This window comes from Amborella trichopoda, chromosome 9 (genome assembly GCF_054954075.1).
Source record: "Amborella trichopoda isolate Santa Cruz 75 chromosome 9, AtrichopodaSantaCruz75HAP2 v2.0, whole genome shotgun sequence".
In the NCBI taxonomy this organism is placed as follows: Eukaryota; Viridiplantae; Streptophyta; class Magnoliopsida; order Amborellales; family Amborellaceae; genus Amborella; species Amborella trichopoda.
The window spans coordinates 4,534,219-4,589,884 of record NC_142344.1 but is presented as its reverse complement, the minus strand read 5'-3'; the positions used below and the strand labels follow the sequence as shown (position 1 = coordinate 4,589,884).

Below are 55,666 nucleotides of genomic sequence, written 5' to 3'. Positions count from 1 at the left end.
GCAACACTTCCGATGCTAGAGCAATTTTTGGCCTGTAACCTTCCTTTCCTCAGATACAAGAGCAACGCTTCTGATGCAAGAGCAATTTTTGGCCTGTAACCGTCCTCCCCTCAGATGCAAGGCCAATGCTAGGGTTAGCCGTTCTCCTTTCTTCGGATGTAGGAGCAATGCTGGGAACAGCCGCTCTTTTTTCCTCAGATGCAAGAGTAAACTTGATAATATATCCATGTAACTTCCCTAATAATGTGTTTCTGATTGTAGCTTGTAATTTCTTCAATAAAAGAATTAAGCTTTATTGAATTGACTAGCTCATTTTCTTTTTTATCGTCGTTTCTTTCTTCTATCCTTAACTCCTTCGCACGTTATCTTTTAAACACGTATCAGGTATAATACTTCTTTAGATATCGCCCATTGATGTGGGGCATCGCCTCCTCTCCATCGTGATGTGCCAGTATGTAAGCACCATTTGGTGAGACATTTTTTACTATCAAAAGGCCTTGCCACTTAGGTTCAAACTTTCCTTTATGTCGTCCATGCATAACAATTGGCCTTTTGACAGCTAGAACCAGATCTCCACTGATGAATGAGAGGACCTTGACTGACTTGTCAAATGCCCTCTTCATTCTCCCCTAGTTGAGATCAAGATTATGTTGAGCTTCCAATCTCTTTTCATCAAGTGTATCCAACTCTTGGTAATGAAGCTTGACCCTCTCATCTTCAGCCAGTCCTTGATGTATGGCGATACGAAGCGAGGGCAGTTGAATCTCGAGGGGTAAGACTGCTTCACCCGCATAGACCAATGAATAAGGAGTGGAATTGATGACATTTCTTATGGTAGTGCGATAGGCCCACAAGGCTTCCGAAAGCTTCTCATGCCAATTTTTCCTTGTTTTTGATACTGACTTCCTTAAAAAACCACATAGAGTTTTATTGAAGGCCTCAACTACGGCGTTCGCTCGAGGGTGGTACATAGTTCAGTACTTCTAATCGAAACCGAACTGATTAACCAAGCGATCAATATGATGACTTCTAAATTGAGGGCCATTGTCTGATATAATTCAATTAGGCACTCCAAATTGGTATATGATATGATGTCGCACAAAGTTGGCCACTGCAGCCCCCGAGCTTGCTTGAGGGGGACCGCTTCAGCCCACTTGGAAAAATAATCCGTAGCTACCAGAATGAAGACCGATTGCTGAAGGAGGATCAATAGGTTCTACAATGTCCATAACCCATTGTGAAAAGAGCTATGATGGCACTGTGGGGTGTAAGGGCTCAGGAGGTTGATGAATAAGACTTGAACGCATCTGGCATACCTGGCATCTTTTGGCATAGTTTAGGGAGTCAGCAATCATTGAAGGCCAATGATACCTCAGCCTGCGTAACCGCTCATAAAGCTTAGCACCGAACTGATGCAGTCCACAGACACCTGAATGCACTTCTGCTAACACCTTATTTGCTTTTTGCGCATTTACACATCTAAGGAGAATTCCATCAAAAAGATCGGCAGAAAAGAGTACCCCCTTCGAGGAGGTGTACTTGGTAGACATTCTGCGTACATTATTACGCTCGGTACGATCCTCAGGCAGCCTTTTGTACTTTATGAAATTGATGATGAGCTCTCTCCAATCTTCTACTTGTTCAATTTCTGCACACATTCGAAGAACTTTGGTTCTGGCCTTTCGGCTCTATAACTTTGACTCCGTGCCATTTTCTGTTTAGCTTTAATGACATCTTTGGCTACCAGAAGTGCCCTAAATGGATAAGGCAGACATTCGAGAAAGATAAGTCTCTCATCATCTACGTCCACTTCGGTTCTCAGTTCAATGTGTCTCCACTTTACGACCCAAACAAGTGTAGGCCCTGGTGAAGACAGTTGAATTGTAGGGTCGAGCTTTGCGAGTGCATCAACGTGCGAGTTTAATCTCCTGGGGATATAACTTAGAGAAAAATCCTCAAGCTGAGCCCTATACGACTTTACAATATCATAATAGGGCTTGAGAGTATCCTTTCTCATGTCATAGATCCCTTTAAGTTGTCAAATAACCAACTCAGAATCGTCATAGATATTGAGCTACTCCAAGTCTAGATCAGAGGCTATCTCCAACCCAATTATAAGGGCCTGATATTCTGCCTCGCTATGGGAACCGGCTTCGGTGAGAGAGAAGGATAGAGGAAGCACTTCTCCTTTCGGGGTCATGAATACCACCTCAATGCCTCCACGACCAGATTGGAAGGCTCCATCAAAGTACATCTCCCATGCTTGAGAAATTTCTGCATATAAGACTTCTTCATCGGGAGGTCACTTGATAAGGGAGATTCTCTGCCGGTACAGGATGTGCTATGAGAAAATTAGCCAGGGCTTGACCCTTGATGGCCTTTTGTAGTACATATGTGATGTCGAATTCCATCAGCAATAATGCCCACTTAGCAAGACGTCCTTAGTTAGGCCCTCGATCTCGCCCTCCAAATCTGGATGATCTTGCAGCACGCGTCTCGTCTCTCGAGAATCTTGCTTGAGAGCAAGGGCAGATATACCAATTGATGAGAGAGGAATTTAAGGTAGGTTTGGGACTTACTCGAGCTGGCTCGCATGGGCATCCTCTTAGATCACAAAGAAAGCCCCCAAGTCCTACAACTGGTTCGGAATCACCTCCCTTGACATGTATACTCATGTTTCTGCAATTACACGCACATGATTAATTTTACGAGACAAGTGGGCCGAAGGACCCTACCTTGTCTTTAGGTGAATGTATGCAAGGCATGCACATTCAAAGGAGAAAAGAGAAGAAATGATGAGATGAGGGTTGGGAGAATGAAGAAGAGAGAAGAAGAAGAAAATAAAGAGACATTGGACCAGGTGACTAGCCTAGCATAGTGGCTAGATTGGTATGATGATTGATTTGACGTGGTAGCAAGACGGGCATGGTAACGCGGACCGGTACAGAGGCAGTACTGCTCGACGACGTGGTAGCAAGATGAGCACGGTAACTTAGACGTGGTAGCAAGACAAACACGGTAACTTAGACCGGCACGACGGCAGTACTGCTCAATGACAAGACTACCGTGACAGTGTTAGACTTGTCCCTTAGTCAAATGAGAGAGGAAGAAGAAGAAGAAGAAAGAAGGAGATAAGGGATAAGAAAAGCAAAGAGAGAAAGAGAGAGAGAAGAAGAGAAAAATGGGAGAGAAGAGAAGGAAAGGAGAAGAAATGGGAGAGAAGTTGAAAAAGAGAAAAATGAAAGAGAAGAAAAGAGAGGGAAAGGAGAGAGAAGGGAAGAAAGAGAAAGGAGAGAGAGAAGAGAAGAGAGAGAAAATAAGAGAGAAAAATAAGAGAGAAAAAAAAAAGAGAAAGGACACGCGTGGCACTTGGCATCGCCACTCGTGTAGTAAATGACTCAGACACAACCTGACCCGCCACTTGAGAAACGCCCGGTTCAATGTCATTGCCAAAGAATGAAAATGAATATTATGCGCAGCGATGAGCATCGACGTGCACAACTTGGGAAATGGTAAACTTGGACAGAGGCTTGGGCCGCCACCCGGATTAAGGCCCGGCTCTCTGTGCATGTTTCCAAAGGATAAGGGAAGCATGAGAGTGTTACTCCCGACGATGGGCATCGCAGTGCACAACTAGAGAGGAGGGAGAAAAGAGATAACATAGTGATTATACATAATCATTTAGAATGCAACCGTTGTTCCTTTTTTCTATTTGCATAATCATTTAGAATGCAAGTTTAAGGGTACGCAATATTTGCATAATCATTTAGTGCCATGAAAATCCTTTGGTGCATTCTAACTTTTTGATTGCATTCTAATTCGCGTTGGTTTAGAAATCTCTTACGTTAGAATTCCATTTGATGCCTCTCTATTTGAATTCTATTTGATTGTGTTTAGAATTCAATCAAAGAGAGAGGTGTTTAGAATTCTATGCATTACATAAATCACTTTGAATTCTATTTGAATTCTAAAGTGTTTACGGACCAATAGAATTCTATTTGATAATGATTTGAATTCTATTTGATTACCTAAATAGAATTTATTATGTAAATTATTTGGTCTATTTATGTAAATCATTTAAATTCTATTTATGATTACGTAAATAGAATTCTATTTAATACTTACATAATTATTTCTATTTATATTTTACGTAATATAAATGATTACGTAATATATTATGTAATATAAAATTACGTAATATATTACATAATATAAATATATTATGTAATATTACGTAATATATAAATAAAATTATATATTATATAGTATATAATTGTATTTATATATTACGTAATATATTACATAATATTACGTAACGTTAAGAATTATATATTGCGTAATATTACATAATGTTAAGAATTATATATTACATAATTACGTAATATAAAATTATGTAATTCAATTTTTGTAAATCATTATGTAATATAAATAGAATTCAAATAATTTAAGTAAAATATTTGAATTCTATTTGATTACGTAAATCATAATGATTTACGTAAGTCACTATTTGATAATGATTTACATAAATCACTTTACGTAATCAAATAAATCACTTTGAATTCTATTTGATAGAATTCTATTTGGTGCTTAAATCAAAGTGTTTACGTAAATAAAATAGAATTCTATTTGAATTTAAATCACTTTAGAAAGGATTTACGTAAATCTTCTCTATTTGAATTCTATGCAATCACAAACGAAGGCAATCCCTTTGGTGCATTTAGAAACCAAAGGGAACAACGATTTAGAATACAAATATTGGGTAAATCCTTTGATTTAGAGGAGGGAACAAATGATTATCATAAATCCCTTTAGTGGCATAATCATTTAGAATGCAATTTTTTTATGGCACCAAAGGGAACAAAGTTTGATTATAAGCAATATTTCCAAATCACATGATGTAATCATCACAACTTTTAAAAAGTAGCGATGATTATACATATCTATGTGATTTTGCCTTTGAAAAGTACACATCCAATCTCAAAAAAATTCAAGAGAATTACTATTTGAATTTTATACAAACAAGAAAAGAATGTTCATATTGTTCCAAATTAGACAATAATAAAAAGTCTAAATTATGATACAAAATAAAATTAAAAATAAAATAAAAGATAGAATAAGAAATATTAATTCCAAAAAAGAAATACAGAAAACGGAAATGACTTTCAGGATATAAATCTCAGATTTCTAACTTTTTGAAATCGTATTAAGAGATGTTTGTGATTTTGGATTTTGTTTATAAAGCGGCATGAAAAGAGAGAGAGAGAGAGGAGAGAGGCCTGCAAAAAGGTTGTTGATATTTCATGGAGTTTGTCCATGGAAAGAAGAAGGTAAATCATAGAGTTCTTTCATAATTGGGTAACAAAAGAAACCAACAATTATGACACTTTGATTCGAACTTAGTATACAAAAAAGAAGACTGTGATGGAGTAGAGAGCCTTGCGAGATGCAATTTATAGAAACATAAAAAAACGACGGTTACAAAGTTTACTTTGGGAAAGTTATATTTAGAAAGAAAAATAATTATTGGGGATAAAAATATCAGGCACGTGCTTGACATGCACATATCCAATACGAAGTAGAAGAATTTGGATAGCAAATAAATAAAAGAAAGAATAAAAAGCATATGTATGTTGAAGTAATTGAACGTAACTTCTCGAACAAACTAAGACTTACCTCAAGTTACAAACTAAGCCACACAAATAATTAATAATGAAATTTACTTATATTATTTATTAATTATTTGGCATAATGAAAAACTAACCAATAACGTCTTTATAGGTGATGATTCTTAAGTGCCTATGCAAGGAAGAAGTTCGGTCCTAATGTTATTTATATCGTGGATGCGGAAGAAAACCAGTCATGGAGTATTATATTACGAACCTTTATTGTAAGGAAGAAGGTGGTGATAGAATAAAGGGTCTTGTCTAATTCAAATTATAGAAACATAATTAAGGAATGAATACCATTTTACTTTTCCAAGGCAAAACAAATTATTAGTGGCAAAAGAATAGGGCATGTATTAGCCATGTATACAACCAATAGTTAAATATGCTAGTGAGGGTGGTCATTTGAAAGAAAGCTTCGACTCAGTAACACGTGTTGCTTCTATAAAAACATTGTTTTAAGCTCCAGTATTGTTTCTATAAAAATTTGTTTGAAGCTTTTTCTATTTACTTGTAGCAATATCGTTGTTGTCACTATGTTCCAACAGTGCTGAAGTATAAAATATTTGTAACTCCATATCTAACATTAAACATTGAAGTAAAAAAAAATATGCTTCTATTATTTAAACTTGAATCGATAACTTTTGGTCCTTTATTTTTTATACTCATGATGAGCCGCAATCGTTTGTCTTTTGTCTTTTGATATTCATGAGATGGATGAGTGGCATGACAATAAATAATAGAATTCAACATGAATACATTAAAGGGAACTTAAGGATGTACCTAACAGGCGATAAAATGAGGGAAAGTAGACTTAAATGGTTTGGTCATGTGCAGTATTGACCTAAAAAACCTTTGGTTTGGAAAGGATATTTGGTTCAAGTGGAAAGCTATATAAAGGCAGGGGAAGGCCCCCAAAGACATGGATAAAAGTTGTGAGATTATATATGATGACTTAGAATTTGACTGATGATATGACCGTTGATAGAGAATAATAACAAAACAAAATTCGTGTAGCCAATCTCAAATAATTATGATAAAGTTTGAATAATAATAATAATAATCATTACCGGTAACAAACGTGTGCACAACCTTGTGTAAATGGATGAAACTACTCAAAAGATGATCTCTCTCACCAACTTCTTCACTATTTTTCCTGTCTTACCTCCTCCTGCATGCACGTTGCTAAGAAGTACGTATCCCCCACATCTTGGGTAATTATTTGGAAGCAACACTCCAGCTCTATGGGCATGAATGAAACCATGGGTAACTATTTGGAAGCAACACTCCGTCACCTCAAGGGCATGAATGAAAACCAATCACAAAATAGAGAAAAATAAACAAGCGAACACAAATCATCCACATTAGAAAAACTAAAATTTATCAAGATATAACTAATTTATCAATTTTAAAATATTTTTTCCATTTTTAAATATTCCAAGTATTGCATTTTGATGGGTTTTGAATTTATATGAAATGGGCTAACTGTTAAAGGGTTTTGATAAATTTCCCTATAAAATAAAAATTAAACAAAAGAAAGGACAAAGAAGATATAAACAATTTTATGTTAAAAACCCTCCTTGTATGGAAAAAACCGTCAGCACCAACCTGAGAATTAACTTTTTGCGAAGTGTTGGTCAACAAGTAATGGCCAATTTATGGGGAATACTTGGAAATTTCATCATATTTGTTAGAGCCCCAAGAGTCTCTGAAGAGAACTCTCGGTGTCCATTATACATTGATTCTCTGAAATATACAACCTCTATGTATATACATCTAATAAACAGTAGGAATAAAAAGTAATCATAAACACTTATACTATACTAGTACTTACCATAAAATGCAGGACATTGCACCTACTCTACCCATACATAGTGATTAGGGTATAAATTTTCTGCAGTAACCTTGTAGGCAATATACATTTTCCTTTACACCTTGCCTCAAACTCAAGACACTTTAAGAGAGAGCAACTACAATTTGGATAATACGTAATAAAAAAGAGTAATGGGGTGAGCCTTTGCGAGGAGATTAGCTACTCAATCTTTCAAACAAACAAAAGGTAGAGTAAGAAAGTTGTGCCACTACAAAACAAATATGAGAGATGAAAATAGTTGAAACTTGAGGTGTTCATTGGGGATAGAAAACCAGTCGGGATTGCTGAAAGAACAAGGAGGCTTGAAGCAGACGATAGATCCTAATCGTCCAAGAAAACAAGTGATCAAAGAACTGCTAGCTGACAGCAATAGACAATATCGAGCAACAAAAGACTCGAGCAGAGAGGAGTAAGGCGAAGATGATCTCAAGCTCTATTACCATATTAAAGTTCCAAAACTTCTCTAAAGAGTTCCCAAGTTTTTCTAAAGAGAACTCTTCGTGTCCATTATTCATTGATTATCTCAGGACTATACAACCACTCTATATATAAATCTAATGAATAATAAGAATGGAAAGAAATCATAAACACATATACTATACTAACACTTATCATAAAATACATGATATTGCACCTACCCAATTCCATACATATTGATTACAATATGCACTCTTCATAATAACTCTATAGACAATATACATTTTCCTTAAACCATGGAAGTAAATTGGTTTTAACATTAAAATTCTAACAAAATCAAACCATGCTGAAACTTCATGATTTATGCCATATGTTTTTAAAGAAAAACAAAGGGAAAGTTTGTGTTGGTAGTGTGGTCCTCTTCCAAAAATCTCTCTTAGAGATGAATTTTAAACTAAACTTTTATAGGCTCAACCACTTTGAATATGGATCTAAAAGAATAGAATTTAGATTTAAAATTTAAGATATATTATTTTAGAAGAACTCAAATGAGTGGTCTATGAAAATTTTAAAGCAACTTTGTTTTTAAAGTTTAAAACAACTTTTCTCAAATTCATGATTGTGTCAGTTGAGATTATCAACCTATTGAATTTTAGATCTAAATTCCACCTTTAAGAAGGGGAAAATTGTTTTATGCGGGCTGGACCGCATTTCTATAATACGCGGTGGATGCAAATTGGTAGTCCATCTAAAAACAATTGAAATTAACGGCCCAAATGTTTTCTTTCTAAAATCATTATTTTAATTTCTTAAAATTTATTTATTTATTTATTTATTTATATTCATGATCTCCATGTATAAAATTATATGTCCTTAAAAATTGGGTCTGAAAATCCATCTCAAAAATAGATAGAAACCGTGTCCTTAATAAATATTTTTGAAGGAGACCGCACTTTAATAGTTTGTTAGCCCGTTGCCGGCAAAACCCCTTCAAAGTCCATTGTTTGAAAAAAGATTATGTAAACCAAATGAAAAACCTAACTAGATTATGACTCTTGGTGTGTAACCAATGAGATTAAATTATATATAACCAATGAGATTCCTATTATATATAACTTAAAGAGAGAAGAACTAGGTGTGCCCTAGTTCGGGGTCACCGACTGGGATAAGTGGAAGGGCTTACTTTGGAGAGAGGCAGGGCCTCCAAAAGGAGAGAAGCTAACTTCTTAGGGAGAAAGTCTGCGATGGTGCCTCTGCAGAAAGAGAGGCTAGTTTTTTATAAAAAAAAATGGTTAAATTGAGATTTTGGATAATATCCCTTTTTAATGAGAGATAATTTTGGTTACTCTCAACTTTTCCTTTCTAGATAGTAGTTAGTCTGTGAAAAATAGAAGGGTGATTGATGGGCGTGGTCAGTTAGGAGAGGTCGTTTAAAAGAATTGTTTAACTAGGGTGTTATCAGGGGTTAGAGAGGTAACTATTCGGCTCATATCAATAATGTAACTCTCACTAATTTAGTGGATTGTGTTTGCCAATGCCCATGGATGTAGCCCCTTTGAGATGATCTGCATAAATTTTTATATTCCTATTGTGTATGTGTTTTTTATGCTTGTTTTATGGTTCACACTTTCTTTCTTTTTTTGTAATTCAGTGGCGATGACGTGCCTCTACCCGTTTTCTGAAATTGTTAGGGATTTTTTAATGCATTAGCTGAGAATAGAAGATTAGACCTTAGACCACCACGACCCCAACCCCATTAAATACATGATCCTGGTGGGATCTCGATATTTCGGGTACCTATTTCCGCATGTGAGAGGGTCTGCAAAAGGAAAACACATTTTTACACAGTTACGAAGGACCAAAGCAAAGCAACCATGTCATTGAAGATTCACTTAAACATCTTTTTTTTTTTTTCTCACCTAAGAGAGAAAGTGACTGCAAACATTGAGAGAGAGAAAGAGAGAGAGAGAGAGAGAGAGAGAGAGAGAGCGCATTGAGCTCTACAACAACCACAACCACCAACAGTACACTACTCAAGCCCATGCATCTTCTTCATCATGCAGACAAACTCATAAACCTTGGATGGTTCAGGAAGAACAGTAGAAACACTTTCTCTCTCCCCACATCTCTTCATCCATGCAGCAAATTTGGGGCACTCATCTGCCAACTTGAAGCCCCCACAGGTCTCATAAGCATAAAACCATGATGCAATAGCGATAGTCGCAATATCGGCAAATCCAAACGTCTCTCCCCCAAAGTATTTCTTCTCTCCTAAGGCCCCTTCCAAGAGTTTGATAGAATCAATGAATTCTTTCTTGGCCTCCTCTTGAGCTTGCCCTTTGCTCCTCCATACGTTGCTTCCCGTTTCGAAAATCTGCACCCATTGTATATGGAAACACATAAAAGAAGGCAAAAGATTATATGCTAGCAGCAGCATATCTTAAGTTCACTCCCTCAGGTAAGACACAGAATAAGAGTATTTTTAGGATTCCAAATTATGAAATGTGAACACCACATCCTAGCGACTAACTTCAAAAAAGAAATTAAAAAAAAAAAAAAATTATATGGCCTATGCATTTTCCCTTAAAAAATACCAAACCAAGGTCGAATAAATCATCCAATTTTTGGATATTCAAATCAAGGCATTTCATAACTCAATTTTTTTGATATTTCTATTTTTAAAAATAATCTCTAGTGATTACAAAGTGGATTAAGAATTTTATATCTAAAAATCCTTCTAAGCAGGTCTTAAATATGCATATTCCACTCCCTCAATAACACACCATACGCACTCGTTGAACAATTAGACAAACGAAAACAAAAAAAGGAATTCCTTGGATTTGAAGGGAAGATATCGCTATTCTGTAGTTTTTTTATTGATGCTTAAGTATTTCTTTTATATTTATTTTTAGTTACTTTTTGTGTTTGGCCTACGTCTATAACCATGTTCAGGTACCAAATTTTGGAGGCAAAACAAGAAATAAAATATTCTCAATTTTTGTGAAGAGCGGGTAAAACCCATTTCTGACCTGCCCAAATATGATATCATCAATTCAACACAAACTCCAAACTCTACCTCGTATTTTCATATTGCTTTTTCCAGTGTCTCTCCATTTTCGTCCACCATTTCATTGGATGGTGATGAACCGTAGTACTAATCTTTTTCCTAGTACTTAGGATTATGTACCTTGTGCTTATTGCTTCATCATAGTATTTTCACATGGTATCTTATATTATTAAATCATTTATCTTTAGTACAAGGAGGTCACCATCATCTTTAGTTAGAAAATATAAAAGCGCAAAGTTTGACCTTCAAGCTCAATCAATCAATGACATACCCCCAGCCATCCAATTTCAAATTTAATGGCTAAAAGTAATTATAACGTCTAAGATAAGATAAATAGTCTTATTGCATGCTCTTTTCTTCTTTTTTTCATGTCACTGACAAATGATGAAGCATGCCCGGTCGGAAAACTGTTTTGCAGTAAACTACTCAAATAGCTTAGAACAAAATGATGGCATAGGTTGGAAAATCACATTTCTAGAAAAGATTAATGTGATTTGCATCACACATCCTTTCAGTGTTGACATACAGAATCACATTTCTAAAGAAGATTGGTATGATTTCCTTCGTACCTTATCAGTGAAATCGGCCCAAAATCGGGCTTGCGCACGCTCGTAGGGGCACTGGGGGAGCAATGGTTTCTCGGGCCATGCATCATCAATGTAATTGAGGATTATAAGAGATTCACAGACAGGCTTGGCATCATGCAGAAGGACTGGCACCTTCTTGTATACAGGGTTTGAAGAGAGGAGTAGATCACTCTTTCCCCCAAATAAATCCTCTTCTTGTCTCTCGAATTCAACTCCCTTTTCGGCGAGGGCGATCCGCGCCCTCATGCCAAAGGGACTCACCCAAAAGTCAAGCAGGCTCACTTTGCTCATTTTGTATTCCTCGCAAAATGATGGTTGTGGGTGTGTGTTACAGAGAGATGGTTTATATACAGGGTGGAGATTAGTGTTTAATTAATTTGTGCTTGTTGGAGTTAACGGATGATGGGTGGAGGACACTATGTTCGTGTTTCACTAAGCCGAGTAGCCGCCAGCTTTCTCCCAAGGAAAAACGATGCCATTCTGCCCTAACTTCGGGTTTTATTGGAGATGTTGTGCCTCTAATCACACTATCAACTTCCCTCAGCTTACGGATTCACCCACACAAGGAACACGGCTAATTCAAATAATAAAAATTATCATTAAAAAAAAAAAAAACCAAATTATCTTATGATTGTAAGTGTATTTTCATCATTTTATTTCTCTGATAATTATTTTTTTATACTTTATTTACATGTGAAATGGTTAGATGGACACGTGCCCCAAATTTCGGATAGTATGAGTTTTTGAAAAAATTAAATTAAATTAAATACTATTAAATAATCTTGGTTGTCTAATAGACTTTGGATAGTGATGAGTCATGAGTGACTTATACGTATTTGCAGTGGTATATATGAAAAAAACTCAAAATGCTCGTGAATGAATTTGTACAGTATTTCACTCATGGTTCATTACCATCCAAAGTCCGTCAAATGGTCATGATCGTTTGATAGTGTTTAAATTTTAATAATTCTTTTATACATATGATTAACCTCAAATTTTATGGGGGTATAAGTCTTATTGAGATGTACCTAAATAAAATATAAGAATAATAATTAGATTAATGAAAATGACTAAATTACTCTAGGCATATTTTAGGGGTGCTTTTTTCATTTTTATAATTTTTTTTAATATTTTATTTTGGTGTGAGACGATTAGATGTATACTGGCCTCAAATTTCAGATAAATCAGATTTCTGGAAAAAGATACTAAAATTCAAGTACTTCTAGATAATCGTGGTTTTCTAATAGACTTGGATGGTGATGAGCTATGAGGGAGGTATTATAGAAATTCACTTATTAGTAAGTATTATTCGTATATATATGGAAAACACTTTAACACACTTGTGAGTGAAGTTCTAGAGTAATTAACTTATAGCTTATCACCATACAAAATCTATCAAAAGATAACGATTGTTTAGGTTTTGATACAAAATCTTTTTAACCTCAAATTTTGTGGGTTGTATTCCTTAGTGAGGTGAACCTAAATAAATTATTAAAAAATAATTCAAATAAAATTACCCCTATGAAAATTATAGGGGTAATTTTTGTCAGATTATATTTTGATAATTGTTTTTAAACGTTTCATTTACGTGCGAGATGGTTAGATGTATACACGTCCCAAATTTCAGATGAATTAGATTTCTAAAAAAGTAATCACAATTTAAATACCAGTTATCTAATAGACTTTGGATAGTAACAAGTCAAGTATTATAAAAGTTTACTCATAGATGTTTGTAAGTTTACTCATAGATTTCTGTCCAATTGTGTTTAGAACTTTTTAATGATACGTCTCTTTCTTTGGGCACTACATGTTCGGAGATAACCAATAACTCTGCATTTTACCATCCCATTTGGCCAGAACTCACCACAAAATTTGGAAAATAATACGAGGGGATGAATGTTCTCGTTCTTTTCTGTGTTAGTAAGACATAGATTCTAACAAATCCAAAAGTTCTTGGTGATTATGGTGATTCATATGTCCCTTTTGATTTTAAATAGTTTTGAGACATGAACACATCTAAATCATTCGAATCTATCTCCGCCTCAAATATGACAACTCGTATCTCAAAACAGAATACAAACCTGATGATCTTTGAAGAATTGAAATGAATATCCATAAAACAGTATACAATAATAGGTATATTTGGATACCAATGAAGGTAGCGGATAAGTTTGGTAGAACAGTTGTGAGACTAGTTTTGTTGTATGGGGCAGAATGTTAGACTGACAAAAAATAATATATCCATAGAATGAGTGTATCGGAAATGAGAATGTTGAGATGGATGAGTGGCAAGACAAGAAGGGATAGAATTTGAAATGAATCTATTCATAAAATTTTAGGTATGGCATCAATAGGCGATAAGATAAATTAAAGTAGACTTAGGTGGGCTGGCCATGTGTGGCGCAAACCTAATACAACATCTGATATGATGTGTGAGTTAGTTCAAGTGGAAGGATCGAAAAGAATAGGCCCAAAATGATATGGTTGGAAGTAGTCCGAAGAGATATAGGGACTTATGGCCTCAGTGACAATTGGGCTTTTAAAATAGCGTAATGAAAAAAGGATTCGTGCAGCCGACCTCAATTAATTGAAAAAATACTATGATAATAACGACGATGATGACATACCTGCATTTTCTCCATCACCATACAACCCATAAATTGGATGTTGATAAAGCAGTCGTTGTTACCATGCCCATATCAATCATTCTATATTTACCTTAAAAAAGTATGGACATGTGATATTTCTAACTAGATATCCAGATCTAATCAAATCATTTCACAATCATAAAAAATAATCGCCTAGAATCATTAGTTGATTAGTGAATATGATGAACATAAATCAAGAATGAGAGGTTCACCGCATAGGACTAACTGATTCCATTTAACAATAATGTTCTATTTCTCAAAAAAAAATAAGATGTATTATTTCTAAGTCATAAGAAAACCAGAAGACAAAAATATGAAAGCGCCTCATCTTTATGAAGTTCAAGAGAGCAGCATGCCAACATTAATTTAACAGATGTTTAATCCCAAGAAGGAAAAGTATACAAAGGTCTCTTGCTTTTAGCACAAGGGGGCACAATCATTTTTATCGTCTAGATTTCAAAACCCGCAATTGTGAGCACGTTATTGACTAAACTTAAAGTTAAAAAAAAAAAAAATTCGAGACAATCCCAAACCATTTAATTTGACATCTAATTTAATGGCTTGGAGGAATTATTACCTCCTTATTCTTAAGATAAATGGTCTTACGGTGTACATTCCCAACTTTTTGTGGTTATGGATTATATTAGGGAGCCTTATTATTAAATCCCCATGTGTTCCGAATAAGAATCCAAAAGGGTTATTCCTTATGATTGTTAAAACCATTGTTTAAAAAAACGTCGAGTCGAACCGGACTCGCCCGGTTCGATTCGGGAATCGCCATGGACGGATCGATTCGGCGAACAAAATGGGAATTGTCCTGTTCTAGAGAGAACCGGACGATTCTGCACAGTGACTCGCCGATTTCACTGTACGGAATCGGAGAGTCCCGTACGGAATTTTTTTTTTTTTTTTTTTGTAATCCATGATAGATTTTTTTGTAATACTTGATCGTTTTTTTTGTAATCCATGATCGAATTGTTTTTTTTTTTTTTTGTAATCCATGATCGAATTTTTTGTTTTTTTTTTTGTTTTTGGAACCCATGATAGAATTCTTTGTAATCCATGATCGAATTTTTCGTAATCCATGATCGAAATGTTTGTTTTTTTTTCTTGTAATCCATGATCGAATTTTTTTTTTTTTGTAACCCATGATAGAATTTTTTGTAATCCATGATCGAATGTTTTGTAATCCATGATCAAAATGTTTGTTTTTTTTTTGTAATCCATGATCGAAATGTTTTTTTTTTTTTTTGTAATCCATGATTGAATTTTTTGTTTTTTGTTTTTTTTGTAACCCATGATAGAGTTTTTTGTAATCCATGATTGAATTTTTTGTAATCCATGATCGAATTGTTTTTTTCTTTTTTTGTAATCCACGATCGAATTTTTTGTTTTTTTTTGTTTGTTTTTTTTTGTAATCCATGATCGAATTTTATGTAATTCATGATCAAATTTTATGTAATCCATGATCGAATTTTTTGTAATCCATGATAGAATTTTTTGTAATCCATGATCGAATTTTTTGTAATCCACGATAGAATTTTTTGTAATCCATGATCGAATTTTTTATAATCCATGATCGAAATGTTTGTTTTTTTTTCTTGTAATCCATGATCGAATTTTTTGCTTTTTTTTTTTTTTTGTAACCCATGATAGAATTTTTTGTAATCCATGATTGAATTTTTTGTAATCCATGATCGAATTGTTTTTTTCCTTTTTTGTAATCCACGATGGAATTTTTTGTTTTTTTATGTTTTTTTTTTTTTGTAATCCATGATCGAACTGTATGTAATCCATGATCGAATTTTATGTAATCCATGATCGAATTTTTTGTAATCCATGATCGAATTTTTTGTAATCCATGATCGAATTTTTCGTAATCCATGATTGAATTTTTTGAAAATTTGTGATTTTTTTTTTTAATCCATGATCGAATTTTTTTTTATAATCCATGATAGAATTTTTTGAAAATTTGTGTTTTTTTTTTTTTAATCCATGATCGAATTTTTTTTTGTAATCCATGATAGAATTTTTTGAAAATTTGTGATTTTTTTTTTTTAATCCATGATCGATTTTTTTGAAAATTTGTTAAATTTTTTTTTTAATCCATATTATTCAAAGAGAAAATACGAGAGATGATGATTCTGAGGCCACCCTATCTCAGCCATATTATTCACATATCGAGTCCCAACAGCAACAGTGTACGGATGAGCACGAAAGTGCAGGTGAGTATGAAGGATGGACAAGCTTCTGGGATTTTAGATTGGGAACACAACAAAACACTAACACTCAGGGATTTGGGAATAGTCAGACGCCTGCTAATATCGATGATTCGTTTTTAGATCGAATCAATGAATTGTTAAACGAATTCAATCAATGACACCAGCGTGACCAAGAAGAACAATAACGTCGTCTATCATTTTCTTTTTAGATCATATGTTACTAATTTTATGCTTTATTGTAGTCCATGTATATACTTATTCCATGATAATTCTATGTTTATCTTTTTATGTGATGTAAATTAAATGCTGAATGGCGGTTCATGCAGGGAAAGAACATATCAATATTCGTATATTCATTCAAAAACATGAAAATTCTTAATGGAGTACCCTCATTTCTTAATGAATTCCTAAAAAATAATATTTATAATGAATTTTAATAATTTTTTTGGATTTTTTTTAAGCTTTATTCTGACCGATTCACCCGATTCCTGATCCGGATCGCCGATTCGTCGATCCGGATCGGTTTTTTGGATGCCCGATCCGGATCACCGATCTTTTTTTTAAACCATTGGTTAAAACCATTGGGGGATACGCATTACAATCCAGTCATAGATTTAAGGAAAGTTGTTTTTGAAATATATTTTGCAAATACATACATAATCAATCCTAGAGGCGTAGAAATGGGCCAAATGTCACTTCAATACAGAAATGTGCCACATTTTATTTCAATATTCTCCCAACAATATTTTAATAGATTCAGTCTGATTTCCGAAGGGGCTTCAATCAAATGACTTGGTGTGGTTGTTGAATGTTATCATAATCTTATCAAAGCTGTCACCTCATCCATGATTCCAAACAACCAAAATTAGAGATATTGATTTCAACTTGTTTACAACCAAACCCCATTTTTACGTGAAACTAAATCAAGAAAAGCTCCAGCAATCAATCCAATTGGACCGACTAATTTGGACCAATATCGATAACACTAGTGGTCTCTCATGACACTTAACACACACAACATACACCTCCTTTGGAGTAGTCGCCACTGCCCTAAAAATCTAGGTACGTGTTCCTAACTGGAAAAAAACACACATCAAAGAAACGAAAATTGTTTCATGCGGGTTGGACCACATTTCTACATGTAAGAGTTATTTGCTACAAATTTATTTTTAAAAATTGATAGAAAGTGGGATCAATCAAATTCCACTCTAAATCTAGAATTGAACAGATCTACTCTCATATCAGCGGCAGAGCCGGCATCAATCTTATGCACGAAATATTGAAATAAAACAATAAAGTCTATTTAAATTTAATAAAATAATTATAAAATGACTTAAAAATAGAAAGAAAAAGTTATGTGGCCGGGCCAGTTGGCCCGGAACACGCAAGGCTTTGAGACCTCACCCGTATCAAGACTGTAGCTATGATTATACTATAAGTCATTCGTGTGTCTCTCTTCAAAATTGATCAAGCTTTGATTTGGTTGAATTAGAGTTTTTCTGATCTAAAACTAAAGGTTGTAGGTTGAAAGTGAGTTTCATGGGTTAGGATTTTAGGGTTTGTCTAGATCTAAGGTTTGCTCACTTCCTTTCTTGGCCAATGTGCTCTAACCCTAAAAGAGTCACAAATATGTACTTTTATAGATTGAAAACCGCATGGAATAGATAATTACAAAAAACAAGCAGGTTTGTCAGCCTCGAATCAAATTTTGAGGGTCAGAGCATACTCGAATTTGGGCAACACACCAGCACAAAGTGTGTCGCCCAGCCTAGATTCATTGAATCTGGCCAATATTTAGCTGGATGCTGAAAAGTAGGATATTGGGTTGATCTGAACTGGGCAACACAGCCTGTGTCACCCCCATATCTGGGCGATACACTTTGTGTCTCCCCACTTAGATCAGGCCCAAATCGAGAATTTTTCAGTTTCGGGGTGACATCCGCGCTTTTGAGTGATTACCTTCAAAAAATCAGGTTAAAATAAGATGTTTTGCTATTTTTCCTTGATTATTCCCAAAATCAATGAGTTTGCAGGATATTAGATCAAAAGATGAGCACTCTGGATTATGGTTTTTTGTGGTTCAAATATTCTCTAGAATAGTACGATTCTAAAGATTTAAGAAAATCATGAAATTTATCAGTTTTAGAAATGGGGTGTCTACAACGGTTAAGATGTATAAAGCATGCATATTAAAGATGGATGCCCCATCTAAAAACAATTGAAACTAACAATTCAAATGTTTTTTTAGTAGAATTGTTATTTTTAATTTTTAAAATTTATTTATTTATTCATATTCATAATCTTCATGTTAAAGATTATATGTATTTAAAAATTAAGTCCAAAAATCCATCTCAAGAATAAATTTTTAAGAGGAGCCGCATTTCTGCATGGACTAGGAGAAACCGGGTCGTTAAAAGAAAAAGCACATAATAGCACCCATGGGACTTTTGTAACTCAAAGGAAGCAATGCACATCGACATGGCACTCCAATTCAGCGGTAAAATTTGCGTATTATCCCATTTCAGATTTTTGTAGTGCTCTTATTAATTGGAACATTTTTATATAAAAGAAAGATGCAGTTCCTATAAGGCCTAATAAAATAAAGGCTTCATCTCGAATTCTCATTAGGGTATCGAAAATCTCCACGATGATTCTAAACCAATTTTTAGCATCTATCATGAAATTTGAAGCTTAAAGCTTAAAAAGTGGTACATATTTTATAGATCCGTGAACACTTTTTTAGGGCGAAACGGCCAATCTAGATATTGTATTATAAATATGCACTATTTTTAGAGCTTGAAATCTTAATTTTTTCACAACCATAATGTTCAAGGCCGAGATGATTGATTTAAAAGTTATTTAAATGTTAGAACTACAATTTCTGGTTAGTTTTGAGGTGGGGCTTTACTTATTGGGAAAAGTTTATATAGAGCCGAAGCTCTAAACAATCAAATTAGAGCTTACCTCAAAAATTTCACTAGAAGAGGTTGTTTTGATGTCCAAATATCCTCAAATTAATCATCTCGATATCAAGATGCATAGACATGAGAAAAAATGGATTTCAAGTTTTGAAAATAGTGTATTTTGTAACACATTTTTGGACCGTCAATTTTCAAGATTTTCAAGTTTTAATAGATATCTCAATATACACTATTCTTGAAGATTTAAACCTTATAATAGAGATAAAAATATTTTTTGAGGATATCAAAAAGATTTTCAGCATTGAAATCGCATTTCTCGACACTATTTAAAGGTAGGCTCTAATTTGATTGTTTAGAGCCTAGGCTCTATACAAACCACACCCTTACTTATTTTAATAGGAGTGCAGTCCTATCGAAAACATTTTCCATTTTATTTATATAACAGAACGCCATCAGATATGACATGCATTCCCATGAAAAAAGTAGGTCAGATTAGGTGTTCAGGCTCACATTGCGAGTTCAGATATCCAATATATCTCAAATCTCAATTCCACATGCTAGCATTTGGAAGTATGAGAGAGAGAGAGGTAGAGCTTTGAGCTCTACAACAACCAAAACCTCCAACACCACATTACTCAAAAGTTTTTTGGGGTAAATCGTAGGGAAAATGCCCGTACTTGTTTTCCATTAATATAAATAAAACAAATTACAGCTCAGTATTTTACAATCCTATGATAGAGAAATTGGGCAATATCGGGAGATAAAATCGAGAAGCCTAGATCGATAAATAATGACATGTGAAAAAATTGAAATCTTTTTAAAAACTATATCTATTACAATATTAGCCTCTCGATAAACGCAACCACACTACTCAATCCCATATATTTTCTTCTTCATTGGTTCAAGAAGAACAGTAGATGCACATTCTCTCTCCGCACATCTCTTCATCCATGCAACAAATTTGGGGCATTCACGTGCCAACTTGAGGCCCCCACAGCTCTCATAAGCATAGAACCATGATGCAACACCGATAGCGGGGCGATGTCCACAAATCCGAACTTCTCTCCTGAGGTCCCTTGTAGGAGTTTGATAGAATCAATGAATTCTTTCTTTTCCCTCTCTAGAGCTTGCCCTTTGCTCCTCCATATGCTGCTTCCGGTTTCATAAATCTGCACCCAACGCATTTCAAAAGTCGTAAAAGAATGCAAAAGGTTACATGCTCTTACCTTAGGTCCACTCCCTTGGGTAAATGGGTCCGCCAAGCGCCACATTCGGCGAAAAGATAAAAGGAAAAAAAGACCAAATAAATTAAAGAAAAGTATAGAATGAAACTATTATCTTCGGTACACGGTGGTCACAACTACCATTAAATGTGAAATTGGATGGTTATATTTGTTGTATTGACTAAGCTCAAAGTTTTAAAAAAAATTTATCGACCTTTGTAACAAAATTTAAGCTATTAAATTTCAGTTATAAACAGTTGTGACATCATTGTAAATGGCCTCATCGTATACAATGACTTATCAATTAGTATAGTCCTTAGGGCTTGTGCTCGCTCAAAGGGGCACTGAGGGCGCAGTGGATTCTCTGGCCATGCGTCTTCAATGTAGTTGAGGATTATAAGAGATTCACAGACAGGCTTGGATTATAAGAGATTCACAGACAGGCTTACCATCATGTAGAAGGACCGGCACCTTCTTGTATAGTGGGTTTGATGATAGGAGTAGATCACTCTTTCCCTCTAAACATTTCTCTTCTTGTATCTCAAATTCGACTCCCTTCTCCGCACCCTCATGCCAAAGGGGCTCACCCAGAAGTCCAGCAGAGTCACTTTTGTCGTTTTGCCTTCCTCTAAAATCCTTATTGGTGGGTATTAGAAAGAGATGGTTTATCTATAGCAGAGAAGAAGGTGGAGATTAGTGTTATAGGTTAATTTGTATTTGTTGGAGTTAAAACGGATGAATTGATGGGTCGAGGACTCTATGTTAGTGTTTCACTTAGCTTGACTAGCCAGCTTTCTCCATCCAGGTTGCAGAGTGGGTTTTATTGGAGATGATGTGCCTCTAAATGCCGGACCGACTTGTTAAAGCTCACAAGTTCAACAGAAAATGGACATGGGTTGATTCAGTTTCGTAGGGCTGGCAAAGGACCAGGCTGGCCTGGCCCTGACCGGGCCACAGAAACCCTGGCCCAGGCTAGGCCCTAACCCTATCAAGGTGGGCCACGCTGGATAAAAAAAAATTCAAATAAAACACAGAAAAAAAGAGAGGCCTGGGCCAGCCCTGTCCCTCGGCCCTGATGTCCTGGCCCTCGAGCTACAATTTTTGGCCCAGACCCTCCTTCTAGAGCCGAGCCAGGCCAGGCCAACCTGGCCCATTGCCACCCCTATTACAAATCTCTCTCTCTCTCTCTGAATTTACAATGTGAATCTCTCTCTCTCTCTCCGTTTATTCCTGTCTCTTTCGAATGATTTTTTTCAATTATGTTTATAAGTTTCTGATGATTTGTCTCTTTGTTGGGGGTACCACATACTCATGGAGATAACCATGAGCTTATATTTTACCATCCTATTTGGCCAGATCCCGCCAAAAATTTAAGGAAATGTTGAGAGGGAACGAATTTACTAATTTCATTTTATTTTATTTTTTGTGACGTAAATAGTTTCCAAGAAATCGAAAAGTTCTTGATAATTATGCTAATAATACATGTCCGTTTTTTATTTTAAAGAGTTTTAATACCTGAAAACATCTTAAATCGCTGCAAAGCTATTTCCGCCCGAGATCTACGAACTTCCATCTCAAAACCTATTGCGAACCTAATGATCTTTGAAGAAATGAAATATAGTCCCAGAAAAAGTACAAAATAGACCATTTTTAAGGCTCAAAATTCATATTTTTCATATTCATAATCATGGTGGTAAAGTTGATTTACTCGTGTAGGTTTCAGATCCATAATCCATCTTCAGGATGAATTTTGGAAGGTGGACACACTACAATAGGTGCATTGGACGATACACCAAAGCCCTATCCTCAGAAATTGGAAAAAAGGTAACATTCACTTTAACTATGGAGAACTCCTATGGAATTTTGCATATATGAAATATTCATTCAAAACAAACGAGTTCAGTTCAGTTATATGTCAACATTCCTCAAAAAAAAAACAAATGAGTTCAGTTATAAATGGATCAAAGAATCTATACATGTGGAAACCGCCAAACCCAGCCTCATTACCAAAAGGAAAATAAAAACAAATCAAAACCCGCACGCGTAGTAATGCATCAGATTTGGCTTTCATTGTTTAAGATATACAGACATATATGAAGAATGTGTTCAGGGTTTTTCAAATGGTTAGCAGCCCAAGAGAAAGGCAGGTCCAGATTGGGTTCAATCCCTTGAATACGAATAAGCTTGAGACAAGAGCTCTCGACTGAGTCCACTTCTGTTGATGCAATGTTGTGTGTTTGTTCAGCTTCATCCCCAGTATTCTTTATTACTTCAAAGTCATCAGGCCCTAGGGCAGATTTAATTCCTGAAGGCCCACCACCTGACTCTTTTTCTCTCATCCTTAGATCTCTCATTGAAGATTTGGGCATGAACAACTCAGGCAGTAGACTTTCCAATGCGTCTCGTAGAGAGCAGACACCTGCAATATTTTAAGCTTTTTAATAGGCTCCTTTTGTTTGAGTGTGTGAGAGGGCGAGAGAGAGAGGTTAGAAAATGATGTACTGCCAATTCCAATAATATCAATCCCACGTCTTCAATTATGAACGACCAGGACCACCAATTGGATGTCAATTACAAAGAAAATTTTCAATATGCCCTACAACATCGCAGATCCACAATAATGTAGGTACTAATCGCTGTAGTAACAATGCAAAATAGAGAGAGAGAGAATCATCCTGCAACCGACCATATGCTCACCAAAACCCCACAACCATGAGGTTATCACTGTACCATTAATGAGTTGAACGGTGATGGAGGGGAGTGCTTCGTACTGTACAAATTCAAGAATGACACCCATATACCTACATTTTCTCCATCACCATCCAACCCATGGATTGAATGGTGATAAACCAGAGTCATTATTGCTACTATGACCACATTGATCATTTTATATTTACTTAGAATATAGTATGGACAGGTGATATTTTCAACTACTAATCCAGACCTAATCAAATCATTCCTCGATCACTGAAAATGATTCTCAGAATCATTAATTGGTTAGCGAATCTGAAGCACATCAATCAAGTATGAGTTCATTAACTGATTCCATTCAATGACAATGTTATGCTTCTCAAGAAAGTCTAAGATGTATTACTATCAATTCATCAGAGAACTTGAAAGACAAAAATATGAAAGCACACCATATTTTTGGAGTTCAACCGGTCTGTTTATGTAGCGGATTTCGTCCCAACTACTGATTGGAGGTAAATCTTCCAAGTCATTCAGTTTCTCACTGACAATCCTTAAGTACAAGCGAACAGGAATCCTGCCTGGCCAGAATTAATACAAGGCATGTTAATATAAAGCCCCAAATTCTCACACTAAGAAAACTTTTTCACCTGGTACCCTGTATGTGTCCGTTCATTAACCGATGGCATGAAATACCTTCAACATACTGTTGCAGAATGATTATCAAATAGCTAACTTTCAAATCTTCTTAGACGGTTTCGTACTTTACTTTTATTATGTAATTTTGAAGGAAACAAGTAAGCAGGTGGCATGAAGCATAGAAAATGTTGCTATCATCTCTTTGTAATTTCAATGAAGAAACATTGCAGTCAACAGAGGAAACAAAAGAGGCACTCTTCTCTTTAGGCATAAGGACAGAGGGTTTCCACCTTTGTTTGTAGTCTCATCTTATGGATTTCCTCTTGAAAACAAGTGGTCCATTGATGTTGAGAACCATTACAAGTTCAAGTGTCATGCCCCCCATCATTATGCATGAAACTCTTTAGGTGGTTATGGTTTATATCAACAAGCCTTCAGGTACATTATTAATACGCAAGTAGTCTTGATAAGAATCCAACACTTTATAATGGTCATTTTCATAAAACTGTCTTAATCACTAGGATATACTTTACAATCCACTCATTAATTTAAGAGAAGTTGTTTCTGAAATATATTTTGTACATACATGCTAACATAATGGATCCTAGAGGCATGAAAATGTGCCAATTGTCATTCAATATTATGGAAAATGTGCCATGTCATTTCAATATTCTCCCACTAATATTTTGATATATGCAATTTTCAATATCACGACTCAGATCCCATGTGTTATTCTCCAATGTTATCATAATCAGACCGGCAGCTACACTAGTTAGGGATTTAGTCCAATCAAAACTGTCTTAATTGCTACTCCGCTAGTTGAACCTATAGGACCAGATTTTCAAAAAATAAAAATAAAATTAGGAATAATAGCTTAAATATATAAAATATTACAAAAAGTCATCCAACCTTGTTTAGGTGGTTCAAACGGTAGGAATAGGCTGGTCCGACAAAACTAGTGAAATATTGATTTCAACCAGTTTTGGACCAAACCAAATCTCTACTTGAAAACCAAACCGGCTAAGGCAACAGCTGGCAGGCCAACCGGTTGGAGCAGCCAATCTGGACCAGTGTTAATAACACTCGTTTTGTCTCTCATGCCATGCATGCCTAGTGGAATAGTCCCCAGTACCACTGAATTCTACCTGCACATACGTGCACATTAATACAAGCACATAACATCCATATGGAGCTCCAATTCAATGGTATAACTCGGGTATGCTCTCATTTCAGAGTGTAATCTCGTAGTATGTTCAATTTTTTCTAGTGCTCTCATATAATGGAAATTTTAATACAAAAGAATGCTATGCAGTTCCATGGAATAAGTAGGTCGAGATTAGGTGTTCAGGCTCACAAACAGAATGTGCTTAAATATGCAAGATATCTCAAACTCAATTCCACACGTTATACCAGCATGACAAATTGAATTTGGAAGTTCAATTAAAATCGACCTGTTTGATTTGGTCCAGTAAATCAGTTTCACTAAAGCTATGTTGACCATACATAGAGACTGGAGATGGTTTGTATGTACCTTCTCCAATGGTCCCAAACTTGAGCCTCGAAAATATACGTGTGTAGCATTCCAGATCACCTAAAAATAATCAGAAAACCAAATATTACGAGCTTTATTGTTGTCAAACCAAAGCAAATCAGAAGAAAATGCGTGGTGATAAGCTCATATCATCACATGTGACCATAACCTCCTATCATGTGATCCATATGTCATATGGTGAAAATAACAAGGGGGGGGGGAAGAACTATTTATAGAAAAATAAGTATAGCCTTATCGTGATATGATTTACAGATATGCTATAGGAAAACCAATGCACCTTGAAACTGGAGTACAAACTTCTTATAAGTGACAACAACAGTGTTTCAAAAAGCGCTAGGCGGCTCCTAGGCGGTCGGGGGGGTCCAGGCCATCCAACGCCTAGGCAGGCGCCCAAAACCTGGGTGGCCTAGTAGAAATATTTTTTTTGGGTTTTCTCTCTTTAAAATAGCCTCTAATGGGTTTTAGGTTTCAAATGAACCCAAAACCTACCATTTTGCCTCTTTAGTATTAAAAAAATGACCAAAAAATACCCTCAATGAGCCGCAATTTTTCCCCTAGTGGGGCGCAGGCCCTGGGGGGCCGCCTAGGCCGGTTCAGGCGGCTGCCCAGGGAAATCCGCCCAGGTGCTGGGCAGTCGGCTTTTTGAATCAATGGACAACAATACAAGTAATCATATCTATTACTGAGTATCTAAACAGATATGCCCCCACTTTAAAGATCACTTATCTAAAAGTCCAACTCATCTTAATAATAGTATTTAACAAAAAAAATGAAAATGACCTTTAAAGCACATTATCTAGTCAACAGTGCATCTCCATGAAGCAAGGTAGGTCATAAAATCTAAACCCCACAATTAACAGCATAATGCAAAAATCCACATATACTCTACATTAGACTTGAAAAAAGTATCTTGGGTTTGGAGCCAAGATAAAAAAATAAACATCCCAGAGATATACAAATTCCTAAGTATTTTAACACCAAGCCCAATATGAAATTCGCATGTGCTACCAATTTAAGAGGTAGATTGGGGTAAGACACAAGATATTTGTTGCTAACAAGCAGTCTTGACTCTTGACTGAGATTAAATGATGTGAAAGAGCATCATAACAATATAAAAGCTGAAAAGTCTTCAAAGTGAAATTTCACAGGATTGCTCGATCAAACTTGTCATAGACCATAATGTAATGCGTATGGTTTCTATAAGGTTGCAACCTTAAACAATCTAATTAAGGTGCACCTCCAATTTGTATCATGACATGTAGTTTTGGTGTGAAAATTTCTTAGAGCTATCTGAAAATCTATTTTCATATATAACTATAAAATTTTGAACTACAAAAATGGTTAAAATCAAGTAGATCTATAAACATATGAAAACATTTAAAATGGACGGTCTAGATAATGTGTTGCAAGATGCACTATTTCTGGGATTCAATCTTTTTTAATATTATTATTTTGATACATCTTGATATCGAGATTATTAATTACAGTGTTTTTCAACATTAAAACAACCTTTTTCAGATGGATTTTTGAAGTGCATCTTTAATTCTACATTTTAAGGTTGCAACCTTATATAAAGTTTTTCCTAATATAATATTGATTTAACTAATGCTCGTAGGCATATATTGTTGATATAAAAGGTCAAAGAAATGACGCTGATAAGATTATTGGAATGAAAAGGAAAAGTTAGAAATTGAGAAAATCCATTATAAGGATCATCAGATAATAATGTTATTAATTTCCTTCCAAGGTTCCCCTAAGGGTTGCTATACCGTCCTTTTTGAGTTTCACATTTGCTCCTCATGGAACTTGACTGTTAATAGATTCAGCCAATGTTCCCTGAGAGCTTCAATGACCATCTGATCCAGATTTTTCACAACATAAATCAGTACCTACCAATGGCACTAATGTCGTTACATCATTCTTAAAAAAAATAAAAAAATAACAAATAAAAATAAAAAAAGTAAAATGCTATACAATATGTCAATATATACATTCATCGATTCGCACATCACAGGTATAACTTGAACGATGGGCAAAACGATGTCAAATATACATTTTTGCAATCAACCAAAAAACGAAAAGTATGAACCCAACTAGTCAATGAGGTTATGTACAACCATAGACTTTTTCCAAACCATTCTATACTCAGTAAGAACAGTTCCATGGTTTAATATGGGATAGAGTTATTTCCAGTTTCCGCTCCAAATGAATTGCGAATTAAGAGTGGGAGATGAGGAGCCAAAGAAATTTTCTAGCAAAACCCCCTGAAATATTTTTAATAATTTACAATTCTTAAGTCAAGTAAGTTGACATAATTTGCCTCAGCAGGTAGTCATCATCATTTCTGAGACAATATCACGCAGATTTACTGCATTTGCAATGATAGGTAAAGTAATAGCGAGCAGTTCAAACCTTTCACCACGCTCTGCCAAAGCATTAGCTGGTCAGGCTGTGACATGTTCATGACACACTTGCAGTTCCCATTCATTATATATGCTGCCTGCATATCAATAAAAAGAGTTTACAAATTTTGGCACAAATCACTTCAGTGAAACACATGTCTGAATGATTACCACAAAATTCCCATTTCGAAACATATCCAAAGGACATTTCATTTGCAACAATACACAAATTTAACCCACTCAATACAAATCTTAGATGCCTAGGGTAAGACTGGGAATGCACATCTACATTTAAACCTATACTACAAAATATATGAGCTCTAAATCAAGTTAATTTTACCTCTTTCAATGAGTTAATGAAGCTCCACTTTACACTGTCCTCGCCCTCATAGGGACTCAAAGTCTCTGAAGGATACGCTCTGAAATGGACCTACAAACTGTAACTCATTAATAAGTTTTTGTGGCAGGATATTACATAGCTTGACACACATAAATAAAGGTGTCAATGTAGCATTCATTTCAAGCCAAGTACAGTGCCACATACTTTGAGTTTCAGATAAAGGGCACAATTTTCATAAATGGGTTCACCCCAAGTCAGGGTTGTGAACCATGTGATCCATAATTCCAAGAAATAGTAAATTGGCATTTAAGTCAAGACTATGCCAACCATTGCATATACAAAGTAACTCTATTGACACATTGGCCCATGCGTTGTGCATAAAGCAGTCTAAGGTAATCATGTGATATATAATCAATGATTAAGTGGTCCATGGAAACTCATCCATAAGCACAGATCAATTCGGCTCATTTAGGCTCCTTGCAAGTCATATGATTTCAGCAAGATCTACATGGAGGGGAAAAAGTTGACACAGATACCCACGTGAACATAGAGAATCTCTGAAATATATTGTTCTGCTATTAACAACATTCAATGTTTAATAAGGTGAACAAACTCTGACATGCACACCACCCAACAATAGTAAGACGAGAATGAATATTCGCAAACCTCAAGTTGATTAAAGGTTGAAGCCAAACAATCCTATAAATAAATCCTAGAAGCTAAAGAATGCAGTTTGGCCCAATGAGTTCCCTTGGGAATAGTTCCCAGTTAACCTACCTAGCATAAAACAAAGACCTGGAGACTAAGGTTTGTAGGTAATTGGCATGAAGGGGAAAATTATTTTCTTAATTGGTACTTTAATACCAAAAGATATGATTGGTTTATAAAGACTTCATCCTCCTATCGACAACCATTTCAGATTTCTGCAGTAAAATATCACACAGAATATGTACCTTCACATAACATAATAAACCTCACAAGCAAATATTTTTAGAAGTTTGGTAAAGACATTGTGTAGTGCATGAGATACCCTTTAAATACTATTTAATGTCAAGGGTTCCCTGAATATAAGCACAGAGGGAAACAATTTGAAATGCGGCGAATTAATATAGAAAATGTCACAATCTACAGTACGATCTTAAAGCCATGGTACCATCTTTGACTGGAGCATTTTAGATCAGAAGCTTAAATAATTTCAATCCACAGCAATTTTACAACAGAACAACCAATTAGAATATAATAAAATAAACATTAGACAATCTCTGATGAAATTCTCACAATAAGCCCAGTCTCCTACCGTTAAATTCCAAGGCCTTTCTGGTTCAGCACATAGAAGATCAAAAAGAACCCCTGTTGGTATATACCTGAAAATAAGCACAGAACAAGCACAACTCTTCTAGGGAACAGAAATAACATAAAGGAATACAATGAAGTAAGCATACGTCATCGAGCATGCTTGTTAATTATGTTTATGAGACTTCTAGCATTTCAAAATGTATATTATTCAATCATGAATAATGACGGTTGCATATGCTTTTAGGTTCCCATTTATATTTTAAAAAAAAAATTCCAAATGTTCGTGCAGTATACAAACCCTTAAAAAACTTTCTTTTTTTGGCAGTACTTTGTTTTTGTTTTAATTATCTGCAGCAGATAAATTATCATCTTCAAGCTCATTGATCAAAGGGTACTTTGTTTTCGTTTTGATTATCTGAAGCAGATAAATTATCGTCATCAAGCTCATTGATGAAAGGAAAGGCCTTTGTTGTGGCACTCTTGAGTCTCAATATTAGAATGTTTTTATATTTTTTTATTTTAATGAAGGCAATTCTTAGAATGTTGTCTGATGGCTCGATACAAGAAGGGAAGGTAATTCTGGCATAATACAATAGCAAAATCAACAATTTCTTCTCCAAATTCTATGTTTCGAACTTCATTAGTAAAATAAGGGAATGTAACACTACTGATATCAGAATCGGACAGGCCAGGCGGGAGCCAAAACCGGTGTCCACACCAGTCAGATGTGAGATCCCAAACTGGTGCGACATGGAACCAAGTCGATCTGTTGGACCAGCCAGTTCCACTGGTCCAGGTCAAACCAGCCGATCCTGGTCTTCTTAATCTACGGAGATGGAATATTTATGGGGGCAATGCTTCAAAAAGCGCTAGGCGGCACCTAGGCGGTCGCCCCCAGAACCTAGGTGGCCCAGAAGACAAAAAAACAATTTGGGGTTTCTCAATCTAAAATAGCCTCTAATGAGTTTTACGTTTCAAATAAACCTAAAACCCACAATTTTTCCCCTTCAGTATTAAAAAAATGACCTAAAAATACCCTCAAGGAACCGCATTTCCGCCCTTGGGAGGGCGTACACCTAGGCGCGTTAAGGTGTCGCCCAGGCGGGTTCTTGGGCGCATAGGCAGGCCCCAAGGGATATTCGCCTAATTTCGCCGCCTAGGCTTGGGCAATGTTCCTAGGCCTTCTGGACCGCCTAGGCGCTAGGCAATCTGCTTTTTTGAACAATGTATGGCGGCTATTTTCTGGTCAAAATGGAAAGAAAGATTGGCCTTTTTTAATATTGTCTAGTCATTATTTACCCTAAAACATTTTGCTAAAGACCCACGAGATTCCTAAAAATAAAACAAAGAAAGGGATTTTTCTACCACCCTTTTCTCTAAACCAAAAACCTAAGCATGCCCAACTTCTCTCTGCAGATTCTCCAGCGAATCGGCCCTCTATCACTCAAGTTTCCGGGCGATCCCAGCAAACTAGTAAGCTCATGAGTTCTATTTTTCTTCTTCTAGATTTATAACTTTGAATAAAAATAAGGGAAAAAAAAAAGATTTTAAAAGGTTTTAGAAAGAGGATTCTATGTTGATGTTTTTGGCAAATTTTTTCATAGGTTAATAAATGGATATTAACGTGGGTTTAATGTACTGATTGTTATGGTCTTTTAGCTTGGAACATTTGAGATTATTGGGGTGGATTTTGTACTTGTAATATATAGGAAATGGTGTTTTGGGAATTGGGTATTGTTTAGGGCTTTCTATTATGTCTTTCTCGATTATGGAAGTTTTGAGGTGTTTAATGTAGTGACTATTTTGGTTTCAAAGGTGAAGGATTTTAGGTTTTAGAGCGCTCTTTGTACCTGCTATGATATGGGAATCTGTGTTTTGGGTGTTGTTTATTGTTTTGGGGCTTTTCTTAATGGAAGTTGCTATTGGTGATTGTTTTGGTTTTTGGGGTGGAAGATTAGAGGTTTTGGGCTGCATATGTGCTTGTTATGATATGAGAGTCAGTGTTCTAAGCATTGGATATTGTTTTTTATTTTTTATAATTTATGAAAATTGCAATAAGTTTAGGGCTTGTCTGGATGTACTCGTTATCATTAATAATTCATTACTTCAACAAAATTAACCAGATAATAAATTATGTCTTTTGGCAGTGTCCATTATAAACTTATCTGAGATTAGCTTACAGGCTGTGTTCCAAAAGCCTATCTTTTTGGAAGATTAGAGGTTTTGGGCTGCATATGTGCTTGTTATGATATGAGAGTCAGTGTTCTAAGCATTGGATATTGTTTTCGATTTTTTATAAGTTATGAAAATTGCAATAAGTTTAGGGCTTGTCTGGATGTACTCGTTATCACTAATAATTCATTACTTCAACAAAATTAACCAGATAATAAATTATGTCTTTTGGCAGTGTCCACTATAAACTTATCTGAGATTAGCTTACAGGCTGTGTTCCAAAAGCCTATCTTTTTGGAAATTAAATTTTACTTTATGTGCAATAATTTACTGAAAATCACATTTTTTTTTGCCAGAAATAGCTAAAAATAATAGAAACTTGCCGAAAAAGTTAAATAAATCAATAATATTATACATAATGCAAGATACGTAACAAACTGCTAACAAGATAAAATTGTCAAGAGCACATAAGTTTGAGATAATACTCCAGATAATATTAACTATCATCCTAATAGGCCCTAATGTGGTCATTCTATTGGTATTTTGGGCGGAAAACTTGAGGTCCTAGTATGCGTTCTGTGCTTGTTATGAACGGGAATCAATATTTAGGGTGTTGGCTTTCCTATTTTAGTTATTCACTTACCCTATGAATCTATAATTCAATTTTTATATGTATCCTTTTTTAAAAAATTTACAGAGGATTTTTGTACAATTTTTGTTTTTGATGTTAGGACTCTTGAAAATTATTTTTATTTTTTGGTTGGTGAATAGTGAAATGTGAATTGGTGATTTGAGTACAGAACGATGTGGTTAGGGTGCTGTATTTGGTATTGATTTTGGTAGGAGTTTATGTGATAATTTGAGTGATGTTGATTACCCAAATAAAAATTGTGGATCTAACAAAGTAGCCAACCCCAAATAGTTGGGATAAGGCTCAGATGATGATGATGATGATGATGATTTAGATCTAACAAAGTGAAATCTGACCCAGAATGGGGGCATGTAAATAGAGTTATTAATGGGGATAAAAATGATAACATGTGTATCTATCGAAACACTTCAAAAAAAACATGTGTATCTATCAAACAAAACCATAAAGGTAGGGGGCATTCACCTGGTCAAGGAGCATTTGGCTCACAACAACGGCAATGTGATCAAATGCCCTAAGGTGCCTGCCCATGCATGTATGAAATACAACAAAGGATTGTGAATCACCAAAGTGAGAGGTAAAAACAGGCCATAACTGCTAATGAGATTGGGATCAATACCCAAGCTCAGGGTGGTAATCAGGTTGGGTGAGCCCAGAGAGACACCAGGTTGATCCAAGTTAGATCCAACTCTAGGTGCTTAAAAATGGACCCACCAATTACAGTCTAGGTCCAAGACCCTGGACATGGCAGCTGGCTGGTTTGGGTCCGAGTCCAAGGAGACCCAAGTCACCCAACTAGTGGGTCCTCATTTTCCCTTATAATCTAGTATTTTTTAGATATGTCTTTTTTCCATTCATTATATCCCATGCCTCTCTTTCTCTGATTCAAGTCAAAATGCATATTGCATGTAATGGAATAGGGATCAGAGACATTGATGAAGGCCAAAAGGTGCTTTCGAGAATCAACAATGTCCATCAAAAGCACAGGAGACAAGGCATGGCACAATGTCAATCTAATGATAATGGAACTTTTACGCAACAAACAGTGAAGGGATACTGGCATGCCAATCAGAACTCAAAAAGTAAAAATAAGAACCTGATGATGCAAAAAATACCTTGGATCAATCAATACCATTGAGAGCGCCAAGTTGAATAAGCAACAAAAAAAAATTGCAATGATGCTTCATGGACAATTGCAATTATGGTTTTCCTCAAGAAAGAAGATACAAAGGACACTGAAACAGACTTGCAGAAACTATTAACAGATCGGATTTGGGCTTGGGCTTGGGCTTGGGTTTGATTCACAAAGGTGTTGCTGCTAGAATAAAGCCCAAGTTCAAATCCTAAAGCTGAACTACCAAAAAAAGGAAAAGGCAATTGATAAAAATCTTCTAATGATTGTGAACTTGTGACCATAGAAAATAATGCACTAAGGAGGAACCACTAGAGATATATTGGCAGAGAATGATAGTACCCCTTCTCATCCATTATGTTTGTGAATGATCTGTCAACCAAATACTAAGAGTAAATCATGGTGAAATAGATGATTCTCATAATCCAAAAAAATAATAAGTGCATACAAAATGACAAAGGTCATCACAATGAACAAAACAATTTTAAACAAGGCCAAAAGACAGCTCCATATACAAATGTATAAGAAAGACAAACGATACAAATGAAATAATTTCAACTAGTTATTTACCTCAAAAAACAAAAACAAAAACCTTCAGAATAAGTTACATCACTAACAGCAACTCCATCTTCGCGAAGAACACATCAAGATTATTCATATTCGCGAAGAACAAATCAAGATTATTCATACATTTATGCTGCTCTCATTCACATTCCAGGAAAACAGTACATTAGCAAACCACTTTCAAAAGAGAGAAACTTCTTTAGAAACGGACATATACAAATGAATAAATGATAAACAACAATTATCAAAAATGATTCAAGAAAAACATACCATTTTAATGGCAAGCCTTTGTAATCAAACCAAACAGTGTCCAATCCAGGAGGAAGTGTGCTACTAAAATGAGGCTTTATTAGAGGTATTAATAGAGGCAAGTACCCATTACGAGGACCTAAAACCTGAAATTCCATTTCCCAACACCATAAATATCTAAAAGCACATACTCAAAGAGAATGAAGAGCATAGATGACCTAGCACAGAACACAAAGGGCCTGAGTAAAACCGAAAAGCTGACTAAAAATTTATGATACAAATCAAAGTTGAAAACCATTATGAGAATAATCAATAATCACAGATGAAATATCACTGTAAAATACAGAAGAAAAAGAGTCTGCTAAAATAGCACGGTAAAATCTAGAGTGAGAAAGAAAAGACTGTCCGAAGATGCTTTGAGTCAATAGACTACGGAAACTAAATAGAATAGAGTAGAGAGACAGAGATGAACAGGAAGAAGGTAGAGAGAGATACCAAAGCAGGAGGAGGAGCAGGAAGAGTGGTGACTTCAGATTCATGGAGGTGGATCTGCAAAGGGATGGCCCCCTCCCAAACATACTTCTTGGCTTCTGAACCATCCATTTGCAGTTTATCTCTGGAGAGAGAAAATTACATCCCCCTGACCCGCCAAAAGAATTATTTCATCACGAGATCCCTCTAATTTTGCAATCTACAGAGAGAGAAAACCGCAATGCCTTTTTTTTTTATGTAGAAAATGATAATATCCGAGAGATCGCTTCCTTTTGCTTCAGTGTGGTGAGAGAAAATCACATCTGCTGTTCAATCAAAGGTTTTAGGCAGAAATAACTTCGGCTTTTATCGTTCGAGAGAAAACGCCTAATTTTTTTCAGTCGTAAAATACATGGCAAAGCTTTTTACGCTTCCACTACAACATAATATTTACCTCTCTCCCTTTATCCAACCCTCCATTTCGAATGGAGGGTTAAAATTATCTCAATTACATTGTCACATTTCTATATTATTTTATTTTTAATTATTTTTTTATAAACTATTTAGACACCAAATTTTGTACATCAAATCTTCTATTAAACTCGTTAAAATATTTTCAATAAAATAAAATGATCAAAATACTTTTAAAAAATAAAATGATCAAAATACCTTTAAAAGTTTTAAAAAATATTTTGATTATTATATTTTATTAAAAAATTATTTTTAATATGTTTTATAAATGCACCTCAATGAGATGATGGCACGTATCAAATTTCTTATTCATACATAAAAAAACTAAAAATAAAATATTTTGAGACGTCGAATCTAAGATCAAACGATAAATGACTTTCTTGATCAAAATTAAACGGATGGATAGTAGGGAAAGCATAAACCTTCTATAATGTAGAAAAAATATAAAAAGTATAGAAACCTTTTCCAAAATACATAAGAACGTTTATGAAACTCTACACCAAATTGCAGAGAGACCCTGAGTTTTACTTCAGTGCAGCTCTCTAGACCTAAGGATTAAGGAGTCACTTTTTTTAATGTTTGCAAAATAACTGGTAATTTAAAATGCAGAAAACGAATAGCGGGAGGGTCCAAAGTCCAAACTCATGGAAATTTCGGTTTGGGGATCGGCAATTCAAAGTGTTGCGGAAACTATCTGGAGTTCTTGACAATAGAAAGATACTATTCGTGCTCGCGCGGGAATAAATTATATCATTTACTCTGCTTGGGGTATTTATTAGATCTCAAATTCTGGAGATGTAATCCTTAAATCCTATGGACTGATTTCACCATAAAATTTTTTGAAATAAACATTCTATGTACTAGAAAAAAAATAAGAAAGACTCAAGATTGAAAAAAAAAAAATAATGACTCAAGATTGAATAGAGACTTGTCCAATTTTTTAAGGGTTAGATTTGAGTGTCACAATTTCAAAATTCAAATTTTCATCTAAAAGTGATCATCTAGTAATTCTTAATTCTTATGTAGTTCCCAAAACATTAGACAAAAAGTTTTCTAAGTAGGTGTTTTGAGTGATGGAATGGATACATAATATGCTCCCGCGTGAGCACAATATACATGCACTCGACTTTATGTCACGATCACTCTCCTCCCTCGGATTTTAAATTGCGTGGTTGTGGTTGTAAGTGTCTTTGACTAAACTCTAACTTCCCCTTTAAACACTTCGTATTGGACCTAGCCTATCCGAGGTTTAAACACTTCGTATTGGACCTAGCCTATCCGAGGTTTAAAAACACTTCGTATTGGACCTAGCCCATCCGAGGGCAGTCCAATTTTGTTTAAAATTTTGGCAATTAATAGAAGGAAAAAGTTTATATAAGGATGCAACTTTATAATTTAGAACTACGAATGCACCTCAAAAGTCCGTCGAAAAAGGTAGTTTTAATGTTGAAAAACCCTTTGATTGGTCATCTTGAGATATATGACCATGAAAAATAAAAAGATTTTAAATCTCAAAAATAATACATATTACAATATATTATCTACACCGTCCATTTTCAAGATTTTCATATGTTTATAGATCTACTCGATTTTAACCACTTTTTAAATTTAAAATTTGATAATTAAATATAAAAATAGATTTTGAGATAAGCCTTAGAACATCTTACATCAAAATTATATATCAAGATAAAATTTGAAGATGCACCCTACCTCTACAGCTACGGATGCATATGCCAACTGCACCCTTAATAGAAAACATCTCACTTGCTAATATTTACATTTTAAGATTCACTTTTTATATGGTGGTCCACTGCTCTTCTTTTTCATTATTATGCCAATTGTTTGGTATTACAAGTGACATGAGCCATCTGAAGCATGTGAATCTAAAACCGTACTTGAAGCTTGGGAACGAAACATTACCATCACATCAAGAGGTAATTCACGAAATTATGTATTGCATGAGGGTACCCAACAATACGATGAGACCATTTTTTTTTTGATATAAAGATATCACAATTATTTTTAACCATTAGATAAAAATTTATCAACATTCGATATATTTTATTTTAGACTTTGTATTCAATCAATAATACATCCTGAACCGATTTCACATACAATAGTCAATAGTGATTATAACATCCTTGCATCAAAAGTAAATGATCTTCTCATATACATTTCTATAATTTTATGAAGTGATATTCATGTTATCTCATAAAGGAAAGTAGACATAATAGTCCACTAAGTTAATACTAATCCTCTTTTTTTAAAAAAAAAAAGAAAAGAAATCTTATTCCTCTTCTTAAATTATTATATACATGTTCTCCGCACATCTCAATTTAACAGCACGCCCATGATTGAATGGGCATCTCTCTCTCTCTCTCTCTCTCTCTCTCTCTCTGCTGTTGCACATAAGTCACCTGCCCAAATAATCATCTAACTTGAACCTTCCATTTCTCAAATTCTGCAACATCCAACATAAAGGAACTGGCATTTTTGTGCCCTCCCCCACCATATTCCTGCAATTTCAAAATATAGGAGCTCACAGATCAAATGACATTATAAATATATGAAATTTTGGAGTTGGAGAGAGAGATAGAGAGAGAGAGAGAGAGAGAGAGGAGAAGGGATGCTACTAACCTGATTGTACAGGCCCTATACTTTCATTCCATTTTACTTTTAAATTATTTTCTAAACAAATTGATATAGAGCAGAAGGCATGCCAGTTGGATGAAAGTGGATAACAAAATCAGAGAAAAATATAGTAGAAATGGCTGGTCAAATAACAACAATAATAATTGTATGGTGCCTCTACCCAAAGACCCAACTAGAGACTTATGTTTGTCAATCACCAAAATATATATATATATATATATATATATATATATATATATATATATATAATTTGATCATGATAAAGCTTAGATACTAAGTCATCAAATAAATGGAGGCCAAGTATGGTACTAAAGTCCTTTGCAGAAGTTTGTTGGTCAAAAAACCTCAAAAATTACTAAGGTGGTCAAATCAACCAATTTATCAATAAAGTTCTTGCTTTAATTACAATATTTCATTAATACCTCCTAAAGCATTATGTCAAAAAAATGCCCCTAACAATTGGGTTAGGAATCTTGAACAGACAAGGGTATTATGATAATTTTAATAGGTCAAATTACCAATGTGCCACCTTCCTCGGTTCCCTATTCCAAACCCAGAAGAAGAGATTTCAAACACAAAACACATGTTCCAGGTTTGGGACCCAATACGGAGGGGTAGTTTTCTCGTTTGGCTCCAACAGCTAAGTTTAGCCAAAAGATACAAATACCCTTGCTTGTTCCCATTTCTCGTCATGGAACATGAGTTCAATGAAAGAGAAAAAAAAGTTTCAAGGTTTTGAACCCTGAAGAAGTAGGGTTCCAACCACCAATATCATGTAGTTCTGACCACTTCGATGGAGCTAAATTTCCAAGATATGCCCGCCTTTCTAGGATTCCAAACCTAAAATAGCGGTATTTCAGTCATTTTTGTTAAAAAAGATGAGAAAGTACTCAAGTGAACTGGTCTTCTTCATTAAGTAACCACTATATTAATAAAACCGGTTGATTTGAGCACCTCAGTGATTTTGTAAGGTTGTTTGTTCATTTTAATGATATTTTTGCATAATTTTATAACATCATAAAGAAGTAGACCCTCCCATGAAAAATATGGGAATATAATCATTTCTTGAAGAGAATCAAAAGGCATGGTTAGAGGAAACATTGGAAATGCAATTAAGAGAATCTTGCTTTATTTCCTCAAGCCTCCACTCTCTCTCTCAAAAGGGCGAAAAATAAATAAAAATTTTTCTTTTTTTAAAAAAGGATGAGGAAAAAGGAAGAGTTGGGAAAAAATAGAGAAGTAAGGAGACATGGGACACCTTCCTCTACCAAATTCCCTTCAAATTAATTTTTACATATTTTTGCAAACTTTCCAATACCTCTCTTATTGAACCAAGGGGTATTTTAACATAATTATTAAATAACTATATTTATCTTATTGAGGTGGATGGATCAATTATATGGATCAACGAGGTAACCTGTGAGATGATTGTACTATCTTCTGAGGCCACACTTCGGAGGCTTATCTTCACTACATGCTCATTTTCAAGTTCTTGAACTCTATATACCACAGCTCCAATGCCTCTGTTTACAAAAATCCAAAACAAGAAATGCAATGATACTTTCACAACAGAAATGAGTGATGGGCATTCACACAGTTGAAATAAACATCATAAATACATAAATGCAAATCAAATTCTCTTGGATGATTTTCTATAATAAAAAGAATGCCTTTCAATTTCTAACCTCCAGATTTAGCAATTACAAATTATAAAGAGGCATATGATTCAGGATTTAGGGTTTTAAGGTTTCGTTCTTAGAGGTCCCACAGAGTGGCAAACCATGAATTCTGAAGCCAAATAACAAGCTGTGAAATAATCGTGTGTATGTAAAAGTTGTGTTATGTATGGTACGTCTAGGATTTCCTTCTTTTTATCATTTTTTTTATCGAGTCCATTAGTGAGGGGAATTTATGCCAAGCCAAGCACAATATAATTTGTAACATTCTATCTATATAGCCCTGAAGATCAGGTTAATGAGAAGTTGAGATCCAGCCCAACACCCTCATGATTCTCTCGTGCAAACTTTCGTTCGAATAGACGTAAACCATACGTAATTATGCAAATGATGGTAGAGTAAATCATTCAAAATCTTGGCACTTCTACCATCAATTCAACTCTTCGTGGAGATCAGTTACAGAGTTCTATCAAAGTCCATACAATGAACATAAAGACTACAGGAATATCAATAAAAAAAAAATCAAAACAAAAGAGCAAATTGTGAATGCAATGAAATTTAATTAGGTATGATAGAAGTGAAGTGATGATACATTACCTCAAGTTAAAGTGATGGCTCTTGATAGCCAATTGGTGACCCAGCTCACTCCTAAGGTCTGAAATGGAATCAGCATCCACAGCCTCAAAGAAAAAAAGCAAAATTAGCATCCGCAAAATGAAAAATTTCTTTCAACCATAACTAAGTCAATGCATAAGATCAACCATGCTAGTAATGCCATTCATATGTTCATTGATTCATTTCAATGCAGTCAATCTCACAAGCAAAAATCTAAATGGCATTTAAGATAAGAGTAAAAATCTTATGGAAGACACATGCAATACAGTAACACTTGCATACAAAAAATCATAAGATGCCGCTCCCCCTTCGGACACAGAAATTGCCAGTATAACAAGGCATCATAGAGGAGAAATACATGTCATTTATTTAGTGTGCCTCTTACTCTTACTTGTTAGGCCAACTTGAATACCAAGTTGACACTTTCAAACCTAGCATATTATTTCCTACATGGAAAGGGGGAAAAACAAACAAATAAATACATACACACATCCATACATACATACATCCATACATACATACATACATACATATATACATAGACATACATGCATACATACATACAAAGATTTAGGGTGTGGTTTGTATAAGGCTGAGGCCCTAAACAATCAAAGTAAAGCGCACCTTTAAATAGTCCTTAGATATGTTGTTTCAGTACAGAAATCTTTATGATGGCCTGAAAATTTATTTCATTTCTAATTATAAAATTCAAAGATTCAAAAATAGTGTTGATCGAGAAGATCTATGAACACCTGAAAATCTTGAAAATTGACAGCCTATATAATAGGCTACAAGAAGCACTATTTCCAATACTTGAAATCTATTTTTTCTCATTTCAATATAACTTGAGGTCGAGATGATCGAATTGAGGGTTTTTCAACATCGAAACAACCCCTTCTAGTGAACTTTTGAGGTGCGCCTTAATTTTATTGTTTAGGAACACATACACACACACACACAAATATATATATATATATATATATATATATATATATATATATATTGTGCAAGCATGTGGGGATGGATGGGAAAAGCTCAAACTCAAGAAGAGTGAAGATGAGATGATGGAGCACCTACTTATCAATGGTGTTTGGGCCTTCCTAGTAGCAACTTTCGATATCTCATGGATACCAAGGGCATGAGGTATTTATTTTCACCCGTCTTTGGACACCTTTATAAAGCAGAGTTGTTCTGTATAGAGGAATATCCATGGGCAATTTTTTCAAGGTTGTGGTATTAGAATTTTTTTCGCTTTTTCAAGGAGATAAATTGGGAAGAGCTAATCAAAATGAGTATCATATCTTGGGAAAATATAAGGGAAGCATATAAAGCAGAGAGCATCAAGGATTTAATTTAGCGAGGATAAATGATGAAGGCTAAAATATCATATTTGAGGCAGTGAAGTCCCCTAGAGTAAAGGATCCATTGGTCCTGTCCATTGGAGCACCCAAAACCAAAAAAAAAAAACACACACACACACACACACACACACACACACACACACACACACAGAATGAATTTCTCATTTTCTAAAACATGTTTTCATATTCTTTTGGCATTCTTTATTTTTATGGTTTCCTTTATTTTTATGCTAAATTTATTCTTGGTTTGACTGACTGTTTGGACCAGTTTGGATTGTTCAGGATTTGGAATGAACAAGATGAGCCATGCCAGAACTCCATAACCTAGATGATAGGTAGATTAAAACAACCGCATCCTTTTCCCCTTAAGTGACACAATTTTTACGACACCAAGAGAAGACTAACTCCAGGACAGCTAAGCCTTTTCTGATGAATATCACACTACATAAATCTAACAAAAATAGAAGATGGTTTTGCAGCTTTGCAGGAAACTAGGCCATGAAATCAAACAATCAAGCTCATATCATGAGTTTGTAGTAACACAAGAAAGGGAACATGAAGAGATTGTGACTTGGAGAAAGAGGAATTGAAGCTATAATGATGGAACCTGTGATGAACAAGGAGACATGAAACCATGGGTCACATGCTACTGCTCTGATAATACCATATCAGATGTTGAGCTAGGGGACAACAAATTTATATATATCATAAATATACTTGTGCATATGTCTAATAGAGGGAAGAGCAAAGTATGACTGAAAAATGATAAGTTCTATTTAGCTAGACAGATATAATGAAAGTTCACCAAATATACTCACTCTGCATGGGTTAAGTTTCAGCTGACTTAACAATCTTCCCATAATAAAAGACATAGTGGTTAATAGGATGTAAGCCAAACTTTTTGGAATTACAGTGAAACTAAAGATATGCTTGCATGGTGATACCTAAACAATGCTAATTATATTTTATTGTATAAACATTCATGAAATTTCAAGAGCAATAAAGGCCAAGAACTAGGTTAAATCCATGGAAAGATGGTAGAACTCACCAGACACTGTCCAAATTTTCCACCCCCAAGTGCAATCTCATAGGATGTTAGAAGAATTTCATCTATTAATTTTTGCTTACTTGCTAAGCTCATCCGACCTTGACTAATCACATGATGAGGTTCTAGAGCCAATAACTGTTCAAAAACATGAAGGTACAATGTAGAAGTCATGAGAACAACAAATAACAATATAAACAAGTGAATCTCTCATTACCACACCAACATGAAAAGCTGATAAAGATGGATAACCTGTTCGAATAAGGATGGGTTCAAGTCAACACTAAACTCTCTGATGATATCTTTGAGCCCGCTGCTGAATTCTTTGCTATCAGGAAGAGCCCACCTCCATAAGTCTGCATCTTCAATGTATTTAAATAGTTGTTTAACTCTTTCTACTTCACTTTTGGATACCAATGCATCTCTACTGTCGATTTCTCTCCACAAAACAGTACTTTCAATGTTGGATTCGGACAAAATCTTCTTCTCAAAGAAATCATAAGCAATAGTAGCACCACTCCTCTTCATATCTATGATCTTGGTAAGATTATTCGCGACAAAATTACTCTCAGAGAACATTTCAAGTGCAGTCTTGTGATGGTCTAAGATAATGACACTGCAAATATGAAAGTAGTCAGGTCCATTAAGTCCCAATATTCATTGAAACAATGTCTATAATTAAGTTTATGAACCCATAAAAAAATTAGCTGAACAAAAACAAGGAGGGTAGGCAAACCAATATTCTAAAGACCAACGGAACGGAGCTAATAGAATGAGATAATTGACCATCTATTATGAAAAATATATTAATTTTGATAAGCAGCATAGAAGATAACCAAGCAACCAAAAACATGCCACACAATAATAAACTCTAAAGCAAAGCTAACCTTCAAAACCGACAAGGCAATAAATAGAACAAAGAATATAAATAACAACATAAATTATAAAAATAAAAAAAAGAGGAAAAAATAATAATTGATAAGAAAATTAAAACCTTTTTACTTTTGAGAAGATGTCCTTAACAAATCCGGCAGGACCCACAAAATCCAGAAGGTAAATATCATCAAGGTCCTCCAATGGAAGATCTTCAACCCTGACAACCAAAGTTCACATCTTTAGTAAAATTATAGCAACATTATCCCAAATAAAATTATCTCAGTTATTAATTTTTTTTAAAATAATATATCCCAAATAACTCAGCTAGAGAAAAAATCAGGTATTATTGCAACTTTGCAGTGACAGAAAATGTTAAAAAACTTTTGATTTACAAATGTCTTTTTCCACATAGCACAACAAGTAGGAAATTCAAAATTTTAATTGCATAAGGCGATATAGTTGGAACCCTATTTTTATTTATAAAGTAAGAAACTAAGTCCAAGAATTCTAGTAAATTTTCCAATCTCAAAAAAATTCTAGATTTTTGAAAAAAAAAAAATTAATTCATAATCAATAATCTATGAAGGAACAGGAATTGGGCTTGGGCCAAGGCGGTAGGAGTTGGGCACTACGTCTCAAGTTCCATTCCTCTCTATCCTTGCCAAAAAACAAAAATCTACGAAGGGAACATAGATTTTATAAATACAAATTGAATTGTCCATAACAATAGAAAATCAACCAAATAAACTTATGGCTCCAACTCAATCCATAGGAGAAGAAATTATTTCGCATAATAATAAAATCACAATTAAGAAACCGTAATATGAAATCTGCAGAGAGAGAGAGAGAGAGAGAGAGAGAGAGATTTTCATAGGTATTGCACTTTAGAGAGAGAGAGATCACCTAATGGGATCATAAACACGATTGGGAAAGAAAAGGGCAGATTGAGAGGTGGAAGAGAAATAAAGGTAAGCAGCAAGAGCTGCAAAAGCTCCATCAGGGCAAGGGTAGTGGTAAAGAACTCCTGCTTTCTTAACGCCTTTACCCATCTGTTTATTTTGAACCAAACATGCCCTTAACTGGTTGGAGTTTAAACCTACCGCCTCAATGGCTAGATTCAACAACTTGAGCATGAACTAGTGAGGAAGGGAAGAGATGGGGTAAAAATAAACAGTGGTTCAAAACTTCAAATAAGAGAAAATTTATTCAAATAATAAGAGAATTTAGGTTAAAGAAGAGGTGGTTACCAATTGAAGAGGCAAATTGGATCAAAATTTTCGAAACAGTATTGCGTTAGTGAAATATTTCATTTTTGAGAGGCGCAGTCAACGCTACAAGAGGGAACAATCTTTTCTGAGCGCGTGCAACATGCTCCCAATAGGTCATATTGTAGATTTGCTCCCTCGGGTGAAAGGGCCAGGCTGAACGATCCTTTTGATCAAAATTTTTAGAATAAAATTCAGTTTATGAGTTTTATTAAAAAATAAAACTCATTTTTAATTCTTAAATACTTAGATCCCATTATTAAAATATTAGATGATCCATGTTCAATATTAGGACCTTGTTTTCTTGGCACAAATAGAATGGATTTCAATTTTTTTTTTTTAAGCTTGGTACTAGGTTGAATAGATGACATTCCCAAATGGTTAGAGTCCTAAAATAACTCTTATATTGAGTTTACCAATGGGAGTGAATGGTGGAAATACTCCCTCGGGAGCATAGAATCTTTGGACTCTTTTAAATAAGCAAAGAAAGAACAAGAGCTTTATTGTACATGTTCTAAAATCCTATCAAAGACTATTAGTTGTATATTTAAGACCCTGATTTTTAGGATGTAACTTCAATTTCAACCAAAAAAAAAATTTAAGTATGAAATGAGGTCATAATCGTCAGATCAGCCTAGATTCAATCTGGGTCACTGGCTCACACTATAGTAGTCAATCTAAAGGCTAACTATATCTGGAAAATATTATGTCAGCCCAATGGCATAATGCTACAGTAAACGCCAACGGTCCATAATGAATCTAGACCGATCTGATGATCATGGATGTCCAATAGTATTTAAATTTTAATTTGTTTTTACAGATCGGAATGATCTAAACTTTAGAGTGTGTATACATAAAAAATAGATAAATCTTCAAAAAATATAAAAAAAATATTTTACATGAAAAAATTGACAAAAATACCCCTATAAAATTTTGGGGGTATTTTCGTAAAAAAATTGGATTATTTTTTTTATATTTTTATTAGGTGCGCCTTGATGAGAATAACATACACTTAAAATTTCAAGTGATTTGGATTTATTAAAAAAAATTAAAATTAAAACACGAAAAGTGGTCGTGATCATCAGATCAACCCAGATTCAATCTGGGCCATTGACGTTTACTGTAGATGGCAGCTGGTGGGCATAGTAAAATTTGTGAGGTAGGTTCGATTGTGATTGTTTAGAGCCTGGGCTCTATATGAACTTTTCTATATATATATATATATATATATATATATATATATATATATATATATAATTTATCAAACTACATCCTAAATATCAACTCTTTAATATTTCATCCATTTATCACAATTCACCTAAAATATCAACTCTAATAATTCATAATTATGTATCTTTTTAATTTTTTATAAATCTAAGAATAAATGAGTGATGTGAAATATTTCATCTCTTGAATGCTTCTTGACAATGCTTAAAAAAAGAATGTCTTAGGATTGAATTGCAACCCTCCAATTTTTTCCCGGTCATGATTCTCAAGTGGATTACAAAATTCTAGTTCAACAAAATGATCTTAAATCAGTCGTTTTTACCTGAGGAAGTAAGAGTACAATACAGTGTTACAAGAGCACGAGCTGTTCTTTCTTTTAACTTAGAAACTAGTGTAAGTTTTTACAAGCTCTAGATGCAGTGATTCGAAAACACTGGTTCATGTCGGAACTGACTCAGTCAAACTTTACAAGTAGGGCTAACTGGCAGTTCTCACCCGAACTAGGGTTAGTTGGCATGGTAACCATTTTCTGAGCTTCTTCATGTGAGAAATTCATAATATTGCGAAAACTCTGTATCAATAATAATTAAGAATGTACAAGACCTGTATATATATGGTTAATAACAACTCTAGATAGATACCAATAATCGTTACTAATAATTACTTACTAGACACCTATACCCATAGGTATCCATAATATTGTGTATTGATATATACGATAATATGTACCCAAGAGATATATACCCATACACCCAAACAGATATGTATCCGTACAGACACTGATATATATCAATACGCTAACACTCCCCCTCAAACTCAAGATGCTGTGACACAAAACAACTTGAGTTTGAACAATAAGTTGCATAAAAGAACTGAGTTCGATTGTCAGGTCTTCAGGTGCAAGGCGTGACAAATAGAAGTACTGGTCTCCATGCTTAAATTGCTTGAACAACAAGCACAGATAGCTGCAGATGTCAGGAACAAACGGCCTCAGGAGCAGCCGCACAATAGGGATCGAGTAACGAAAAACTCGATCAACATCAGACAAACAGGCATTCGAAACATTCGGTATTGAGAAATACGATTACCAAACAGGAAGCCCATGGAAGAGGGATCAACATTTGGACATTAGATTTGGAGGATCGAATAACGAAAAACTCGATCAACATCAGAAAAACAGGCATTCGGAACATTCGGAATTGAGAAATGTGATCATCAAATAGGAGGCCCGTGGAAGAGGGATCAACAATAGGACATTAGGTTTGGAGTTAAGAACAGTAAAATACAAAATACATCAGAGAGTCGTGTTGAAAACAGTAAAATCCAACATACATTAGAGAGTCGAAACACGACTCGGTGGAGAAAAATCAAAGAGTCGAAAACACGACTCGGTGGAGAGAAATCTGAGAGTACAGTAAAATCCAACATATATTAGAGAGTTGAAACACGACTCGGTGGAGAGAAATCTGAGAGTACAGTAAAATCCAACATATATTAGAGAGTCGAAACACGACTCGGTGGAAAAAAATCAAAGAGTCGAAAACACGACTCGGTGGAGAAAAATCAAATAGTCGAAAACACGACTCGGTGGAGAGAAATCTGAGTGTCGAAAACACGACTCGGTGGAGAGAAATCTGAGAGTCGAAAACACGACTCAATGGCTAGATGGTGCAGATCAGCCGTTTTCATAGGCCATTTTCGAAGTGGATTTAGAGGAGGGTTTTAGATCCGAATCAACAAGGGTATGTCATAAGAGGGGAGCACATTTAGGATCGTCATCATTACCATCCATATGCATGAGTAAAATGATGAGAGATAAGTGAGACAAAGTAGAGAGACCGTGAAAGTAGAGAGACCATAAGACTGAGAAAGCAAAGAGAGATTTGGGGGCAGAGAGATTAGAGGAAGACCGAGAGAGAGAATAGAGGAAAGATCCATCGAGAGATGGGAAAACCATGATGAGATGTGCTAGATCAGTTAGAGAGAGAAAGAGAAACAAATATATCGTGATTTTTGAGGATGAGAATGGAGAGAGAAATGGAAAGTGGGGCGTAAAGAAAGAAAGAATGGTTACACTGAATCAGGATTTTACAAATAGTAATTTCAGAGATAGTAAATGAATATCAAAATATGAACTTGTTATGGATATCTCTCTACATAGAGAGAGACATTTTACAGATATATATTTGTGGGAAAAAAAGCGGGTGAGAAGAAGACAGAATGGTGAAAAGTAGAAACTTTTTGCTGGGAAAAACAAAGGAACGTGAGTCCTATAGGCATTAACTCATGTGAGAAACTCATGGTAATATTAGTGTAGAGAGAGAACGCAGAGAGAGAAAATCATGGAAAATGGGAAGGTTTCGAGGGCACTTAATTCACTGTGTACAACCCGAGATTATATTGCAACGCTTAATCAGATCCCCTCATGGTGAGCTGTAGGCATCGTCTTCTTTGGACTTTAAAGAGAGAGAGAGAGAGAGAGAGAGAGAGAGAGAGAGAGAAAGCAGATCGATTTGAGAGAGAGAGAGAAGTGTTTCACCCTCTAGAGGTAGTGATATAAGCCTGTTTTTAGTGTGTTTCAAGCTGTCTAAATAGCGATTGAATGCGGGTTAGGGAAGAGGTTAAAAAGTGGGTGTATATAATGATACTGACATTGAGTGAATGATCTCTGTAGGAATTGGGTTTTGCTGAGCTGCTGCTTTTTGGGGACTTCACTTTGGCAAAGCTATGGAATTTGGAGACAGAGAGAAGGGAAAGCTTGCCAATAAACAGAAAGTAATGTAGGGAGAGAAAGGGGGAAACTTTGGACATGGCAAGGGGGCGATCAGTAAGAGGGCGATCTGTAAGAGATAGAAAACCATATTTGTTAGCAGAGAGAGAAAGAGACTTCGGGCTTTGAAAGAGAGAGAAGAGGATGCATATGAAATTTCTGGAACGAATATAAGCCTTCCAAATATGATCTGAGGTTGGCTTGGCTTGCTCAGATTTGAGCCGAGGAATCAATGGCTCTATACCATATGAAAAACTCATAATATTGCGAAAACTCTACATTCAATAATAATTAAGAATGTACAAGACCCATCTAAATATATGGCTAATAACAACTTTGGATAGATACCAATAATCATTACTGATAATTACTAACTAGACACCTATACCCATAGGTATCCATAATGTTGTGTATTGATATACACGATAATTATGTACCCAAGAGATATATACCCATACACCCAAACAGATATGTATCCGTTCAGACACCAATATGCTAACACTTCATATGGAAAAGCAACTCCTTTAAGTGCACGGATCGATCCAACATAGATCAATATTTATTGAACTCCAAACTACTGATCCACCAATCTTTCAAGTTCTCCCTCAATTCGCAATGAGAAGACTTTAATTTTGTTTCAAGTTGATCGTGATTGAGCCCTTAACAAAGCGGCATGCATTAGATCAAATCAAACATTGAGGAGATCCATGATCAAAAGTTTGCAGTTTTTTCCCTCAAAATTATGAATAATAACAATAATAATAATAATAATAAATCAAAATGATTAGCTAAACTTTGCGGTGTACACACTAGAAAAGATAACAAAGTTCGGGAAGGATTTGAACCTATTGTATGCTTTGTTGGAAAGAGTGGTGCAGGAGCTTAGAGAGGAGCATGTGCTTCAGATTATTACTAATAACGCCAAAGCGTGTATACGTATGAGTAAGAAGTTGATGGCAAGAAAGATGCACATGCTTCAGATTGTTACTAATAAATACAGCGGGAACTACAAACACAGATGGCCCACTTGATTCATTATGCATGTCATCAAATATTTGAATATCGAACTTTGATTTACTAGAGATGATGCATGTAATTAACGTTCATGTTCTATTCTCTTGTTGTCTGCAGTCTTTAGGGCATTTTTTCAACCCTCCATGCTACCATTCACATCCTGCTATTTCCCCCGAAGGATGAATACTGCACATCGAGGTTTTAAAGCGATATTTCAAAGCAAGTTAATGCTTCGAGGTTGAAAAGAGTTACTTTTCTCGTAAAGAAATTTTCTCAACTTAGTGCATTTGTGGAGTTTAAAATGTTGAACAGAACCATGCTCTCCTTCTCAGCTTGTTATGTATAGAAATGCACAAGGGCTATTGGGATTCAACCTTGCAAATATGTCATGATCTAAGATTTATTCAGATTAGCTCTCTTGTCAGTCATTTCTTACCAACTAGTTTTGATACTAATTGGGGCATTGATTATTTTTTATGCCTGTTCTTTTCAGCTCCATGTTGAGCTCTACAGGGCACTAAGATAGAGAGTTTACAGAGAATAACGATTGATATGCTTAGTCAAGGATGTTGTACTACAGGGTGTGTGAGACATTAGAGTATATTTTAGTGGTTACACATCTCTATAAGAAACAAGTTGACTTCTCTCAAACTTTAGAAGCTTGGCGTACATCTACTGTAATTTGAACTTGAGAAGGTGGCATTTGGAGATGGCAACTAAGAACTGCAACCCCGATTGATTTAGATTACATATTTATGGAGGATCCAACTAAAGAACGGTTGGTGGTGGTAGAGAAACTTGACAAGATGACATTTCTTGAAATAATAGGGAGTCGAAGAGAAAGACGATAGCTGGTAGGAAGGCAGACATGGGAACCAACCAAATGAAAGGCCACAGTTTGAGCAATTTGAAAGAGATGTATGTCAAGCGTCAATGGAGGATGATAGGGGAGGAAATGGTGGTGGTACTGATTCTAATGTCACCTAACCCTAACCCAATATATATACCAAGGACATGAGTCCAAATCTGAACAGGGTGGGGGCTAGCATGAGGGTTACCATGGCATTGTATCATCAACCTGATTCCCAATTACCTTGAATTCCTAGACTTGTTGCTCAACCAAAGGTGAGATGGTAGGATACAATGATTGAGATTCATATGAGTCATCTGTCATTCCTTTTAGTATTAGATTGTACATTTTTACTCATTTGAATATAGTTTTGAGATTTACTACATTTTAGACTGTGGAATGGGTGACTTTGTGTCACTCAGATAGGAATCAGACTCTCGGTATTCGTGCATTGTTTATAATTTTGTCAAATTCTCTATACATTCATTAATTTTGTCACAAAAAAAAAACATCCACCTAATGTAAATTTTAAGATTTTTTGAACATTTTTTCCAATGTTTCTTTATAAGCTCCGTATACGATGATTAAACTGGTCCAAGTCGGTTGGTTCACTAAGTTGAATTCGGACTCGCAGGTGACCGAGACAACCTCTTGACCCAACTTTTAGAACAATGGCCTTTTCATCTAAATTCCGGATTTAAAAACGGGAACAAGTAGGGGGCATTATGATAATTTCACCCACCTGCATTACGGGCTAAATAAGCAAATTCCCTTTCTTGTTCATGTTTTCAAACCTTTAACAAGCTCTTCAAATATTTTCAATAGAAAAGCTGTGGAGGTATGTGAGAGTGATTATATTAAATAACTACCGTGTTGATAAAAGTGGTTAGTTTGTTAATCTTCACAATATTTTTAGGTCCTTCGACAATTTTAGCTAATTCCTTTTCTTCAAATTTTTTGAAAAAGTTTTTCTTGGCTTTATGTAAAGATATGACATGCCTATTACCGCCCAATTTTCAGGGTAGCATACAATCCCATTAAAGAAAAGTATACCACAAGTCAATATAAAAATGTCACGATCTTCTTAGCTATAGTAGGTGGTTTAAGATTACTATTTATAGAACTTAAAATTAGAAAAGATTATCTTAGAGCTTTGAGTAATGAAATAACACAATTTCACATCTTACTCCAAAGGGGTTAGTTGGACCTTCTTGTTCCAAAGATAATGATTTTAAAAAAAAATATTAAAATTTATTTAAGATAAACTTTTTAATATTTTCTCATATCATTTGATTTATTTTCCGAAAGTTAAAAAAAAGTAAGGCTTGTGAAAAAATATATATAGTGATTTATAGCCTCATTAAAAGTACGAACCGAGTGATATAACCGATCCAAATAATTGAAAAATTCATCATTAATTAGCACAATATACTTATGCACAAATTCATCCAATCTTTCCCCTCCATCTTTAGTCATAAACTTAGAGAGAGAAAGTGAGATAGAAAGAGAAAGTGAGAGAGAACCGCCTCCTTCGTATTTGTGAAGAAGCCGTATTACAGTTGCTTTATTAATGTTGGAGCATCGTCTGTGTAGTTTTCTCTCTCTATTCGCGCGTAATGCAATATTTGGAAACAGTTGATCGTATTTATGTCAACAATCATTGTAAGTTTCTCTGTAAATTATCAGAGATTTAGCGGAGCAGGTCATGGGACCGTGGTAGAGAGAGAAAGAGAACCATTTGTTTGGAGCACTTTCAGTTGCCCTGTTCCATCACCCGCAATACCTCACTTCAAACTAAAGCCAATCTCACCATACTCTCTCTCTCTAGGTTTCGTCTCTCTCGAAATACTTGTTTTGCCATGGATTCTCTCTCTAGATGGACTCCTTTTGTCAATTCGATTGCCCCTCTTCTTTCTCTCTCTAGTTGGATTTGCTATTTGCACCCGAGTGAATAGAACTACCAAACAATTGTCACATCTCACTTTCTCTCTCTAGGCCACTGCCCTTCTATTGGTTTTTGGTGTATTCCATGTGATATGCATCTTGCTATGTTCTCTGTGCAATTCTAATTGAGCTCATGGAGATTTATCTATGATAGCTCGTTATGGTCGAATTGGTTCTTCATATTTTTGAATCAGAGGTGCTTCTTTGAGGTGAAATTCAAGTGGGGTTTTTGTTATTTCAGGGAATTGTATCAGGAATCTGTGGTTTCAGAGCTGAATCACTATTCAACGATGGTTTTGATGATTATATTGAGATATGAGACGGAGGACGAGGGTTTTCCTCTGTGAATTCAGGCATCTTGATTCTCTCTGTTTCAGGGATTATTCTTAAACTGCTTGGCATCTCAGAAATAGGGTTTGTTTCGGACTGATTTGTCTTTGTTTTCACTGATTTTGGGCGGCGCGATTTTGCAACCAACTTCATAAAATAAGCTTTGATGTTGAGGCCTCTTTCTCTGCGCCATTAGGAACTTGTAATTTCATAGTTTTAATTAAAATTCTAATATGGGTCAGATGATTCAAGTTCTTAAACAAAGATTTTCATCCCTGTTGCTTAGTTTAGCTTCATTCCACTGTTTGGGATGTTATTGTGACGCATTCCCTATCTAATCTAGTGGTGTCACTACCAGTGCATTGAGCAATTGAATTTTTCTCAAAATTCAGGCCGACCATTGAGAAACGGGGTTTTTCTTTCTTTAATTCCACTGCTGAGAACTGAGAATTGGGTCTTTCTCACCCTGAATTCACAGGTTGAGCATTTACTATGGTGAAAGCCTTGGTTAGTTGATCTTTAACAAGGATGCTTGGGGCCGTTCAAATAGGGGTCCTGGCAGCCTGCATCGTTCTCTTTGTACCCATGGGCATGGCAGGATGGCACCTCAGTCGCAACAAGATGCTGTTCTTCAGTGGTGCCCTCTTCATTACTCTGGCTGTTGGTGTTCATCTCATGCCATATTTCCCTTCTCTCTCTAGCATTGTATCCACTTTCTCATCTGTGGTTGTTGTAGAAAACAGAGATTCTTGTATTTCATTTTTGCATGATATGGACTGGAAAAATGATTCTATGCTCGGTGAGTTATCCATGAATTCCTCAAGTTCAAAGCAATCTTGGACTTGGTCTCAATCTAGCCATGTCCTTTCTTGTGAATTTCAAAAATTGGGGAGAACCCATGTTTTGGATCTTCTCAATGGATCATGGATTGTGGTCTCTGGTGATTCAGAAGCTCGTTTGTTTGTTCTCTCTCTACTAGGACTCATGCTAGGCACAACGGAATCTATAGAAAATGATCTCTTCAAAAGGCATAGCAACTATGAGACTTTGGTGGAAGAAAATGGTGCAAAAGTGGACTTCATATGGGCGCCTTTCCCTATCAATCTCACAGATATTTTGAAGAAATTTGAGAAAGAACACAAGTATCCCGATGTCTTAGTGATGGGTTCTGGTCTATGGCATATGCTTCATTTCACAAATGCTTCGAACTATGGGGAGTTGTTGGGGTCAATAAGGAAATCAGTGGTTTCTTTGTTGCCATTTTCACCTGAATTTGGCATTGATGGGCCAGTTGCAGGGTCGGTTTCAATTCAATCCCCACATATGTTTTGGCTTGGGATGCCTTTGCTTATTAATTCAATGCTCAATACTGAGGCCAAGAAGGAGAAGATGACTGAGAAGATGTGTGATGCCTATGAGAGTGAACTCTATAGGAGTAGGCTCTTGCGCAGATCTGGTGGGCCTCTTGTGCTTCTTGATATTAGGTCTTTAAGCCTTGGTTGTGGTTCGCATTGTACAGAGGATGGAATGCATTATGATGTGTTGATATATGATGCGGCTGTTCACATCATGCTAAACGCTTTGTTGATTGAATCTCATCAGAGAATTTGAGTTGAGTAGTTGACCTTTGGTTTTTTTACTTGCTCTATTTGGGATCTTGATGGCTGCCTGTTTTATACATGGATTTGGCTTGCATGCTGCATTCGACATTAATGAGGTACAGACTCTTCCAATTCCAAGTTCGCGGCTGTGGGGATTCCTTTTTTGATTCCATAGAGTTCGAAACTAGTTCGACCTACTTGTATGAGAAAAGCAATTTGATTGTTTTTGTTTTGCATTGACTACATACTGATCCTTCCAAGAAATAATTTTTGGGATGTAATGATATTCCACATATTTAGTCTTCACCGACTAAATCAGTCAGTGTTTTAACGTTTGATTACACAAAGGGAAATTATGTTCTTCCTGTCTGAAACTTTAGGAAATATTTTCACGATTTTATAAGATGCCTACGAAAGTTAATTTCAAGTTACAATCATTTTATTTAGATTGTGGGATCTTCATCTTGGTTGGAATTTGACACTGATATGAATGCTTTTTATGTTTTTTTTCCTTCTATAGGAACCCATGAGAAGCTTTTTATGTTTTTTTTCCTTCTATAGCAACGCATGAGAAGCTTTTCATGTACATGGGATTTTCATTTGGGGTCCTGTTTGTTTGATTGGTTATAGTATTTATGTTTTGCCACAAAATCACGGTATCACATTATTTTCCGGGCCAAATTGCCCTAGCCTGAGTGAACTTGACTCTTAATTCCTAACTTTGTGAGTCTGCTATCAATTTTATCTATACTGAATCTAACCTAGCTTTGTATTACAATAAATGCTGTCTGCAGATCTCATTAAACTTTATTAAGATGCATGTGTTTTGGAGAGTCAGTGCTTTTGTCAACTCTTTCATTTTGATGGAATCTGTGGGTACATTGATTATATTTATAACTATTTGTACAAATACCTCTAAGATTCCCATCGTTATTACATAGAGGCCAATAAGCATATCTTGAGTTGGTACAGAAATAGGTTCCCCAAATGCCTGAGGCAAGAGATTCATATGAGAAAACATAAGCAAACGTGCTTTTGTTTGAGCTTCCAAAGACAAAGGTACATGAACAGCCATCTGATCCCCATCGAAGTCTCAATTGACTCCCCTACGAACTAATGGATGTAAATGAATAGATCATCCCTCCACTAGAATAGGTTGGAATATCTGTATGCCTAATCTATGCAAGGTAGGTG

General features: G+C 35.3%; 4 protein-coding genes and 1 long non-coding RNA gene across 28 annotated transcripts; 2 read left to right on the top strand and 3 right to left on the bottom strand.

The window, feature by feature from the left end:
- Window positions 1-9,808: 9,808 nt before the first annotated feature.
- LOC18445400 (putative glutathione S-transferase) lies at window positions 9,809-11,915 on the bottom strand. The gene is made up of 2 exons (XM_006855539.4): window positions 11,590-11,915; window positions 9,809-10,327 (listed from the first exon to the last, which is right to left on the bottom strand). The coding sequence occupies exons 1-2, from the start codon at window positions 11,896-11,898 to the stop codon at window positions 9,983-9,985; spliced, it is 654 nt and encodes a 217-aa protein (XP_006855601.2). The 5' UTR covers window positions 11,899-11,915; the 3' UTR covers window positions 9,809-9,982.
- A 9,752-nt stretch (window positions 11,916-21,667) lies between these two features.
- LOC148780317 (uncharacterized) lies at window positions 21,668-22,956 on the top strand. Its single transcript, XR_016041075.1, has 2 exons — window positions 21,668-21,821; window positions 22,338-22,956. It is a non-coding gene; the product is annotated as an uncharacterized LOC148780317 (long non-coding RNA).
- Window positions 22,483-35,111, bottom strand: APG5 (autophagy protein Apg5 family). 24 transcript variants are annotated; one of them, XM_088847250.1, is made up of 9 exons: window positions 34,800-35,111; window positions 34,326-34,450; window positions 33,834-33,863; window positions 29,540-29,606; window positions 28,243-28,339; window positions 27,913-28,000; window positions 25,480-25,539; window positions 23,762-23,890; window positions 22,483-23,040 (listed from the first exon to the last, which is right to left on the bottom strand). In XM_088847250.1, the coding sequence occupies exons 6-9, from the start codon at window positions 27,986-27,988 to the stop codon at window positions 22,676-22,678; spliced, it is 630 nt and encodes a 209-aa protein (XP_088703376.1). In that variant the 5' UTR covers window positions 27,989-28,000; window positions 28,243-28,339; window positions 29,540-29,606; window positions 33,834-33,863; window positions 34,326-34,450; window positions 34,800-35,111; the 3' UTR covers window positions 22,483-22,675. The 24 variants fall into 24 exon arrangements, 22 of the variants coding, with proteins under 22 accessions (XP_088703376.1, XP_088703371.1, XP_088703386.1 ...); XM_088847245.1 differs by having other exon boundaries at window positions 28,243-28,332; XM_088847260.1 differs by having other exon boundaries at window positions 29,540-29,592; window positions 32,825-33,863; window positions 34,800-34,885.
- Window positions 35,112-37,286: 2,175 nt separating this feature from the next.
- LOC18445398 (DHHA1 domain protein) lies at window positions 37,287-44,731 on the bottom strand. Its single transcript, XM_006855537.4, has 7 exons — window positions 44,375-44,731; window positions 43,590-43,688; window positions 42,848-43,211; window positions 42,599-42,733; window positions 40,172-40,254; window positions 39,316-39,421; window positions 37,287-37,762 (listed from the first exon to the last, which is right to left on the bottom strand). Exons 1-7 carry the CDS (start codon window positions 44,602-44,604, stop codon window positions 37,676-37,678), a joined length of 1,104 nt encoding a protein of 367 aa, XP_006855599.3. The 5' UTR covers window positions 44,605-44,731; the 3' UTR covers window positions 37,287-37,675.
- A 7,330-nt stretch (window positions 44,732-52,061) lies between these two features.
- Window positions 52,062-54,903, top strand: LOC18445397 (Pmr5/Cas1p GDSL/SGNH-like acyl-esterase family protein). The gene is made up of 3 exons (XM_088847242.1): window positions 52,062-52,259; window positions 52,783-52,955; window positions 53,350-54,903. Exon 3 carries the CDS (start codon window positions 53,400-53,402, stop codon window positions 54,480-54,482), a length of 1,083 nt encoding a protein of 360 aa, XP_088703368.1. The 5' UTR covers window positions 52,062-52,259; window positions 52,783-52,955; window positions 53,350-53,399; the 3' UTR covers window positions 54,483-54,903.
- The last annotated feature ends 763 nt before the right edge of the window (window positions 54,904-55,666 follow it).

Excerpts from the sequence above, each read along its gene's own strand:
- APG5 (XM_006855538.4), bottom strand. The coding sequence starts at position 34,907 with ATGGATGGTTCAGAAGCCAAGAAGTATGTTTGGGAGGGGGCCATCCCT. Across the intron at positions 29,607-34,325 it reads AAAGGCTTGCCATTAAAATG|GTATATACCAACAGGGGTTC; the intron begins GTATGTTTTTCT and ends GCTTATTTTCAG. Across the intron at positions 23,891-25,479 it reads GTTTGGGACCATTGGAGAAG|GCAGGATTCCTGTTCGCTTG; the intron begins GTACATACAAAC and ends AATTCTGGCCAG.
- LOC18445400 (XM_006855539.4), bottom strand. The coding sequence starts at position 11,898 with ATGAGCAAAGTGAGCCTGCTTGACTTTTGGGTGAGTCCCTTTGGCATG. Across the intron at positions 10,328-11,589 it reads GGGCCGATTTCACTGATAAG|ATTTTCGAAACGGGAAGCAA; the intron begins GTACGAAGGAAA and ends CAATGGGTGCAG.
- LOC18445397 (XM_088847242.1), top strand. The coding sequence starts at position 53,400 with ATGCTTGGGGCCGTTCAAATAGGGGTCCTGGCAGCCTGCATCGTTCTC.
- LOC18445398 (XM_006855537.4), bottom strand. The coding sequence starts at position 44,604 with ATGCTCAAGTTGTTGAATCTAGCCATTGAGGCGGTAGGTTTAAACTCC. Across the intron at positions 43,689-44,374 it reads CGTGTTTATGATCCCATTAG|GGTTGAAGATCTTCCATTGG; the intron begins GTGATCTCTCTC and ends TTTGGTTGTCAG. Across the intron at positions 43,212-43,589 it reads ATCTTCTCAAAAGTAAAAAG|TGTCATTATCTTAGACCATC; the intron begins GTTTTAATTTTC and ends TCATATTTGCAG.